Genomic DNA, 72,089 nt, shown 5'->3' with positions numbered 1-72,089 from the left:
CTGAAATGTGTTTTGGTTTGTTCCTCTCCACACTTCCCCCCTTCTCCCCTCCAGTGAACAAGCCCTAACATTTTTTAATTTTCGATAGGAAAATCTAGATTTTTATAAGGTAGAATAAACAAAATGTATCTTCTTTTAAAAAACCAAACTGTTGTATGTTAAAATTTAAACTTTTTATTACACTGGTAATAATTTTATTATACAAACTGGTGACTTGGAACAAACAACAATTTGAAAATTAAAGGACAGAACCTTTTTTTCCCCTGCTTGCAACTTGTGAGAGCTCTATTTTCTAGTTTAAATTACAGCATAATCCAGTTTTCATAAATGCTTTGATTTCAGCTAAGGAGCCTATTTTTCAGAATTTCTCCATCAGTTCTACTTCCATTAGCTTGCACTGAATAGGAACAAAGAGAATGAATTCCTCGGCAGGAGAGGAAATAATGTTTTTAAGCAAAGACTTGTGCTGAATACCCACCACAGAATGTACAAAATTAATTTCAGTGTAGCTTTTATATTCACAAAAACTGTGGTGCAGTATAGTTCGTGCAAGAATAATTGCATGGTAGCTCCTAAAAGGAATTTCAAACAAAATAGAAAAATTGGAGAAGATAACAGGCATGCAAGATGCAAGATAAGAACTGCCAAACGAGTACAACAACATGAATTTTTTAATCAATTCTGCTATCTAGATAGCAAAAATTTCCTATTTTGTCCAGAAAAGATAAAAGATACCTATCAACAGTATTTCAATGTGTATAGGACTTTGAAGAAAATAGGTTTTGTAGTCCTGGCACTCTCTGGTGTGCCAGATTCTATGTGGAAAAGTCTTAGGATTTTAGTGCCAGTTTAGTTAAGTTAGTTGCTGATGGGCATAACATGAGATATTTGACATTACATCACATATAGTTTAATATCAAATGTTCTGTGGTAGTTTGGGTGGGTTTTAATTTTTCCTCCTGTCACTATTAATGCTTTGGGACAGGGTGAGAGATTTATAGATGTTTGAGTTTCACATGAGTAAAGGTGATAAATTACCTTTAGTGCTGTCTGGAAGACTAAATACTTTAATTCCTTCCTAAAATCCCATTTATACCTTTTGTTTTCAGAGGGAAAGTGAAGGGTACAGACTAAGAAACTCAGTCAAATCATGTAGTTGAATTAAAAAGTAAAATACTGATGACAATGCCCAACTCTACAGCTGAAAATAACAGAGGTTGGGAACATGATATACCACACAATCTATTATAACAGCTGTTAGAAATTAGAAAGGTGAATTGGAGTAGGTTGGAAATAGACATGAACTGGATGTGGTTTTAATCCAGTACTCAAAAGTGTGTTGCAAGTTAAGAGAAACATTTACCTTTAATATACACAATGAGGAAAGCCCCGGGTAGAATTATAAATACTGCAGAAAATCTTGCAACTGTAATGTGCTTAGTGTGTGAATGCACTCAGGTTGAAGTCCCTAAATAGCTTTGAATAACATAGTAATTTGAAGTGAATGTTGCTGCCTGCATTTAGTGTCTTTGAAACTTATACAGAGAAGTCCTCCCCATTTTATTTATTAAAACAAAGCACAGCCCCAGAGTATACATTTACCCATAAGCCTTGTTGCCTTCAAAAGATTTTTTCAACAAATGATTAAGAGCTTGGAAATATACTTTTCTGTAAGAAAAATAATAAATTTGTTATTTTTATGCTGTTAGAAATGGAAGTAATAAGATTTTGTGTGGAACTAAGTTAAAAAAATAGCTCTATAACTTACTAAGAAACTGGATTTTTTTGTTATTCTGAGATTAGCTTGTGCTAAAAGAGCTCCCATGATACCTCATGGTATCACAGAGAATGCCCCATTGTTTTCTAGTGGTAATATTTCTTGCAAAATCGCTTCCACAATTCACTATGGTCTGCCCATTGTTACCCATGGGATACATCAGGAGAACCAGCACATTGGAGCTTTGTCCTGTAGAAGAGGCTCCTATGATCAACAGCATTATAGAGATACTATACAATTTTGTGGAAATGTAGTAGTGTGTCATATAAATGTTAAAGCAAGGCAAAGCGAAAATTTTATTACTTTGATTCAGTACCTCTCCTGACTTTCAGAAGAAGGTAAAAATTCAGTAATAGATTATGCTATAAGAGTTATTCTGAGTCTGACCAATTCCAGTGCTTATTTCTCCATAGTTGCACAGCAACTAACACAGAAAGAACCTCACAGATGATTGCAGTCACTGTATCTCACCAAAACAGAGGTGATAACAGTGATCAGCTATAGTTGTATGGCACGTACGTGGGAGGGAGAGAAAAAAGAGATCTTTGCTTGATCTACAAATAACAAAGTAAATGTGGAAGTGTACAGACTACCGAAACAGTTGATGGCTCAAAATAAAACTCCCTATCATGGAAATTGGATTTCTGTATTAAGTAAATGAAAACATTCACATACTGCAAGTAGCCTTAACAAGATTAAAAGGTACTGTCTCTATTCCATAATTTTAAAATTATCAGAAATATTCACAATTGAAAAGGAGTTCCTTAGCATTCTCAGGTCTTTGTAGTATTTTGAATCATTCAGAACAGCACAGAAATGCCGAGCTAGGAAGCTGGGCAGATATTCAAAGGCACTTTGGAGTTTCACTCATGGCACTTTTATTCTAAATATATTTGGTCATTTTAAAGTCAGCACAGGTTTTGGAAATTGCTGGAGAAATATTTTTTATTTTCACTAATATTTCATAAAAGGGAACATAGATATTTTTCTTTGTTGTTATTTTGACACCTTTTTGAGATCAGCTCATGGATATATCATGGAACTGCTCTGTTGTGATGTCCAACGATCCTGATGATTGCATTCATATTTGTTATAGAAGTTTGTAGACTGCAGTTTGCAAAACAAATCATAAAGCATTCCAATGTAAGTGGGTTGAGAATTGATGTAAAATTTTGTATAAGGTGCTTTGAGAATCAGAGTAATTTGCCAGTAGAAATGATCTCTATATAGTGCTTGGTAGCTTTAAAGAGGATTTTACTGTTAATAGTAGTTACAAATAGTGAAGCTTTTCTTTTAGTTATTAATAAGACAGAAATCATTAAAAAGTCAGTATTAGCAGAACCAGTGTAATCAATAGAATAATATCTAGTAAGCTTTCCTAGAATGATTATGAATACGAACTTCTATGGGATGGTTTGGATAAATTTCAGTGTGTTCTGCTTAAAAGAATGACTTCCATGTAGACAGTATTGTTATGCTGTCTGCTTCTAACATATAGATCATGCCTGAGCAACATAAGACTTCATAAAAACAAAGTTCTTCATACTCGCCTTTTTGTTTTTGAAGTTCTTGCCTAAGTTTTGTTGAATCTTTCAGACTTTTTTTCCCATGGAAAAATTGTCTGTATTTCTACTTAAGGATTTTAGTAGGCAATGCCAAGCCTGGTGCTGCAAAAACCAGAATGCTTCTTGCAAATCACAAAGCATGAAAGGATCTCAAAATGCTTGTCTCACTAATACTGAATGCAAAAATCACCATGATGAATGAACATATACCTCTGAAACTCTCTGGAAATCTGATGAGATTTAACCCCAGCCAGAAACCAAGCCCCACAGTGCCACTTGCTCGCACCCAGAGCAGGATGAGTGAGAGAATGAGTGGTGTAAAGGTGAGAAAACTCATGAGTTGACCTAAAAAGAGTTTAATATGTCAAGCAAAAGCCATACACATAAGCAAATCCAAACAAGGAATTCATTCACCACCTCCCAGGAAAGCCAGGCTCATCATATGTTATGGTGACTTGTGAGGAAAAATGCCACCACTCTGAACATTCTACCCTCCTCCTCCCCCAGTTTTATATGCTATGTCTGATGCCATATGGTATGGAATATCACTTTGGTCAGTGAGGGTCAGCTGTCCCTGCTGTGATCCCTCCCAACTCCTTGTGCACTCCCAGCCTCCTCACTGGAGGGGCAGTAGGAGAAGCAGAAAAGATCTTGACTCTGTGTGAGCACTGCTTAGCAATAATGAAAACATCATGGTGTTATCAACACAGTTCTCCAGCACAGCCCCATACCAGCTACTATAAAGAAAATTAACTCTGCCCCAGCCAAAACCAGAATAAAGTCATTGTCATTGAATTTTTTTTCCCCAGTCCTCTATATCGAGACCTTTTCATGTTGGCAAATGATTGGCTGATGATGACCTGAACTCAGAAAGATGGGGGTGGAGTGGAGGACAAAAGAAGACTATAATTAACATGGAATTAATGTGGTAGGACTGGAGTCATTTAATAAACAGGATCTCAAAATAAACAACTGTACAGAAATGTTCTGCTTTTGTCAATAGGATCCCTAGTACTTATGCCTTCCCTCAGGGCACTTTAAAATGAAATTGAATATGTTCTCCTCAGAGATACCTTAGAAGGAGAAAAATTGTGGCTGGGAGAATATAATTGGAGATTAAGATGTTAATAAATCTCACATTTGGCATTGTTAATGCATTTATTGAAAGATAGTTATTGCTTTAATTATACTAAGAAAACAAATTACATTAAAAATGCAGTCTAACTGAGTTTCGAACCTTGGAAATGGAAATAGGTTTTTCACCTTCAGAAAAGGAGAAAATTATATTTCAAAGACAGGAAATCAGTTGGATTATTATGTCTAGAAATTTGTTATGGATGCATTGAAATTGCTGTGTGCTATTATTCTTCAATGTAATTATAATTGGCTTGATTGCATAATCTTACACATCTTAGTAATAAAATTTGCAGAAGTAGTTATGGTCTAACTGAATTCCAGGCAGATTTAAATTTTCTGATAACACTGTTAAAAGTACATTTGCAGTTCTGTTGCATAGTTATAATTGCAGTTTGATGTGTCCATGGAATGAGAAGATTTAAGGTATATAAGGAATTATAAGACTGAATATTATGTGTTATGTATAGACAGCAGACATTGTGGTTATAAATGGACTATTTTTGTCAATTTTTCTTCTCAGAGTTTGGAGACAGCTTCCTAATAATCATTTCTCTTTGTACAAAAGAGCTAACCTGCAGCTGTTCAACTTGCATATATTTTGGGTACTTAGGCTCATAACTGGCAGTTGAGGAAACAAAATTTCGCTCCTGACCTAAGGGCTAGCCCAGGACCTTGTTCCCCAGGTATTCAGATTCTGTTGCTGGCAGACAACAAATAAGTGGGTCTTCACTACTTTATGTCAGTGTGCTGACAGGCCAACTCACTCCCTCCCTTTGCCTACCACTCAGCAGAATACACTGCATCTTAGCTTCTCAGAAGTCAAGGCTCTAGAGCTTCATATGGCCGTGGAGCCATGTGCTGTGGAGAATTGTTGTGCTAAGTGCTTTTCTTCAAACATGGCTGAAATTTGCTGATAGATTCAAAACATACTGTGCAGGAGGGGTGAACAGACAAATTCACAACATCACAGTAAAAGCTTCTCTCTTAGGAAGTTGAATTAGAAATGGTTTATCAAAATATTAAAAATTAGAACTTTTGAAATCCCAATTATATGAAGATAAAAAGTTTTCCAGAAATCTGTTTTTTTTTTTTTAATTGTGGTTCATTATTTCTTCATCTTTGATTTTCTTTTCCCTTTAAAAATTTTTGTTTGAATGAAGTTACTATTTTTATATGAAGAAGCTGAATAAGTGATGAAGAGGTACAAATAGGCAAGAAAATAGAGCAAAAAAAAAAGAAAATAAAATAAAAGTGAAACACATATTCCTATGTCACAGTTTTAAAATGTCTTATTTTGGCCCCAAATTGAAAAATGCAAATCATTGTATGGAAAATCATTGTATGGAAAAAAAATTAAAGGAAAGATGCTAACAAATGTAAAATAAATTTATAACAGTGAAATGTCAAACTTGAAGCATCCCTTGGTCATGGGACAGTTATGAACAAAATACCTTCTTATTTTAGCAACACTGTAGAAGTGCAAAAGTAGGTTCTGAGAGCTGATAGTTTTGAATAACGTTTTTCCACTGTCATTGGCTACTTTATTTTGTCCATATTGGCCTCTAAAACAGTGTTATATATGCTTCTATTCAATAAATACTCTTTGAACAGTTTAATACCATTCTTGTTTTGGTGGTAACTGTCATTCCTCCTCTTAGTTTCATATTATGTTTTCTTGCCCAGCGTAATCTTTGCTAATATGTCTATATGTTCCAAATCAATGGTTTTTGCTTCCTCTTGGATTTCCCTTTACTAGGCAATGATTTGCTTCACCGTTCCCATTGATGTGTCCTCATGCTTTTTGCACAGAATCATAGTTTAGGTTGGAAGGAGCCTCTGGAAGTCATACATCCTCTCAGATCATGCTTCTCAGGCCCTGGGTATCTCCAAAGATGGGGATTCCATAAACTCTCTGGGAAACCTAATATGTGTTTCAACCTGTGACCGTTTCCCCTTGTCCTACCACCATTGTTATCAAGAAGGATGTCTCCATCTCCTCTGTATCCTTGCAAGTGTTGAACAGAGGGGAAGAACCACCTACCTTGACTGGCGGGCTACGCTCTTTCTAATCAGACTGCTAATGTTCCTAGTTTTTACATGTCTTTTTGAGAATTACTAGAGGCATGTAAAGGTAGAAACAAAACTTTGGTCAGATTTTGTCTTTGACCTGTTCTGCTTTGCCTCATTTGTGGCCTCTTATAGAGAAACCAGCAGCTGCTGCTGCTAATACCACACTGACACCTGCAGTTATTGACTGTAACAGAAGAAGCAGGTGCTCAAGCATTACCCAGTCTCTGTTTTGTCCCCTCAAATAAAGAACTATTTAAAGAAAACCCCTTGTGTGGCTTATCATGATATGCAAATCATGAGGAATGTTCTGCTGCTTCATTTCACAGAACAGCTCAGGAAAGAGAAAAAAAAAATCAAACCTACAGTAATCCACAAAGTTCATTTCAGACTCTATTTTCTTTTTTTTTGAGAAAAAAATACTTCAAAAATCATCTTAACTGTAGCTCTGGCTGTATGAGATAAGAAGTAGTGCTGAGACAATCCTGTTTCTTACTTTCAACCTACACATCTATACCTGTGAGCAAGGGCTTTGCCTGGCAAGATGAAACTTAATACAACTTGCTTATATTGCATGTTTCCTTGCACAGTTTAATGGAATTGGCAAGGAAGGAATAGACTTAGGGGAAGTATATAGATGTTTACTACTGTGTGCAATACAGTCTGAAAAACGTCTTTATGGAAACAACTTGAAAATTACAAGTAAAAATCTTTCTTATAATATTTTCTTTTAGTGTTTTGATGTCTGCATTCACTGCACTTTTGGTTAATGTAATTTAGTGGAAATATTAATACTCTATTTTTTAAGGGTTTAATGGAAGTGAAGCTTGCCATTTGAAAAGCATTGGAGGCAGACATTTGACCACAAAATATTCAAATACTGAAAATGGCATGGAAACTTCAACAACAGTGGGCTTCTTCCCTGCTTGCTTTGCAAGAACTACTTGGAGTTTGTTATCACATTCTTGAACTTTCTAGTGCCCAGTGTTGAGGACAGCCCAGGTGATACAGAGATTTGCTTCAGTCAGGCCTCTGATAAACTAAATGTGTAATTCATTTGCCCATTGTTTTCAAAACTGAGTGTCATCCATCTAGGAGGCAGAGCTTTTCAGAACTGTCCCTACTTAAAAGGAAAGGGGGATTATTTGTGAATTTAATTGTTTCAATAGTCAGGTACACATCAGTTTGCATACATATTCTATCATTGTTCTTTTCACTATTTTCATAGATGATCAGCAGGAGAAATTATAGCCACCAATTAGCACTGCAATGGTTGAGGCAAAATATTTTATCTGCAGCCTGCATGAAACTTACCAGCATACATTCTTAGATGCTTTTATTTTGTTTAGCAATTGAAAGAATACAGAATTTGCAGAAATTGATTTTGTAGCCTTTTTACTCTTCTGTGTCTATAAGATGCAACACATATCCCTGACTAAGCTTTCACCCTTCTTGCTTGTTCTGCCCCAGGGAGTTTGTCTTCTCCATAAGCATTTAGAAAGTATATTTGATTATATGATTTTTTTTTTCTAGCAAAGTGTACTGAACAATGACTTCAGTTTTTTTCACATTCTTCTGTTGTTGCTTTGTTTTATTCTGAATTATGTTTCTGTCATTGTTTCTTGTATCTGTAACCTGGTATTACAGAGAAATAATACTACAGTCAAAGCATCCAGTTGACTTTCAAGGATATTCAGTTCCAAATTTGCTAGGTGTCCCACAAAGGCATTTTGACTAAATGGATAGTGAGGAAATTCTGCATGAGAGTTTAATCTGTTTTACTCAGTATCTATATATTCCTTAGCTTCTGGAAAAAGAAGTGGTTGATTCCTCCCAAGTGCGGGTCAGTATAAAGGCCGTAACAAAACACTGCTAGCTTCTAAGTCAGGAAGTGACATAGAGTATTGACAGCCACATATTATAGGAGATTATATCTGCAATGATTTAGCAATTACAACTTCCATAGTTTTGTTTTAAATGTACTCATCAAGTCTTATGACTATGCCTTGAGCATAAGCTGCTAAAGAAATAATTCTGAACTCTTTCTAAGAATGACTTCTCCCTTGAGAGACCAGCAGAATGAAGAGTAAGGATGATATTTTTGTCATGTGTATCTCACTGAGAAGGGATACTAAATTAAAATAAACCTTGACCATTTCTGCAATGTTTTTTTTTTACAGCACAATAAACTTAGATGGCTATAAATCTGTAGAGCTGTGACAATGACTTTCCCCATCTAGTACACTCCTTTATGTTTTTAAAAACAAAAAACTGCTCTAAAAGGCCTTATGCATTCAAACTAACAAAATGTTTGTTTCCAGACTTCACTCAATCACTGTATACCTCTCTCTCAAGCCAACACCCTTTCCTGACAGGGATGGGGCTTCTAATTAAACATTTAAGTGTAAACACATGACTTCAACTCCTGGTATAAAATGACACTTTGTGATGCTCCAACATAATAGTAGATCTGAGCTGTGGACAGGTTGTGTAGCTCTTCAAACTGTGGTTAGGAATACAAGTGGGTGGAAATTATTTCTGTATGTTGTGAAGACAAACTGAGAGCTCTTGAAAATTGCATTTTTCAGGTACGATGTTGTGACATACAAGTAGTTTTATCATAAATGTTCAATGTTTTAGGATTACTGTTTTACAGCAATAGTATTCTAGCTGAAGGGTTTAGGGTTTGATTAACTCTAAAAGGAAGGGAGATGCTGGAGAAAGTGGAAAAATGGGCTAGCTGAGCTAACAGAAGTTTGTTATGCCTATACTTCTTGGAAACCTTTTAAGGGCATATGTAAAGCTTTATCTTGTTTTGGTTCTGCTCTAATATATAAGGGTAAAAACAATTGAGAGGTTAACTAAAAAATTATCATTCAGGCCATCTGAGTTTTGTTCAATGAGAAAAATTAAATTCTGAGGGAGATTAACCTGAAGGGACTTGATCTGACTATTTTTATAATTAGAAAATAGAAAATATGGAATTTTTAATGCAAATACTGTCTCTGATCCCAGAGAAAATAATTCCATTAACTATCAGAATTTGTATCTGAGCCTGATATTTTGAATAGTTTTGAATAGTGTTTTTTCCTAGTAAGTGAGGCCTGTGTGTGATGAATTTTGAACTGTTTATAGCATCCTCTAAATGAATTACTCTCCTGAAATGGAAATGCTTGAGGTTTTGGTATTCTCACCCTTCTCTTCCCTCCCCACCCCTCTTGTTCATACCTTAGCTGAGGCACTATTTTAGAATAATTCTGTATATAAAAGTATGTTATGTAGCATTACATTTAGGGTACCTTATTTAGCTGAATAATATAGGTCAATACTATGTTTCCTGTCATTTCTCAGCTTTTACAGGGAAAATGAATTGTCTAACCTGTAGAAACAATTTGTTGGTTCTGGGTCCTGTATGTATTAGCAAGCAAAACTGAAAGGCATTTAAAATACACTGTGTAACCAGAAGTATTCTTTTTTAAATTAGAATTTCTAAACCACAAACCTCGTTTACTAACTAGATATTTTGTCAGGACACTAGCTTGATTAAAATAAAAAAACCCCGATGTCTGGCATGCTCTGTGTTATGTATCAACACCTGATTCAACAATGCTTAAAAATTAACTTTGCTTTGAGGCCTATTTCAAGGATGTTGATGTCAAAAGGACTTTCTTTGCTACAATTTAGGGGCACAGATTCAATTCCTACTGTGATATCTGTCAGATATTAATTGGCTAAAAACACAAACCTCTCTTTTTTCCATGCTAATTCTCATTAACAATAATATAGAGGTATAAAATATGTGGCTAAAATCCCACTGTTTTTTAGTATATAGTCTACCTGTTTTTAAAGAATTAAGAATTAATATTTCTTCTTTCATATGTCAAAGAAGAAAAGGAATTTTCTACTGAACTTCTTTAGCTCTCCTGATAACTCCAAACTTGTATGAAAAAAATACTACATGCAAGACAAACAGAATTATCTGAAGTACAGTGAATGTATTGGATGTCAGCTTTTTGTTAGTCTAGTGGGTGAGGTTTTGCAGTCTTTGGAAAGGTGAGTAGCCAGGTCAACAGGATGCCTAGTGCATAGGAGAGAAGTGTCAGTAAACAAACTTCAACAGACATGTAAAGTGATGGCATGTGAGTGAAGGGAGGTTATTGTGGCTTCAAGGAGTTATATAGGATGGCAAAGGCCTTGCTGATGTCTTGCTTTTGAAAAGGAAGCAGGGATATAAACAAAGGAATACTGAATGTCAGAGCTCTGAATATTAACGTGCTATTAAGGTAGCTTTTCAGAAGGTACTTGGAGGAAAAGCCTGTTTCACAAATCTGGTTATTAGCTTTCTGAAACAGGAGAGGGGAAGAAAAAGGGTGTAAACTGATTTGAAGTAATTTTTATTTTGGTTGTTGGAACTTGGTCATATTTCATAGAATCATAGAATCAACCAGATTGGAAAAGACCTCTGAGATCATCAAGTTCAACCCTTGATCCAACACCATCGTGGTTACTAGACCATGGCACTAAGTGCCACATTGAGTCTCATCTTAAAAACCTCCATGGATGGTGAATCCTCCCTCTCCCTGGGCAACCCATTCCAAAGTCTGATTACTCTCTCTGTAAAAAATTTCTTCCTAATATCGAACCTAAACCTCTCCTGGCACGGTTTAAGACTGTGCCCTCTTGTCCTAAAGTTTCCCCCTAAAGTTTTCATTTTTACTAGAATACGTTATAATTCCTGAAGGATATATACTTTAGGGCACAAGAAAACAATTTCCCCTGTCAAATATGAATGACAAACCCCAAACTCTGTAGTATAAATCAAATAGGAAATACCGATTGATTCTTGTAAACATACTTGAATGTATTTATGTTGCATTTAGTATTCTGTATTAGATTAAATAAAAATTGTTTATTAAATATTAGTTGTGCTTAAAATCATCTAATGGGTAGACATCTGAATGTCATAATGGTATACATAGACTAGAATAATGTTTTTATTATATTCCTTTTTCAAGTATAACTTAAGCATCTTGCATAAACAGATGAGATTGAAATCATGCTTTTCATCAGACAGCATGTTTTCCTGGGGTTTTTTTTTGAATATTTTCCCTGCAAATATTCTTACCACAAATGACATTTCAAAGTAAAAGGTATTTTCTTATGATTTTTATTGTCACTATTATTTTAGTGCTAACTTGCACATTTACTTTCCATGTGTGTAAATATATTATGTTAGACAGAAGGTTTCCATTTAAGTCTTGAGTTTCATAAAGGAAACAAATGGTAATGTGATGTTTTTATGCCAATACTAATCAAATAAAACATGTTACTGTCATCTTTCCTGCTTGTACCATTCCTGGCATGTACACAAGAGCTCTATAACATTAATTTATGCATGCTAGATATGTATATTTCAGTACTTGAAAGTATTTCCTACTACTACCCTTGCATACAAATATACCCACATGCAAAAACACAAAAATGACCTTTATTGTAGTTTGGGGTTTTTTAAGGGTTTAACTTTGGGGGAAAAAAACTTCTCTAGCATTTCTTAGTGCCAGATTGTAGCACCATTAGAGCAATCTTTTTTTATTTTTCCTGATAAATCACTACCATCTAAAAATCCTTTATATGAATGCAGAGTTCATTAATGGGATCAGGCTTAAAGTGTTGTTTATGATGGCTTTAACAGAGATCTCATATTTACACAGTACCTGAATAAGCAAGTGAAGACATCTTACAAAGAAAGCCAGAGGACTACTAAGTCAACTGTTTCAGAGAGGCAGCATATTCTTGAGTGAATTCAGCAGTCTGTGTAAAGAACTGTGATACTGCACACTAACAGAGTCTTAGAACACTCTTGGGTATTCCTGGTTTATGGACCTCACTGCAGCTCTTAGCTGCTCTTTGCTGAAACAATTTCACCCACTTAATATTTTGTGAAGTGATAGAGTTGTGTTCACACAGCTCAGGAAAAGGTTTTAATTTCTGCCCAGCATCACTGACATGCACAGTCAGTAACTTCTACTAGATTCGGGGTAGCAAGTGAGTTCTGTAACCATAGTTTGGGGCTCTCTTGGCTTATTCTTTGACATGCAGGGAACAGTTTAGTGAATGAGAATGTAGTCAGTTTTACGTAAAAGTGACAGCTTTATGTAGCTCATACTCCTTAAGGTACTGAAATGTTGTAGTCCATGTATATTGCTACATATGATTAGAGGACAGTCACTTCAGAATTTGTCTGGCTACCTTATGTACCAGTAAAACCATCACAGTATTCAGTATTGCTCTGCCTGTGCCATGTGGCAGTGAGCATGGTTCCCAGGAAGCATTGTTCACAGCCTGCACAGAGATGAAACAAAAAAAACCACCCACAAAAAAACCCCCCAAATCCCAAACCTACCAAACAAAAAAATCAATGTCAAAGCAATAAATTACTAATTAACCATGTTTTCATGAAATATTAAGACATTCATTCTCCTGCACGTGCTTGTTGTTACTAGATGAGTTGCTGTAACTGAATGAGTAAATTAAAAATGTTATAACCTATGCAATGCAGCAAAACACTGTTAGATGGCATAAGTACAAATTAGAGCAAAGGGTAATTAACATCTTTTTGTGCCCTCTTCTAGGTACGTGTCCTGAACAATTGATGTGTAATTTACCATACAGGCTGGTTGCATTCGTAGATGGAAAATGGAAACACTGAAGTGCAAACTTAGGTAACTCTTGGATTAGTCATGCTGTGGAAAATAACATCAAGGGAATAACAAATATGTCATATGCATGAGCTTTCTAACATGGCTTAGGCTTCCCCATCATTTAGGGGTGCCTAATGATCTTTTGCGTCTGATGTATATGAAATAAGTGATTAAAAAGACTTCATTTCACATTTTAAGCAGTAGAGAGGCAATAATCACAAAGCAAAAGAAGCTACTTATAACTTTTTTTTATCTTTTAGAAGATGTGCAAACTGTTTTGATTTTTCTTGCTTAAATTGGTTTTCAAAGAAAACAAGTTAAAATGCCAGTTACCTTCTCAGACAAAATCCTTAATTATGTAGCAATTCTTCAGTTTCTCACAGATTTATGTTTGATTAATTAGGAATTATAGTTTAGCATTTACCCCATATCTGGAGTGTGGGCTACTTTCTCCTGTACTGTTACTTTCCTCTTTGGCCATACACAGGGAATCATTCTGGAAACAATCTGCATTTTGTCCTCTACTTTCTCAGGTTGTAAATCAATGCTTTTCTATGATCTTACTGATATTAGCAGCTCCTCCAAAATTTCAGTCCTTGTTTTATTCACAGAATGTGCTATTCATAGTCACAAGGGGTGGTTCTTACATGAAAAGTTAAGCATCATACACTTCATATTGTTTGTGTAAAGAGGTCCATAAATAGCAGAACTGTTCTTTCTCTTTGTTCCAGTATCTAAGCTACAAAGGAAGTGACATATTCCTTATTCAAAAGAAAAATAAATCTAGCAACTGGTGATGCAACAAAAGCAACATTATGACCAGGGAACAGAAAGGATATTAGACTTCTAGTGCATATCTAATACTTTTTATATTAGATACTTCATAATTTATGAATGGTTGTTACAATCTTAACTATAGGCAGTATTATTGGAAATTCCTATAAAGCATAAGGAAAACTGTACCAAATTAGAATGCAGGCTTAACATTTCTTCTAAACCTTTTTGTAGGTTTAAAGTGAGCTGATTAGCTTTTTGGTTTAAAATTAGAGGTATGAATTTTACTCTTATGTGGATCTACTATTTTAGAATACAGATTTATCAAAATGGTTCCATCATGTTAAATGTTGATTAATTTTATGAAAGCTTCTACTTGGTCTGTCTTACAGCAGTGTTGAAAACTCTTTACCACTCAGAAAGAACATGTGGATCTTTTCTGCCTGCTATGGTGCATCATTTATGAAGTTCTTTCTTGACTTAAATTGTTTTTGGAAATATGCTACAGTGTTAGACTGTAGCATAGGATGTGAGTGGTTGAAAATAATTCAGTCAGCTGAGAAGCTTGGTCTTACATGAATTTATACCTTCACAAATGGTTAAAACTTCATTTTCAGACATTCATCTTGAACTTAAGTAGACTAATGAGAAGAGGTGCTATGGTCAGGCTTGAAGTACTTACTAGGGGCAGACAGGTGCAATTGCATGGTAACTGAGAAGAAAACCTGTGGAGGACCAAGAATCAGAATGGGAACGGTGTCAGGAATGGAAAAAAGTATACAGCAATTGAAAGGACTTTATCATATGGACTTTCCAGATCTTATGTGTTTACAGATATATACATTGTATGATTTCCCTATGGTTGTAATACCAGGGCTTGCCCAGGCTTGCCTGGTGCCTGTTCCCTGCTTCCCCCTCTGACTGGCTGAAGAAGCTGCAGAGAGGAGAGAGCTACCATTCGCCCTTTCCCTCCCCGGTTCCTCCGCCATTCCTCCCTCTTCACCTGAGTCCCTATTCGTATTCGTTTCTCTGTTGTCTGTCTTATGCTCCACCCCATTTTCTGGTGCATTCCACACCAGAACTCATAAAACCCCCGCACACTTTGAATAAAGCATTGCATTGCAACCTCAGACCTCATTGGACTGCTTTGTGCAGTACCGCGTTCCTTCACCCCTCCCACTCGGACCGTAGCAAAAACATGGATTTGTTTTCCCCCAGAATAGCTGAAGATTTTGGGTCTCAAAGTATCTGGAATTAAGAGGGAGATGGCCCCAAACTGAAATAGAAATTCAATATAAAGGCTGGCAACCAGATGTGGAAAGGGAGATTAGAGGTTATTCAGAAAAATGGGTAGTGGAAAAGCTCAGGGTCATATTCTTAGCACTGTGAGACCATGCATTAGCACAGCTTTATGAATCTAGCTGACAACTGAATACAGCACCAAACCTCTATACCTGAAGGTTAGAAACAAATATAGAGTAAAAGGTTCATTATTATTCTCTTCTATGCTGCATGATTTTCAAAGAACTGTTGCAAAAAAAGGCTTCTTGAGAAATTGTATAAGTATCTATGATTATTTTAGTCCCCCACTGTGGGACAGAGACTTCTACTACATTAAGAAAGGGAATTCTCACTATGGTTACTTAATTTTAAAATGAGACTAGTTTCATTCTGTGAATCTTATTTCCTTAACTCAACCACTTTTTAAAATTATGACTGTGATTTAAAAGATTCTGGACAGCAAACAAGCCCCATTCATTATTGTCAGAGTTATTATTGAAGAGAAAACATGGCAGAGACATTTTTGAAGCTTGTTGGAAGGCTAAAGGTTGCCAAACCAAGTAGTTTTGTTACAAAACTGGTAAAACAGGACTACTAACATTTTCCTTTCTGAGATGGTCAGCATTAGGAGCAGAAAACCATCCATTTTGGTGAAGTAATTTCCTGAAGTGTAGAGTTTGTTGAACTTGTGACGTTTAAGATCACCAGCTGGCCTTTCTGTAAGTGTCTTGTGGAAACTTTCAGGGCCTATGAGAGCTACCCATTCTGCTTTACACTTAGAAGATTGTTTTGCGCAAATCTGTGGACTTACAGCCTTGAAAGCTAAAATGCTGAACTGACTCAAGATGGGAGACATGCCTCTCTCGTTGGCCTGCTGTGCAGGGCTGTTGAATATCTCTGCCATATTTGCATAGGCAACACCTTCAACAGAAGAACTAAGAAGTGTTTGAGTCCAGGTTCCCCTTTAATCCATGGTTTAGAGCAACCTTCTGAAAAATTGCTTGGTTTAAAGCCAGAAAAGTAGAAGAAGAGTTTAAATTTTCAGAAAAAAGTCTATACATGTGTATACAGAATAACAGTATCAGGAGGATAGGCTATGTCATGGTTCCTTCAACTTTTTGCAAAAACACTGTTATTTATTTGACGTAGACACAGAGCAGAGTTCCTGGATGTCAATCTTGAGAAGAGATGTATCTGAAAAGGAAAGAGTTATCCTGCACATGAAGATATAAGAAAGCATATGAAAGAGATAGTGCTGCTCCTCTGGCTCTAGATGTCCACAAAGATGATCATACAGGAGCACCTGTAAGAGGACAGGCTGATAGAGCTGGGGTTGTTCAGCCTGGAGACGAGAAGGCTCTGGGGAGACTTTATAGCAGCCTTCCAGTACTTAAACAGGGCCTGCAAGAGAGCCAGAGGAGGATTTTTTACAATGGCACGTAGCGATAGGACAAGGGGAAGTGGCCTTAAACTGAAAGAGGGTAGACTGAAATTAGATATTAGGAAGAAATTCTTTACTGTGAGGGTGGTGCTGCACTGGAACAGCTTGCTCAGAGATGTTGTGGATTTCCCATCCTTGGAAGCATTCAAGGTCATGTTGGATGGGGCTCTGAGCAACCTAATCTAATGGAATTTTTCTCTGTCCATGGTAGGGATGTTGGAACTAGATGATCTGTAAGGTCCCTTCCATCACAATCCATTCTGTCAAACTGAAACTGAAAAGCAAAATTGTTAATTGATATGTCCTGGACTCTGCCTTTATTTGTACCGGTGAAGTCAAAGACACTGCAGTTAAAGTTGTGGTGAAGGCAAAGTAACACATGGACAGCTACAAGTGGCATGTCATAGAACAGGAGAGTATTAGCTCTGGAGGTCAGGCTCAGAATAATACTGAGAGTTACAATAAAACTATTTTTTGCTTTCTTTTCTCCTCCTTGCCCCCAAGAAAATGTGAATTTGCAGCTAATAAGAATGTCATTAAAAACATCAAGAATAATATTTTCAGATTTGAAATACTGGATTATACTCTGCTGTATTACAAGTAAGCATACAGTGCTTGTTAAAGTACATGGTTCTTGAACAGTTTGTTCTCACCTAACATGTCTGTTGTTTTCGCACATCATTTGAACATATATCTATCTTTGAATTTGTATTAATTTTGTTTAGCTGCACTTGAGAGGCCAGTAAAGTCAAACAATAATTAAGAAACTATTCATTAGAGGAATGTTCAGAATAACAAAAAAGTGGAAGGAAGAAAAATATAAGTGGAAGACAGCTCATTTCATATTCAGTGGTCTATTAAACTTTACAGTGCAAGCAGAAGTGTTCCCCAAAATAATAACTCCATTCATGTCATTGCACAGTATGTCTTCTACACAAACCATCTTTAAATCACTTTGATATTTGCCCAAAAAGTCTTCCAATTTCTCTTTAATAATATCGGAATTCTTTAAGACTTCAATTTACTTTTTCTTTTAGAGAGTAGCATCTTAAGAATGTGTTGGCAGTGTAACCCTGACCATTAACATACAAATAATGTAAACTGCTCTATGCTTTGAAAGAGATGATTTGCTCTATAAAGATATTTGGACAAATGTGTTTGCTATTTAATCCTCATGCACACAAAAACTAATCATACTAGAAACAACCCATGAAAGATAAACTAATAAATCTTTGTAAGGACTATTGACACCTACAATATTCATTTAGAAAAAGTAGTGAATAAAGGATAAGTAGTGAATAAAGGATATGTATTAGTGAGCAAAATATTGATTGATAAACCTGTCATTTCTAAGGGCTGAAAAAGTATGGCTCTTAGACTTATTGATGCAGAGATGATGGTCATTTTTATTTTAGTAACAAATAATAGTATGACAGATACAAAGGTATTAGATGATCAATCATGAGACAGAAGGATTTAGGTAGCAGTTCTGAAAAAATACTTCATTTATAGAACACAATTTAATTTGTTTTAAATAGAAGTACATCTGAAGCTGATTACTTTTGTCTGAATGGTGTTCCCATTCTATATTACTAGGGGAAAAAATGTCAGGGTCTTACACCACAGCATTTTTCAGTCACCTAATTGTAAGGTAAGAGTAGGGCACTTCTTATTGTGACATTTCTACTTGGGCAAAATGGATTATGTGGTTGTAGTTCCTTTAACTAATGATTCAAAATACTGAAAAAACTATGATTGATTTACCTGGGCATTGACTTAGAAGTGGCATGACCTAGATATGAAAAAGCCAGACCACTGGGCTCCATTTGCAGATCTCCAGCAATCTAATTTGTGACCCTTGTCTTGCCTTGGCCTCCTTTTTGATTTGACCTTCTTTCTGCTTTATTTAGAGGTTACTTTCCAGTGCAGATGCAGTCCCCTGTTCTCATTGATAGCTCCTGTCTGTTATGTTCTTTAAAGACATCTAAATCCGCCGTTCAGGTGAAACACTCCTCTATGTTAAAATCCTCCAAAAACCATTTCAGGTTTCGTTGGAAGATCCATTCTCATATATTCTTTAGGGTAGTACATTTCCAGATCTTCCAGGATAGTTGCATTGGCAATCCCTGGGTTGTACGTGAGAAACCGACTTGTGTGGTCTCACAGAGAAGGCAAACTAAAGTAGCAAACTAAATTAGCAAAAACTCAGGGGCATGGTCACTTTGAAAGTCAGTATTACAAAATGATGCACACCTAACTGTGGTGCTTACCACAGTAGGATCTTGTGGTATTAATAAATTACACATAGTAAAGATGAGTATTTGAAGTGCAAGAGCTTTGATATATACCCTGAATGTACCCATTTATCTTGCCTTGTATAATCAATGAAAAATGAGTTTTCATAATTAATTAGGCTTACAGTTCACCTTTGGATGTTCATATACAACTGATACTCTTGGTATGCTCACCAGTAATTCCTACTGAGAAATCCTGCTCTTTTTCCCTGGAGCAAGAAGAGAGAACTTTAATTCAAAGCATTGAATGTCTGTGTGTTAAACAGATATAACATGTTCACTGTATGCTCTCATCTATCTTGTATTACCTCAATCAGTACTAGAATTTAATGAGATCAAAACTTTTTGCATCTGACAGTCTTAATATGCAATCTTAAGATGCTTCATTCTGAGTGTGTTTCACAAAGGGCCAATGAAGACAGTAAATCTCTTGCCACAGATGATGAGAAGTAGCCCGTTGTGTGTGTTTGCTATTTGTTGGGGTTTTGTTAGAAAACAAGTTATGAATAACTCTTTCACATTTTTAAGTTGAGTCCAATTTAAGGTGATACCTGAAGTATTGGAGAAGCCAGAACTAATGGGCAGAACTGTGTTTCTCATCTGAATCTGTGACCGTTTAGAACAAACATCAGCAAGACTTTCTCTGGAGTCCTGGGCTCTCATGTTCATTTCTTCTTAAGATTGCTGATACAGCATCTGGTAACTTGTTCAGATAATTTATGACTCATATGCTTGCTGACAAAAGAGAAGGCTGAGGAGACCACTCTGCTCCTCAGTCTCTGCTGTAAGATTCCTCAGTGTATGCTTCCCTCAGTGTATGCTTCCATATCACTAGGAATCCTGACTGTCACAGTTATTAAAAACAATCATGACAGCAGCTGAGGACAGTCTCACATTTATTGTATGAATATAAATCAAAAATTTGAGGAGAAACTGTGTGATCATTATACTTACCTGTTCTCTGAGACATGATTTTGGTCCAAGGAACTGAGAAGCCCCTCAAATGTGCCAGGCAGTATGCTGGCAGCATTTATATCCGATACATTAATGGAGCAGGAAGGCATTATGCTTCTTGAAAGCAATAACACATGTTTTCTTGCTGGCAGAGAGGTATCTAGTGTCGTCTGAATGCTCTAGGACATCTAGATGTAGCTGGCAGATATAATGCAGGACCTGTAGGAGAGCTGCTGCCTTCAGAAGTTGACCGGGGAGGTTGCTTAAGGCTTCTGGATGCATCTCAGGTGACATTCCGTGCCTATGTACGGCAAATGATTCGAGGCTTGTCTTGTGTTTCACATAGTTTCTGAAGTTTATGAAGATTGAGGTGAGACCTGTTGTGTCCAGACATGATATCAAATGAGTATCTAAAAGCACAGCAATCTTACAAAGAACGTATCTTGTGCTCATAGGAATGCTTTTATTAATTGAACTAGAAGAGGATTTGAGCAAATTTACCTAATTAGTCGTGTATCTTTCCTTTGTCTATACTGATTGTGAAATAAAGATAGCATGTATCAAGAGTCTCAATCTGTGATGTGGCCCCTAACTTGGGTTTCTGTTATTCAGATAAAATCAACCTTATATTAAATTTTACATTTATTTTGTGTCCATAGTCACAGATTTCTCTAATAGCAAATTTTGCTATTAATTATAGCAATATCTGTGCCAATCTCCATACTTTTTATTTTCAAGCCAATTGATTTTGATTTAGGTATGGGATACTTCTAAGTGTTCTAGATGAATTTATCAAGATAATGAACTGAACATATTTTTACTTTGTAGTTTTGTGTAATTGAAATTTGCAAACAAATTAAAGTTTCCAATTTGAATGTTAGCCCTTGATTCTTATTCTTTTTTTCTTAAGTAGAATTATTATTTTCTCTAATTCTCATTGTAATCTGATCAACTTTAGCAAAATGTTTAAAACGCCAAAGATTTCAAACTACTAATAAAGCATAAGAATATAAAAATAAGTGACCTGATTTACTTGCAGGACAAAACCTTATTTTCATGGCAATACTGGCTTTTAATCAGAAGAATATGCTCAAAGTGATCTGATTTGAGGTTGGTATTAATGTTGAGCAGTCAGTAGATAGTCTGTAGTATTCCTTTCAGATTTTTTAGTTTATAGTCAAACTCACTTCGCATCTAAAAAGAACTGTGCTGCATACTCATTTATACATAGAGAAGTAACATAGCTTTTACAATTTATTTCTTATAGGAACAGTGACCCACCACAATGGCTAGCAAAGTCTCTTTTGCACTTCAATCACTTGTTAATAACGTAAAAAAAGTTATAATAATGTCAGAACTCCATTCATGCTTCATAAATATGAACTGACACAAACAAGTTTAATGTGGTTTTGGTGTTTTTTTGAGGTGGAAAAATAGAAAGCATCATTACTGTATATTTGACAGCTAATTGGGAAAAATTATTTAGGACTGCATTTTTTCTTTTTGTTTCGTTCATTATCATCACTTGATAATTTCAAAAAAACCTATCCATTCCCAAAATTGAAGATTTTTTTTGGCCTTTGTGTCACACTATTGGGTATATAACTAGTTGAGTCATGTAGAAGAAACATATTCTTATAAATAAAGCAGAGTGAATATAGGGTTTCATTTATTTGAATAACTTCATTATCTTTTCTGAGATGTATATTTAACTAGCATTTCATGTATGTAAGTTGGAGTTTACAGAAGAGAAAGAATACATTTTCAGAAAATATTTTTGTTAGGACTGCAGCATATTAAGACTGATCTGTAGCTGAATAGTACTGATTTAATATTCAAAATATTAGAAAATTATTTGTATTAACATAACATCAAATGCTATGCATGTTACCTCCCAAATGTCAGCACAGATTGACATTTCAAAATAATTTCAAATGTATGCAAAAAGGGCATGTGAAGCCAAGATGCTAAGAACAATCACAACATGAAAACTAAGGCGTATTTGAGCTTAATTAATGATGTGAAAAGGTTATTAAGAAAAGGTATTAAGAATCTTAAAAACAAGAGTAGTAGTAGATAATTATTAAATGAAGAATTAGTATACCTATTTTCGTTACTATCTTTCAGAAATTTCTCCTTAAATGGGAATCTTCAGGGAGAAGTGTTGTTTCTCTCAATTATCTCAAACTACTGCTCTCACGTGTTGGAATGCAGTAGGACAACACTAGCAAAACCTGTCAGGAGGAAGGAGTGAGGAGGAGGTTGATACTCAGTTGTACTAAGAGCACTAAGAGCTATACGAGCTATGAGTGTGCATGTTCATAGTATTTACATATAGTCTCTTCGTGCTCTTAGTGTTATTTCAAGGAAAGGGAGATTAAAGGCACTTAAGAGTGATGCAGTTCTCAGGGAGTTTATGCAAAAGAGAACATTATTCTCTTGCTTCTACTTAATGAGAAACTTTTGAACTGTTAGGTATGACCTTAAAAAAGTTACTGGCCCCTCTCCCTGCAAAGAACATACAAAATCATTTCTCTGCTAATTTGTATGTAAGCAGAAGATACTGTTTTTATATATTGTTTGTATAAGCTTGCTGAAGTGACCGTTTTAAGATTTCTCACATTGGAGTTAACAAATGGAATTTTTTTGTCAGTTCACAAAAATCCTTTCTGTACTGCAATTTTGAAGAGGACCAATACATTTCTAAGACACGAAAAAACTAAATGTTTGCTCTAAGTACAAGAAATTTAAAATACAGAGCCAGGATAAGGTTTTCTGTAATAAAAACAGTGTAAACAACTTTTTTTTACAGTGGAAGCAGTACTCTTGCTGTGGTAAAGCTTCATATTGTCCACATGATCCTAGAATACTTAAAAGTACATTTAAAATTAGAAGTACATTTAAAAGCTTAAATGTGGGATTAAATATCTACTTTATATTTAGGATATAGGCAGGTAAGATTCCACTGGAGATCAAGATGCTCAGAGTATGCATTTTGAAATTGAGATACATTTATAAACTAGACCTAATATTGTAGTTGTTCTTTGGCTTTCCTTATGTATTTTTAAATTTTAGTTCCACTTAAGATAATCAAATAAATTTAAATCTCAACAAAAGCTGAGAAAGTGACACAACCAATATTTTCTTCCTCTTGCACACAAATAAAGCCTTTGAAAAGTTAGAGTAAAATCCAGAGGTCCCTGAAAACTTTTACATTTCCTTTATTAAATCATCCATCCTTTGAATTCAATGACTGGTTTTTGCAATGATCTGTGTAAAGTGTGAATGTTCAGTCTTTGAACTCCTGAATGTTTGAAGTCTATTGTGATGCATGCTAATGATTCTTTACCAGCCTGAAAAGCCATGCTAATTTTACTGTTGATACAGAGGGTTTACAGCATAGCTGATCAGTACTGTATCTAGCTAGATTTTGTTTTTAAACAAATGTGGATATTATTATGCAAAATCATTTTCTTCATTGGACTGGGGACAAGTTGATCCTTTTATGGTAAAAGTTTTAAATCCAGAGTGAGAAAAGCATAAGAGTGGATTTCCACAGCCTGTAACTCCTGATGCTCTTGTCCAGCACAGAGGTGGGCAGCTGGTGCTGAAATAAACAGCCCCGGCAGCAGCAAGCAAAGGCTATGAGGGGGTCTGTGATCGACCTCAGAGCCATGCCACTATCCTACAGCATTTTCTTCTCAAGCAGTCATTCGTTTTTTTCACTCTACAGAAAAAGGCAACAACCTGGATTTAAGTGTCCCTTGGGCTGGACAGGTTTATAGACTGCTACCAAAGATCATCCTGTGCACATCTGTATGCAGAAGCCGCTGTGGCAGGAGAGAGAAGTACCGCTGCTGGGCTGCAGTGGTACTTCAGTCACAGCCACTGCTCTGTGACTATAGATTTGATCTTGTATAAAATTATATCTGTATTTAATTGCTTAAAATGGACTAAGGAGTTCTCTGAGACATCAGCAGCCATGTATCAAATGTCCTTGGAAGGCCAAAAATTGGATTTAAGCCTTTTTCTACAGGTATTTTCCTTTCAATACACACACTGTCTGTGTATGAAGGTCTATGTTCTTTCATATCATGTTTGCAATACGTCAGCTTAAAATCTGATTTAATTTAATAATTCTAAAGTTCATTTTAGAAACTGTGTGTTGATGAAATTTATTGACAAATGGCTGAGAAATACCACTGAAGTTATTTCAGCCACTGCTCTTTCCAGTCCTATTTCTAATCTAAAAATCCTTGTCTAATCCACACACTAAGGAATGGATTTCAGTATCATGTCTGACATGTTAGCATTCAGAGTGCTGTCTCTAGCCACATATTTTAGGTGTCTTAATTAGCAATAGATGGGCAGGAATAGTACATTATTATAGAAATTTATTATTCCTGATGACTGAATATCCATCTCACACTGGAAACTGTTCTTTCTTTTGGTCACACCCTTTTTCAGATGAATGATCTATGATGTTTTGATCAAGTTCCTAATGGTTAAGAAGAGTTTTGCATGAAGAGTTTTGCTGTCTAAAATGAACATCTCACTAATATTTTGAATTGTTTTCTTTTAAAAGTGAATTAGAAATAATTTTGCTTACTTTGTAGATCTTCTGACATCTCAGATCAGCAATTTGTTTTATGATGAACATACTATGTCAGTTGTGTAATTACAGATTTTAGAGGACCAGACCTAAGCATGTTTTGTCTTTAACATTCTGACTGTTATGATAGGAAAGATGTGATTGGAGCAGAGGGTCCCACGAAGATGGAGCAGTGCTGTCCTGAGACAGTGTCCTGCTCTACCTTGAAACTCGTGCTCAGTTCCCCCTCCTCGAACTCACTTCGTGGAGAAGGGCTGGGTGTACAGTGCAAAAAAATCTAGTTTGCATAAGAGGTGTGCACCATTTTCTCTTAGTACCAAGAAGCCTGTGACAAATATAATAAAAAATGCTTTCTAAAAGGCACTTATTTTCTAAGAACACATTATTTTCATTTAGGGTCCCTTAGACTGTGATATTATTTCCTGGTCTGTGCTAATCATTAAATGTCCACTTATTTAGTATTATTGTAAGTATGAAAAACAAAACCTTAAAGGAATATGCAGAAACAGGAAAAAAAATTATGGTCTGGAGACAGCAAAAGTCAGCTGTTTTCTTTGTGGAACTTAGACTGAGTTGAATCATACAAAATTTTATGCTTATTCTGATGTCTCCCCTTTCTTCCCTTAATGGTCAGATAGAAAATAGAGCAGTTATGTATTAATCATGTGTTTGTTTACTCTATAAAGCAACAAAAAAGATTACTTTTGTCAGGGGAGGTGAATAGAAAGGAAAGCTAGTATTTCTCTTACAGAAATCCAGGTAGCCAAAGGATTATTGCTGATTTTACTGTTTATTTCAGACGTATTAGATACAATACTACAGATTAAATTGATTTGAATGTGAAACATAACAGTGATTTAACTGTTCCTTTCCAATAACATCATCCAAAGTCTTCATCATCAATGATGCTCAGAACATGAAGTATATGGTTTGCCATGCCTGTGCAAACAAATTCTGAGGTTTACTTCCTGCCAAGGGCAGAGAAAGAGAGAAAGTAGATCTTGTCAACTGCAGTGATAACCCACAGAGAAGTCAGCATAGCTTTAAGCCATGACTCATTTTTGTGGTGTGATTTTTGACAGTTAGCTTTGTGCTGGAGAGAGATTCTGTTTTCAAGATAATTTTAGTAAAATCTCTAACAGCATGACAGACATCTCCCTCTGTCTGTTATTATTTCTCCTTCATGTTTTAAGCTTACTTTGAGCAATCCTTTTCACACCTAGTGGTCCTTTTTTGTTATCCTGCATTTTTGTGCTCTCAAAATAATTCTAAACTCTTTGGTTATACTTTTTTGAGTACTATGTTGGTAATATCTCCCATTATCTATGGCCCTGAAATAATTTACTAATTATTTTAAATTTTGTCATATGTATATATGTGGGGAGGGGGTGTGCGTGTGTGTGTCTATGTGTCTTCTTTTTATCATTAAAATTGGGGTGTATGATACAGCAGTTTTTCAACTACTCCTTGTTTGCAATATGGTTGTCAAATTATAAAGTCTTTCGGTTCCCTTGTGAGTGGTTGGGTTAAACTATGATGCTTTAGGAAGGCTTAAGTTTGCATGGACTTTACTCCTATAAAATGGTGTGTCCAGTTTGTCAAAAAGAGCATTAGCTTCCAGAACATGTTTTTTTGGTAGCAGTGAGATTCACTAAATATTATATGATCCTTATTTGTGTTAGCATTGAATTATGGCTTTAAAAATCCTAAAGATATTGGTCTATTTTCTACATCTTTTCCCCCCTCCAGTTCTTAATTTAGAATAATTGTGTTTCTTTGATCATTTTTCTTTCTAAGGGATAGTTCTTAACACCCTTGATTCAACTTCAGACTATGAACTTCAGTGAAGTCAGTAAATAATGTCTTTAGAATCAGTTGCTCTTAAATCATATGGTCTTTATTGTCAGGAAACATGTAAGTGAATTAGAAAGGGTGACATCCAATTAACACAGCCTTTTGCAGGTTTAATGAGCAATGATAAATTTAAATCCTTTCTTTTGCACTTTCAAAGTATGTGAAGTTACAAGTAGAACAAGCTAGAGAGAGATTGTTCTATTGATTCATAATAAATTATTTTAAATTTATTTTTACGGGGATAAGAGGCATCTTCTTTGAAAAGATACTCATAGGTTGTTTGAATAGATGTCTCATCCTAAAATCCAATAAAAGATTAATTCCTACAGCATGTGGGGTTACGTAATAAGATGAGTCATATTGTTTCATTACTTGGTTTTATGGGGTTTAAACAGTCATTATAGCCTATACCACTGATAAGTGTGGCTTTTCTTGATTTCCAGTTGACATTACCTCTTAATAGCTCTGAGAAAAGGTATTGGTAGTTTTGTGGCAGCAAAATAGACTCTGCAAAGCAAATAATTATGGTATTAATTTGCAAGTAGTGTCTCTGCATAACACATAATTTTTTCTCTTGTTAAAGGTAAGTAAGAAGTGCTGTGGGTTTTTTTATTTTGGATTTTTAAGGCTGAAAAGTTTCATAGCTATTCAGAAGTAACTACAGTTATGGCATATAGTGCATTTGATTATTTTGGTTCTAGTTTGTGTAGACAAACTATTTGCAACTGGAGTTTGATAAGATGCTATTTGGCTTCCCTGAACTATTGGCACCGAATCTATTTTTTGTTGTTCTGTAATTCGTATTTCTTCTGTGTGCTTCTCATGTTTTCCTTAGGTCCTTCTATAACGCCAGTAATTTCTCACATCAAAATCCACCAAATGTCATTATGACAGATAAGAAAAAAAAATTACATGCAGGACAAATTCAGTCTTTACATATTTCCAGTGAGTACTATGGAGCCTAGTTGTCTTTTTCCATAGTATGATTTTATTAGCTCTAGGTGTTATACTTGTGACTTGCATTGATATAAGTTAATATCAGAGTTTTTAAGAATACCTCTGGTATTCTGAGTTGAGGAATTTTTCACTCATTGAGTATCTTCCATCCAAAGGAAACTGATTCATAGATTTAGAAAAACCAAAACAAACAAAAAAACCCCAAACCAAAATAATTTTAAACTTTCAGTCATGTTATATCCCATTATCTTTTGAAATAGGAAGAAGGAAGATGAATTTAAATGGCAGTTGTTACTTTCTATTAATCTTTTATTGATACAGAAATTAAAATCTAAAATTAAAGTCAGTCTTAGATTTTTGAAATTTTAACAGCTGGAAACCCAAATAAAAATCATCAATAATGGGTTTTTTTGAGTACAATTCATCTAATTGTGGTAACAAATGAGCAATTAATAAAATTTAAATGTATTCTGTTGTTGGTATTTGAAGACACTTCAGCATAATCTAGATATTAAAGTATAGAGGCATTGTCACCACAAAATACATAAATAAGTAGTTGTCAAAAGATAAGACAGAACTGAAAGATCGCTTTCTAGAAATTCATACATTTTCAGATAATGAAATAAAAATAGACTTTTTTTTAAAAGGTGCTCATGATTCCTATTAACTTCAGTTCAAATGGGAATACACAGTAATCTGAAACAGGCCATTATTTTTCTTTGGGAATATAAACTTGCATAATATAATCAAAATTATCAAGGTTCTCCCTACTAATTATTATATTTAATTGAACATTCTCTTTTTCTCCATATGAATAACTCTCCCAGTTGTTTGCTTCACTTTCTCTTCTTCCTGCTCAATAACTCCTCTAACTTTAACCTTCTAACACATCCCAGAATTCTTTCAGCTCTTCAACTCAGTGTCCACTCAACATCTCTTGCTTTGCTTATCACCAACTCTGCTTTCTGGACACTGGGGTATCTTTCCCCATATCTTTTCCAACACAAATTGCCCAAAATAGTGCTTCAGTTCACTGTGTCTTCTTTTAAAACAAAAGTTCACAGATAACGTGTATGTTGATTATATGTCTGGTTTTAATCTTCCTTATGATTACACTTCATAATTCTTCAGGTTATTCCTCATGTGTCCCAAGGGAATGGTGTGAAATGCTGCTAATTAAAGCTTGACAAACACTGAGGTTTTTGTTTAAATGGTGGAGATATGGAGAACATAATGAAGATTCACACAGTGGTCATGTCCATACTTGAATACTAATAGCTTTAACCAAATACACTCAAAAATTTTGGAGGTTGAAAATGAAAAGGAATGATGGTTTTAATCACTGTAAAAGCCCCTAGAAGTCCTTTGAGAACTCTTCATGAAAGATGTGTTTTCCACCTCTAGGAGAAGCTTGTGAGAAAATGGAATGCCGAAGGTCTACACTTTGAGCATGAGCTCATAAATGATGGCCTTTTTTACAAGGGGAATGCTTAGAAAACATTCATGAGAGTATGTACTGGAAAAATTATTATTCTTCCCCTCTGAATAACTATGTGATCATTATACTCTAAATAGTTATTTCCGCTCTAGTCTGTACTGCCAATGTTTCTAGAGAATAGATCAGTAATCTAGAGAACGCAAAGTAGGATCCTTTCCTTCTAAAAAAGTTATAGGACTTCTTTTAGTTGACTCCTTATAGTTGGAATTCTTCTTGAAGTTAGTAGGCCCCCCAAATGATGTGAATTTACATAGTTAATGATTTTAAATTTGAAGTGTTTGTGTGAAACTGTTTAAGGCCATTTGAGGGACCACCTATGAACCGTTTAACATGGCCCCAGGAATTCTTACACTTCGAGGATCAGGATTTGAGAGCTACTATTTTTCCCTTTATTTTAATGGGAAACATTCATTGCACTAACAACTCTGTTATTTATTCACTTAGTTATGTCATGTATGCAGCCAAAGTAGAGTTGAAAGAAAATAGGCAAGAATTAATTCATTTTTTGCAATCCTATTTGAGAAAATGAATTTAATATCTTTCCCCCCCCGAATTAACTTTAGTCTTCCTATGAAATGTTTCAACAAATAACTGATAGTCTTAGCTATTAAGCATTGTGAAACTGGACTTGAAGAAGGAAGTATTGTTTAGTTTCCTCGTAAATATTTTGTTCATTGACACCTTGTTAAGCCTTTTTTTCCATCTGCACTAGTCCAAAAAAATAGTAATAATACTTCTTCTTCAAAACAGTTTTGGTTTCTTTTGTTCTCTTCCTCTTTTAAATATAATCCTCAAAAATGCTATGTTTACATTTTTTCTGTGAATTTCGGCATTCTGTTACAGTCTTGCTTTGCTAATGCATACCTGACAGTTTACACAAATCTTTTAATTTTTATAGCTCTACACTTTTGCCACAATTGTTTTTTCTGTGATATGATTTAGCTTAATTTCCTTGAGAAGTAGCATAATGCTTCATATCCTGTTAAGGGAGAAGACCACTTTATTCGTGTTGCTTTTCGTTTTTATATCTAATCCTAAATTTCAAACTAAAAGTCATACTGCATTGTAGAGAAGCAAGATTCAGGATGGGAACAGTTCCAGGCATGGAGAAAAGCATACAGCAATTGGCAGGACTTTCATATGGACTTTACTGTTATTATGTGGTTTCGTTGTATTCATGCTACACAGTGCACAACTGCACATACCCAGGCTTCCTCCTCCCCCTTTTGCCTGTGCCCTGTTCTGATTTGCTCCCCCGTTTGTCTGTCTGATAGCCCCCCCTGTGTTCTGCCCCCTTTCCCTGGCAGGATGGTTAAGAATCGGGCACACACCTGAATAAACAAGTCTGCTTGCACCCTTCCTCGTGTCCTGTCCCCTCCTCCCTTCAGACCGCGACATTGCATCATTCATTGCAAAGCTAAAGGCTGTGTTGAAATCACTGTCATTGAGTAGCTAAAACCCTGATCCATGGATCAACTGGAGAATTAAGACTTTGAATTGAGGATAGAAACACACTGAGAATCCATGGAAAGACTGGTACTTAGAGAATACACTTGTGGTCATTTGGCTCAATTAGGTAGAAGACAACTGGATGAGATGCAGACAGAGGATCCTGTTATTTTCACAATCTGTGCCTAAATAAAATGAGTTACGTTAGTGGCATCTGAATAGGATGGTTGTGTGGTTCATTGTGGTCATCTTAGTGGGATAGAATGCATGAAAGACATTGGGGATCTGCTGTAGCAGATTTATTTTGTCAATACTTGAATGAATCAGTCTGTTTTGGCTTAGCAATTGGTTTGAGAACAACAGACGTAGAGAATGAAGATAGGGAGAGCAGCAACTGGATAAGGATGATGCTCAGTTATCAGGGATTTTTTTTCTTCCCTTTGCACAAAATCCCCTAATTTTTTTCACCTCTTTTGGTCAGAGCTGAGTACATTTCACCTAGCAATAGAGTGATTTTCAACTTGATATACTTAGTTGGGAAAGTAGTACATAGCTTGGAATTCCAGCTACAGATAGTGCAATTTGACTGTATGTGGGAATTTTCCTGTTTCTTAACTCTTCCCTTGTTTCTTAACTTAGAATGAATAGACTGAGAAAAGGAAGTATTTCCAGGCATGTTTTATACTATGCACTATTTAAAAATTCAGCTGTAACCCTAAGTAAAGCAATTCCTTAAAATAATTGGTGCTGAAAATTTTAGACTGTGCTGTTGCCTTTACATCAACATTGTGACAATTCTGACAGAAATATGACAACATTCAGTTTTACAACCATGATATTTAATAGGACTGAGTCTTCAACTGATGTTGCTAGAGGAATTATAAATTGATCAAAAGCTGCTTTTTTTCTGCCAATAGTAATTTCATGACCACATTGGATAACTCGTTCTCTCCACTTGTCCACCTTTAAGTGGCAGAGGCTGGACAGTCCTCTGTTCCCTGACCAAGCACAATTTTAATCATAGAAAGTAAGGCTTCAGTGCTCTTGAGCATCATGAAAAGTGGTGCTTCAGTCTATAATCCTTTTATCTGATGAGCTTTAGGAGGTTACTAGGTTTTCTGCTTTATGAGGGCCTATTAGATAGATAATAAACCTTGGCCTGCAAGTAGCCAACACAATTATAGACCAATAATACTCTAAAACTTCCAGTTAGACAAAATTGCAAACATTTATTTACTGAAGATTAAAGTATAACTGTAATCCAAGAGTCCAGATTAGAAGATGGGTTTGTAATAGGTGTTGATAGCTAAGCAACAGCTCTGTATGCTGCATCTGATAACAGTTTTACTTCTTATATTGTTTTTAATCTTCTCTTTCTTCCTTTATATTTTTTGTACCAGGTATAAGCAACCCAAATGCTGCATCATCCTAAAACCTTCCTTTCTGAAGAGTATTCATAACCAAACATTAAAAAAAAAGGCAAAGGCAGATGACTCTAGAAAAATGCAAATCTTTCCTTCTCATTTCCATTTAGACCTCGTTAGCTGATGCATGTCTTTGTAAGAAACCTTTCCCTACGGTATTTTTTTATGCTAACATTATCAGAGGTAGTAAGTTTGGAACTTGTGTACAAAGTTGTTGCTTTCAAAAATCATGTGTGCTCAAAAGAAAGCTGCATGTAAGCCATTTCTCTGCAAATAGGGAAATATATGTATTGATTTATCAAGGGTTAATTTGAAATATTTATTTAAAAGAGGTCATCACTGAACATAAATGTGACAGCTATTAAAATTTTGGGCCATACGTAATTGTGGTTTAAAAAAACCCAAAACACCAAACCTGAAAAACCTCACTGAAACTTTTGTAAAGCTTTGCACAGCTTGAGACCTTTTTCTATAAATATTCCCGGGGCTTTTTTTATTTTTCCTTATGTAATTTTCCAAAGTTATTGTGTATGCTTCAGAAGCAGTAGGATTTGTACATAATGAGGGCATTTTTTAAGAGATGAAATATGAATACTTCCCAGAGTATTTGCTTTTTTAGTTACTGAAAAATTAAGCTATGAAGTACAAACATATATGTATTTAAGTGAGAATTATATATATAAAAGGCATGGATATTCTAGGAGTGTATATATTGGAGTGTGTATTTTGTATCCTTGGTATTTCTATTAACCATGACAAAATTACAAAATTGGGCTCTGGTTGTATGATGTAAATTATAAGCACTGGATTGTTTGAATTTAACCTTTCTTGTTGACTTTCATCTTATTTTGAACACTGGGAAATTTAACTAAAGCTAAATGCCTGGAGATCATAATATTTTTAGATCCTCATCATCTTGCCAAGTAAAAGAATTTTGAATGACCTTCTGAAGAACATATGAGAAAATTGCCTACTGTAGATAACACAGCAACTGTGACCAAGGACAGAAAGGACATATAATTCTTTATAGTGAACTTTTTACTGGCTAGTGGCAATCTATTACTGGCAGTTTGGGGCTGAAATGAATATCAGACAGTTTCAGCAAAAACTCCATCTTTCATATCTGAGGAAGCCATGCACCTTTTTGATTAGTACTGCATCAGGCTGTTCACCAGAGATTCAAATGCTTGCAAACAAGTCTCTTTAGATAAGGACAAGTGAACTGGCCCTTCTGACAGTTCAGTTCAGCATGCAGTTCAAGTAATTAGTTTTATTTTGGGGAAGAAACAGTTTCCTGGAGTTTTTCATGAAAGAGAGAATCCTATCTGTACTCTTTTCATTTACTTTTTATATTATTTCATCTCAGCAAACTCAAACTGAATCAAAAAGCTTATAATTTATCTGTGTGAAGGCACTCTGTGTTTACCGGGCAACTTGTTCTTGTATTTCTACTAACATTTATTAAAAATATAGCATAAAAAAAAGATAATATTGGAGACATGACCAAGGTAAATACAAATAAACGACTCTACATCATTATGGCTGATCAATATGGCCAATTCCATGTTTTTCACAAAAAACTTTTAACTTTTAACTTCTCTACAGGCTGGTCCTTTAAGAAGCAATTTGGTAAAAGAACTTTACATTTCAACTCTGCTGTCACATTTCAACTGATGTTTCTGTCAGTAACTTTTCTGAGACTTGGTGGGAAACAAAGTATTTTGGAAGGAATTTTCAGAAATCCACTAAACAATAGCTCAATTCCCCTTGACAAACCTCGAATCAGAGACAAGCTTTGAGAAGTCATCCAACCTGAAGTATTCTGAAGGAAAGATTGTGAAATATTTCATAGCTATATGCAACAGATAAGACATTGTGCAACATAATCCAGGATATAGAAATACAGTTATTAAGAAGCATTGTAATCAAGTAATATATTAAAATTATCAATATTTATGTGATAGATAAAATTCAAATAAGAAAACTTAGACAATCTACCTCAGCAAGGTCTAGGGTATTATTATAGCTATTCATCTCAGTTCACATGTTAGAAAACAAAGTTATGATTCCTTAAAGATACACTTTTTTTTGTACGAGTAAGGTTGGCTTAAGAAGTTTCCTGTAATTGATAGAATTTCATAATTTTTTATCTACTATACCTACTCCTGGGGAGCAGTCAGGAGAGAAATATAAATCTCTCTCTAATCTTAGTCTTTCTCTCTGGAATTCACTATTGAGTGTGAGCAAATGTAGAATGACATCTTAGCAATGTTAAGTCTACTTTTTATTTTCACTGCATGTTATTTTCACTGGTGCAAACAGGAAAATATGTATTTTAATCTAAAGACTAAATTGACAAGGAAGAAGTCTCTCTCTTCAATATTTTGTCAGCAAACCTCTTAAAAAGTGATAAGTTTTCACAGCCAACTACCACAGAAAAGGGCTTAAGAAAAAATAAACTTTTATTTGCCAACAGTCTTTCTGTGAAAATATGATTTACCAAAGAATACCTTGTAGTTGCTTAAGGGTTACAGAAACCTACAGATGGAGTGGTGTGCCAGTGATCTTTGGGTCTTATTCTTTTGCCATAGTATTACATATTTTTAACAAAGTGGTTTAAAAAACTTTACTTTTGTAAGGTATGTTCCATCTTAGTAGAAAGATCTCAGGTGCCAGCTGACATCACTCCTTATGCAATTATAGTAGAGTACTAAAATAAATAAAGTAACGTAACTTTTTAAAAGTAGATGAATATAAGGGGGAAAAATCACTAGTACAAAATTATCAGTTTGTGGACAACATAAACATGTGGAATATTTTGCTCTGCTTTGTTCTTGTTATAATATACTTGGTTTAATGTGCATCCCATAGTACATTCATCCTTTCAGTAATGCATAAAGTGCAGCAACGTGTGCATGTATTTCCTTTTACAGTCATGGTGTAAATCATTGCAGTCTGTTCTTTAAGGTCCACTTGTATTTGATAAATTATTTTTTAGAGTGTATTTATGTCTTTGGTGATCATTCAGGGAGATCCAGTAGTGCTTTTCAGACCTTCAGCTTTGGAAAATAGTGCCATCCTATTTTCATTCTTTTGACTAATACTAAAATCAACTTAACGCATTGCTGTTGTCATGGATGGATAAGTAACTCTTATCTCTTCTCTCTGAATATTTTTTTCTATCCAAGATGCAACAGAAGGAGGACTTCACATTTAGAAAGGCTGACTTTCTTCCTGAACTTCAAAGAGCACCAAATTAACACTACCAGTTTATCAGTCACAGTATTTTGGTTTTTGGATAGAAGCTTTTTTTTTTTTTTAATTTGTGTATGAATAAAGTTGGTAGCTGTTTTAAGAAATGAAAATTCAAGTTTTCATTCCTTTGACATAATTCAACTTAATGAAGCTAAGTAGTTTTCTGATATCAGAAAAGATATTAAGATGAGTAACAGCAGGGCAAGTTGGTAAAGGATTTAATTTGATTGCTCAGTTTACATATCTAGCAAATTATGACACACTATGAAGATCTCATCCAAAAGGTATGATTCTTGATTTATTCAAATCTAAGCTTCTAATGGTCTTTGTAGGAATGCAACTCCATTGGTGGAAAATTTTTTATAGTGTACAGATTTCTTGGTTTTGTTGGCTATTTTTATATTGCAATGTTCCTCCTTCCTTTTTTTTCTGTTTCCTTTGGCAGATTTAATCTCCCCATCTGATGTGCTTTCTTCCCTTCTTTAGTTGTGTATTTACCCACTCTTTATTTTTCTCCACTACGGGTGTGCTATCCAGCTCCCACATTTCCAGTAATCTCCTTTCCTGTTCTTTAGCTCTGATGCAAGAGCCGTTGAGCTTCACACACCTTTACACACCTTTGCCAACACTGTCACACCTTGCTACAGCTCTTGTATCCAGCTGGACTGCTCTAGTTCCTCTCTCTGTTGACAGGCAGACAAGTTTCCTCCATTTTTCTTGCCAAGGCACTGCCAGAGCATGGTAGAGAAAGGAATTTACAATTTTAAGTATGCGTGTCTTTCAAATGCTCAAGAAAGAAAGAAGAAACTCTAAGAAACATGTTATGAAACCAGCCTAAAACCTTATGTGCTTGGGAATACAGTGAAATGCTACTAATAAAAAAAGGAAGCCTTGAGGGAAGTCTTTTAAAATGTAATAGAAAATAATAACAGTTTGAGAAACCTGGGACCCTTGTGATGCTCTGTCTCTCCCACTTCTTTACTGTAGTAAATTGTTGTTTTGTGAAATTCGATGCAGGATTTTTTAGTGGGTGAGAAAGTCTGTGGACCCTTTGGGGCAGTACTTCAATTGTGTGGGCTTGGTGATCCATTCTCTATTTTTCAGTTTCTGAGTCACTCTGTGGACTTTGATAGTGGTTATATTTTGGATCTCTCTAATGAATAGCTTATTGTTTCTTATAGATTTCAAAGGAAGTCTACAAAATCTCCTAGAGCTTATCTCTGCATTTCATGGGAGTTGTCTGTAAGGGAGCCTAGAAATGTATTGGATGAATCTCATATTGCTAACCTTGTTCTCATCCTATTCACATCTTTATATATGTATCTGTGTGTCCATGTGAAAGAAAGAGAGAGAATTAATGGGGGGAATAAAGTACAAACTCCTTTTCAAATAAGCTATAAATAATTTATTATAATTTTGTTCAATAAAGAATGAATGCTGGATGATGGAAAGATCATAATGAGAAAAATGACTTCTAGTAAAGTCAGAAAGGTTAATAAACAGTTCTATAAGAGAAATAACAGGAAAAGAAGATATTTTGTTTACTTTTTAGCAAAAAGTGACATTTAGTAGATCGGGTAAAATTCAAATATAAGATTAACGGATCTTTACCATTAATTAATCTTACTTACAGAAGATGTGCCTTATAGGTGTGACTGGCACTATTAATGTGACTGTCACTGCCTGATGGTGTGGAATTACTATGATTTTCTGCCTATTGTGACATCAGATTCGCTGCCTGGGCTAGAAACCTTGCCTGCAGTTCTGGCCAGGGAGTTTTAGCTGCTTTAAACTAATGCATCAGTGTTGATTTATATTTAAAGCTAGAAGAAAGATGTGATAATTTCTGAATTGGAAAATGGGTAGAATATAAACATTCATTGCAAATTGGGACATGGAAAAACCTAGGAAATGAATAAGGCATGGAAGGCTGAAAAATATGCATCTATATTCTGGTTGATCTAAATTAAAAAAAATATTTTGAAGAAAGTCAGATCAAAGTTTAAGGACTCAATGGGATTTTATCAACAGAAAAATAGGCTGAAACTTTTACACTTTTGTTTAAAATCTCACTTTTTGCATCAGACTCCTGAGAAACCCTTTTGTTTTATTTAATATCTTTAAAATGCCTTGGACATTGAGTGATGCAAGTATTAATCAAATTAAAACATCTAACTGTAACCTTCGTTCATCATACCTTATCCTATTTATCCTGTCTGATCTATTCATATCAATTCTTCAAAACAAGAAAAAAATGTCCATGACATAAAGTATGAAGTGAAAAAGCTGACAATCTAATAGAAATATCAAATACGTGTTATTCATTGAAAGGACTGAAAGCCTGAATTCAAGTTCTGAGTCGAGCACAGATTGTGTCTACTGAGAATTGTATTTTGCCCCTCATATCTGTGATTCTTGGTGTCCTTACTGGCTTCACTAGTCCTTTTATTCATAAAGACAGAAATTTCCTCTAGGGTTCAAGTGACATGTGATCGACTACCGTATTCTGCGTTCTACTCAGTAGGGTATGATGCAGAACAGGGTAGTCCAGAGGACTATAATTGATTGTTTTACAAGAGAAGCAGCTTTTCTCTTTCTTTAAAAGAGCAATAGTATGATCAGGGAGAAAAAATTTGCTGGAGTTCAAATATTTAGAGTCATATCGAACTCTCACAACTTTCAAAATCATACTTTAATGTTGTCAAGATAGCTCTTTATATAGTGTTATCACTGTATAAAAATTAATTTAATAAAAATCAAGAAAGGCATGTGCACACTCTAGAGTCCATTTTGTCAAAATTCAACTTCTTTGGATGCTATTTCTGTGATGGCATGTATCCAAACTTTATACTTTACTTTTATCTTTCATTGTATTCATGATTAAACATCATCCTCTGCAGTCTACTCTATGTATTTTTCACCCCAGCTACCTTCAGTTTCTCTTGCATCTGGAGTTAATTTTTTTTATTTGTTTCCTTAAGATGATTGAGTTAAATAAAATACATTATTCATCACCTCAGAATATGTGGTTTTATCTCCAGGACCCTGATGTATGTAAGTGAGTTTCCTACTAAAAATGTCACATAGGCCTTTTTTCGGTACCCTCACTTGGAGCAAAACTCTGGGTGTACAAATAGATAACTCCAGGTACAGGGAGGGAAGTAACTAATCTGCAAATCAGAAGACACTGCTACATAGTTAGAATCAGAGGTATTTTACTGTAACACATTATGAAGATACCAGTTTAATTCCATAGGTGAGGTTCTGATCTTGTTTTCATCTACTCTTTTTTTTTTTTTTTTTTATTTTTTACACATCTTTTGGCCTTTTCTTTAAGGTTTCTGTGAAATGTCCTTAAATGCTCCTCTTGCTTTGAAACAGTTATGGCTACAGCATAGTCAGGGCTAGTGACGATGAGCTGTAAATCCAGGTCCATCAGAAAAGGAGCAAGCCAGACAGACCTGGCAGGCTGGGAGCAAGTAGGATTAGAGCAACCGACCAAGACACATTCTGGGAGTATAGTCAGTGAATCGCCCCAAAGTACTGGCAGCACTGTCTTGTTCTTGGAAAGTGTTCACCCAGTCTAATCATTTACTTAGTGAAGCTCCCCTACTTCTGAAAGATGTTGCAGCAGATGTGACAGCAACATGAATGGTACTGACCCAAGGACTTTCTTGGCTTTGTTTAGAAATTGTAGACGACCAGTCACATGAAGGAAAATAAATACCCCATGGCTATGGTTCTTCTCATTTCTAAATCTAAGGAGAAGTTAAAATATTGAATAATCATGGAAACATTCAAAATTATTGATCCATAAACTTAAAAGAAGAATGTATAAATTACTTTTACTACAGAATTTATTTATATGTATTAAAGTACTGAAAATTACTTGTTTATTGCATTTCAAATACGGTAATTTTTTTTATTTTTTTGTAAGGAATTGTATGAATTCATGGTTAAGCTTTAATTTACCAGCTGCATCCTGGGGCTCATGGTCTCATATAAAACTTCAATTTCACTCCATGAAATACAGTACTTCAAATTTCCCAGATTAGCAGTCTTCACCTACAAAGTACTGAAGGACAGGAAACTTTTACAGATTTCTTTTTCAGTGTATGTGTGACAGCATCAATGGATTTGTCACTCTCAGGAATAGTTTCTTCCTGAAACATTTTGACAGAATTGGGAAGCATTAAAATAATTTTTACATCAACATTTAAAAAGTCTAGCAACAACTTGGTATTTTTCCACCGTATTCGAAGTATGAGTGAAAATACCTACAGTAAATTTCCAGGTTGCATGTGTATTGTTAGTCTGAAAGACTGCACTGGGGTTCTGAGAAGATGCTGAAGGCAAACATGTACACAGACTTGAGCAATGTAGGTCAAACTCTACATTTGGATTGTTGCCATGGAAGTTGTTAGAGATTCCTGGGATAATGGTGTTTTACTGCAGACCTTGATAAGGCAAAATGAAGTGGCAATCCAACCTGATCCATTTGTCATTCTTTGGAATAATGTATGTGCATCCTTTTTGAGTAAAACCTGATTGACAGGTGTATATTGTCATTGTTACTGTGAGGGCTATTAATTTAACTATGATTATCTATAAATCTTAAAATAAGTCTGTAATATTTGAATTTGCATCCATCTTCTCCATCATGTGTCTCTTTCTTTTAGTTTTTTTCAGGCTTTATTGTATACCTAGAAAAAAAGATTGAAGGGGTCAGTTAGTGCCCACTTGTTTCCCTAGTAGATTGCTTCTGTTTGGGCTGCAGTAATGAGCTATAAAGGAACTGAAATTTCAGAGAAAGAAGCATCCCTCTGTGGAACAGCAAGGAGTTTTCAATGGGAGAGACAAGAATTTTATATATACCTGTCACATGAAAAGGGGAGATTTTCTTGACCCTTAGTGATTTATTTGTCTGTCAGTGCCCCAGGAGAGCCAAAACCCTTTTTCCTGGCCAGTCTGTCAGTGTCTTGTTATGGAAACCCATCACCGAACACTCCTGCTGGATCAGAGGGTGGTTCAATTGCTCTTTTCAGGGAGCTAAACCAACAGCATAAGGGAGACTCCTCAGTGCATCTTCCCACTTTACTCGAATGTGTTAACTGCTACTGACAACTGCTAGTGCCTGTGAAGGACTCACACTAACAGTTTACAGAATAACACTCTTTAAACCGCACAATTTTATATTAATAAGTTTCGAAGATTGCCGGTGGTAGTATCTGACTGCAAAAATGTATTCAAAGCAATACACAGACAAGCTCTAATGCCCAATAAAAGTATTCAGTGTGCATGGAGCACAGCTCTTATCCAGTAGGTATCCCTCTCAGGGAGAAGACAGGTTCAGCCCATCGGCTGATCCCAGCAGTTACAATGGAGACTTCCCTCATTTTCCCCCCATTCTTGACTTACTTTTGTAGTATTTCTTTATGTTTAGGTGGAACTTGAGTGATTTTAGCCATAAATACCTTTGGTGTAACATTATCTCGCTCTGCTTTTAAAGATAAAGTCAAAAGAATACAGGGTGTATGCCCAGTGGGGGGTGGTCGTACCTTAGAGGTGGGTAACTTTGGGATGCAAGTGTGTGTTAATATTACAGTTAGGCTTTAATGAACAAAGATCATCTGAGAGGAGAGATTTCGCCACAGTTGTTGGCTCAGCAGCAGGACATCTCCTCTCTCCCTTGGCTGACAGGTGCTGTGCAGTTTATCAGCTGCAAGGTACCATCAAACTCCCCTCCCTGCAAGGATTTACACAGAGCCTGGCCACAGTGTCTCCACTCTGCTCCACCCTCCACCATCCACCTTAACAGGTGCTTACTTTTGTACGGGGAATCATCATGGAGCTGCCAACCACATTCCACCCAGGGAGTAGCAGTTGTATCTTACCCAAAATTTCCATACTGCTATAACTTCTGTTAGGATGTGAATATAACTTCTCAGTTTCCTCTAAATTTTACTGCGTGCCACCTTCCTGCAATACCTTATTGCAAAACCTGGTTATGTGAGAGCAGTGATTTTTAGTATAACAGAGTAACATTTACATACTTGTGGAAGACAAAAACCCTTTCCTTAGTAAGTAAGAGGATGACTGTGGTGTTTTCTATGCAGAAAAGAGAACAGAATGAGTTTAAGATAAAAGATACTGTCTAAACTGTTGTCAGATGCCCTGAGTACAGACAAGGGTGGATTACGCTGATTTAGAGACACTGTTGTAAATCTTGGCATATGAACATGGAAAAGAAGATGCATATTGAGCTGGAATCAGCAGGGCACAGATAAATTACTTCAGAGGCTCTGATCAGTGCTGCTTTGAAGAACTGTGACAATCTAACACCCATGGCCCCTTGAAACTGCTGAACTCCCCATAACCTTATGCAAAAATGATTTAAAGTCTGTTTCATCTAGAAGAGAAAGACATTTAAATAACGTTTCTTGAGCAGTTCTAGTGTAAGCCTAATTTTTTAACAATAAATTGCACCAGTGGCAACAAAGGGAACAATTTATTGTGAGCTAGTATGTTCCTAGTTTTGCACATAATATCTGTTTTCAGAAAGGTTTTACTGTATGTACCCATGAGGTTAAATACAGAATTGATTTAGGATTACTGCTTTACTTTCAATTCATTCGTCAGATTTAAAAAGGAAGAAGATTTTTTCAACTGAGTAAATTGCAGAATGGATATGTTAGAATTATTTCTGAAAAACAAAGAAGTACAAGTACAAAAACTTTGAAAACTGGGTAAATAAGAATGGAAAATATTAAAGGACTGTTTACTTCTTAAAAGGAAAAGCCAGAGCAGATTTCAGGAACTATTTCTGCAATTGAAAGAAATATCGTAAAATCCAACTTCCACAATCAAATAAAAAATGAAGGTTTGAAATGGTATAATAAAACTAAACTGAAAGGACAGTAATTTGTTTAGGCTTATTGCATGTAATTTTGTAGTTGAGGATTAAAAGGGACAATGAAAAATAAGATAATATGTGAACACACATTCATATCAATGTGAGTAAAGTTCAAGATAAAGTACTGCTTTTAAAGTTCTGTGGAGCTAGAAGCCTCAGAAACCAATTAATTGAAATGTATGTTACTCCTTTTTTTTGTGTTTTCACTGTTGTAAACAGCAATCTAAAACTTAAAATACCCTAGTCCCTTATGCTCAATCTGTTATTTGTTTGTTCTTTCTCATTCAAGCCAGGTTATAAAGTTTTATTGCCATATTGTCTTATTTGTTTATTATATCTTGGCTTTCAAAAATATTAAGTGACACAAAGCAAATTTGGAAAGACAGTGAATGTTTGCCATTTTCCACTAAGTCAATACGTATTGCAAATTAGCAGCTGTGCTTTACGATAGATGTAATTTCTTGGTTGGTGATTGTCTTTTGCTTGGTTTTTTTGGGTTGGTGTTTTTGGTTTGGGGTTTTGTTTTTTGTTTTGTTTGCTTGTTTTGTGTGTGTGTGTGTTTGTTTGTTTGTTTGTTTTTCCTGAAGAAAATAATCAGTTTTTCTTTAGTTTCCATTGTGACTGTTCTTGTAGGTAAAACATTTGAGGAAAAGGAAACAGACTGGGTGCCAGAAGCAGCATAGCTGTCCTAGCACATTAGGCAAGCCTGTGTCACAGTCTCCTGGCTTCCACAGCCATCTTACTTTAGATGAATGGCACATTCTAGCTGAAGGCACTTTGGTTTGTGGCTACTCCTGTTCCTGACTGGCAGCATCAATTCCTGATTAACTGATGTCATAGAACCCACCCAGAAATTTGAGACAGGGACTGAAAGTACATTTTCAAAAAGCAATGCTTTCCCATTCTTATGCAACAAGCTGAGCGAGTAGACACAAAGAAAGAATTATTCTGACCGTGTGCGTTTTCTAAAATATCTGAATGTTCTAGTATGGTGATGGAATTTATTGAATACTCATTGAAATAGTCACTGAAAGATGAAAAGGCAGCTTATTTCCACCCTTTTTTCTTCCCCGTTAGTCTGAATAGTACTCTAGCAAGTGGCCTGACCATGCTGCTCCTTAGGTTTACAGGACTTGTGGGAAAAGACAACTGCTGTTCACCTTCACCTCCCCACAGTCTGAGAAGAGTCCAACTAGTGGACAGCTTGCTATGAAGAGCTTGTGTGATTTCCCAGGCTTTTGCCTCAATGTGTTATAGTTACTGTTCAGGTCCTGAAGGAAGAGACTTTGTGATGGTCATTACCAAACTTCAGTATTATCCTTTAAATTGCTGTCCCCTTCCTAGCTTATATTCATCATTCTGGTCTAATACATAATTTCCAGTAACTTGGATCAACTGCACTTTATTGCTTAGTGCCCTGCTTAGTTATCTTCATTTCTGATCTCTCACATAGCTGTACTCCTCATTTTTCCTCCTTTATTTTATATTATTTTGTCCTTTTGGATAATCAGCTCTTCCAGGACTGCACTTAGGAATCCATTTCTGACTACTGGTGTTCTGGGTGGTCAGGCAGTGTGGATACTTTACCATTAACTTTCCTGGTTATCAGTGGAACCGTTTTGGATTTCTGAATGGGAGGGCTGTTTCCACTGTGCCTGCGAAACATTATTTTTGGCATTTCTATGTTATCTGTGTGCTACAGCCTGTTTGCCCTGAGTGATGAAAACCTGTAGTTTCTTTAGGATAGCTTTATAATATTCTTTCTTTCTTCTTTGGATTTGATGGCCTTAGCATAAAAGGTAATTTTTGGGTTTAGTGCCTCAAAAGTACCCAAATCATTACAGACCCAATAGTTTTCAAGAGAAAACTTCTTGTAATAAAAATTCTTTGCTCAGTGCTATTTTTGAAATCATATCTTTGTCTGCAGGACTAACACAACTGAAGACTTTTGAGCAGGGCCATTCCTTGCCATTACAGGTATGACAAACAGACAGTGTATATTTTTAGAAAGTGTTATGTTTTAGGACCTGTACTCTGAAGGAATAGTTTTGCTTTATAAAAATTGTAAACATTTAATGCATTGGTTTTACATAATCCCTTAAGGTTTTGCCTTATGCCCTAAGTAGAATAGATTTTCATATTATTAGGAATTCATAATCGTTAGAGTAAATGTAGCATATAAAATTACTTCCCCCCAACTGAAGTGGGTGGCAGACACAGAGGAATGAGGCTTGTTACCTCAAAACTTGAAATCCCCCTCAGGGATCTGGGAGGAGAGTAGCAGAACAACATCAAGCAGAACAATAACAAAGTATTGTGCATCTTCCACATAAACACACTTAGAGAAGAAGTAATTGAAATCTGAAGTTTTTGTAGAAAGTTTCAAACATTTTCTATTTTATTTTTTTTTATTAATCAACATAACTTTAATGATTGGAACATAAAGCAGGATTCATTGCCTATAGATTTCAGTCGCAGTATTCCCCAGGGTATAATTAGAAGTGTTGTGAGATATTTTTGCTTCATTTCAAATATGCAAAGCCTGATTCTACTTCCACTTAGGTCAATGGTGTGATTTTCATTAACTCTCTCCTATGATAGCCTAGTCAAGCTCAGAATGAAGGAAATGCATTCCAGGGTGCCTTATTGAATGCAATGGTTTAAATGAGATAAACCCCCCTGAGATTAGCTATAAAACAATTTAAGATTAATACACATAAACTAATTTATCTCCCTTCATATTCCAGATGTCCCACAACATTAGTATGTGGAACATGGAATTATCAGTGTAACAACTGAAAAACATAGATACCCAGCACTGTTAGTAAAGGGCTTTATGATGAGAATTGAAAGAAAATTATGGAACACATTAAAAAAAATCGTATAAACAAAAAAAAGCTGCAAAGATGTGTATAAGTACTAATATATATATAAAAAGATGTGTTTGAAAACAGAAAATTACTGTTAGAATAACTGGAATATCTTTTGAGTAACACAGAAGTAAATGGAATATACAGCACACCAGAAGACAAATGCCAGAAGAAAATTTTCTGCCAACAGGAATTACTTTGAAGAAAATCCTTAGAATGTTATTCTGATTGATCAGCATAGTACAAAACTTAAAGATAATTTTTGTGTAAATATAGTTATTGGAGCAAAAGAAGCATTTCATTTATTAGTAAGCCTTGTCAGCAGAACTTATTTATCTGTAGCTTACTCAGATCTGGACTAGAATTTTATGCTGTTTCTAGATAGAACTGCTAATCTTTCTACTAGAATTTAAGATTCATTCAAAATTTTTCTTCTACCATAAAGGATCTAATCGCTATTTACTAGACTTCATTCAACACTGCTAATCTAGTCTCTTAAAATTATATTTCTTCTCTAGCTCCTGTTCTGAAATAGTCATAAATATTCTTGTTCTGACCACTCAGTCTTGGTTGTATGTTAAAAGATGCCCAACTTTCATCAGAAACTTTAATGTCAAGGGACTTGAATACCCTGAAAAATTCTGAAGTATCCTGTAAAATAGTAACTGTGTCAAGGTATTTATAAAACCAGATAAAGCAGCACTGGCCTATCATGACAGCACAAACAATGAGAAATCATTAGAAATATAAACCATGTGAAGGCTGGCAAACTATTTTCAGAAGTGACTACAGTGTTTTCTTAGCTTGATATAAAGCCAAACAGCTCAAAATATACTAGTACATTAGCAGACATTTAAAAAACAAAGCCAACAAAAAGACATTCAAAGCTAAAACCCAAACTAGATCTAAATTTTCTGTCTTTATAAATCCAGTCCGTTGGAGCTTGTTATTTGCCTGCAATAGCCACATGAATTTAACATGTGTGAAAGTAACTTGGAAGTGACTGTTTGTATTGTACTTGTGAGAGTATATTATTTTAGAGTTAATTGTCTCACTATATATCACATTAAAAAAATAAAAGTCCAAGGATTTAGTTTGGAAAGGTTTGAACAGCAAACATTTAATGCTTGTGTGTAAATAGCAAGCTTAAAGAGCTAATTAAGAGTAACTCTCAGAATCCTAGATCATAGAATTGTTTAGGTTGGAAAAGACCTTTAAGACTATTGACTCCAGCCACTAATCTAGAACTGCCAAGTCCATCACTAAACCAAATATTGTGACTCAACCACTTCCAAGAGAATGCAACAGTGTCAAAGGCTTTACTAAAGTCTAGGTAGACAACATGCAGAGCCTTTCCTTCATCCACTAAGTGGGTCGCCACATCACAGAAGGAGATCAGGTTGATCAAGCAGAACCTGCTTTTTATAAACCCTTGCTGTCTGGCCTGATACCCTGGTAGTCCTGCACGTGTTGCATGATGGCATCAAGATGATCTACTCCATGACCTTCCCCAGCACCAAGGTCAAGTTGACAGGACTGTAGTTTCCCAGATCCTTCTTCCAACCCTTTCTGTAGACAAGCATCACATCTGCTAACTTTCAGTTGACTGGGACTTCCCTGGTTAGCCAGGACTGCTGATAAATGATTAAAAGTGGCTTGGTGAGCCTTTTTACCAGCTCCATTAGTATCCTTGGTTAGATCCCATCTAGCCCCATAGATTTGCATGTCTAAGTGGTGTAGGAGGTCACTGATTATTTCCCCTTAGATAGTAAGGGCTTCGTTCTGCTCCCCATCCCTTTTTTTCCAACTCAGGTGGCTGTGTTTCCTGAGAACAACTGGTCTTGCTATTAAAGACGGAGGCAAAGAAGACATTAAGTACTTCACCTTTTCTTCATATCTTGTCACTGTGTTTTTCTCCGCATCCAATAAAGGATGGAGATTCTCCTTAGGCCTCTTTTTGTAGCTGATGTGTTTATAGAAACATTTTTTTATTACCTTTTACTGCAGTAGCCAGTTTAAGTTCCAGTTGGGCTTTGGCCATTCTAATTTTCTCTTAACTTCACAGCATCTTTGTAGTCCTAAGTGTCCTGTCTTTTGTTCCAACATTTGTAAGCTCCCCTTTTCCCCCTGAGTTCTAGCCAAAACTCTCTGTTCAGCCAGGTTGATCTTCCCTGACAGCTGGTCTTTTAGCTCATGGGGACAGCCTACTCTTGGGCCTTTAAGATGTATATATTCATTCAAACTCATTTTCTTTAACATTACTCACATAATACACTATTAACTGTTTAAATAAGAGTGGCCAGATGTCTGAAGCTGTTGATTTCTCATTGTTATTTTTGATGGGTGAACAATAACTTTGTTACAAAGTCTACCTGTAAGCATAGTCTTGTTTGAAAAGATTGACCACGATGTAAAGTGTGTTTCTTTCCATGTGTATAGCATCAGATCCTCAAGTGCAGTAACATTTCTCTTTAAAGTTCACTCTGGTGATTTACTTAGGCTGCAAATCTGGTATTTAAAGGAGTATTTTATTTTCTTTATTTTTTTCCTGACTGGAAAATTATTTTTGTAACTGGGAATGCACATTCCTTTATGGACTGCACTAGATATGGAAAGATTTTAATTTGCTGTTGCTACGCTATCACTACATGATCATTCACTGAAGCTGCTTTTGTCAAAATAAGTGAAGGGTTTGGGGGCTTTTTGTATGAAAAGTAGTAAGATTTAATAATTTTGTTATCAGGAGTTTAAATGCTACAGTTTTAAAATTAACAGTAATGGATCTGTTATAATGAATAGGTGACATATTTTGTGAAGCTGCAACTTAGATGGCTTCGCATTAGTTGTAGCTGACCCACATAAGAGTCCTATTCCTGAATACACTAGATAGGGAGAGAAGGGGGAGGAATTATTTTTAAAACAGGATTTGTTCTTCCCTGCTAGAGGAAAGTGCCCTACATCTGTCTCTGACAGCAAAATTCAAGCTCAGCAGTTTGATATGACACTAATTTACTTGCAGAGAGATTTATAAAACTTCATAAATAGCAGAACAATATGATTAGACAGTACTTCTGTTGATTCAATTGCAACAGAAGTTTAAAGATACTAAGAAAAAATTTAAATGACCCAAGCTGGAATTAAGCTTTCTTAATGGAATGGGAAAAAAACTCAGCAGTGACGAGAGAGAAACAAAGAATTTCTGCTGTGATCAAGCAGGGAAACCATTTCTTAAGCCATGATGAATGTATTGCACACCATTCTTGTTTAATATGTAGACTTCTTTTTTGACTGTAGTGAAATTTAAAAAATTATTTATTTCAGTTTCCACAGGTGATTTGCATCTTTTCGTACAGAATGGGCTATGTACTGGATCACCTCCTCAAAAATGTACCCAGAATACTGTGAGGGCTTTTTTGGTACTTTTATTCCCTTTAATGTGCAACATCAGCAGTTCTCTGATCATGTCTGTTTTTAAGCTGAGCAAGGCAGGAGTTACAAACTAACAGCCAGCTCACAAATCTGTTTGTAAGGTCAGCCATATGGTACAGATATGATGTGCCTCTTAGTATTTGTCTGCACTAGACTGTTTCCTGTGAGAGGCAAGGATACTCTATTGAAACCAGTGGGGCAGATGGTTGTAAACTTCATCACATGGCTCAACACCAATAAACCTTCTGTCAAAAATTTCCGGCAAAGGATTTATTAGAAAAAAAGTTTCAACTCTCACTATATAAAGCTTAGCTCAGCTTTTTTGCTGATACTTGTTTGAAGAAATGTACTTATATGTGCACACAGAAAATTTTTTTCCACATTTTTGTGGCAAAACCATTTTTTGATGTTCTTTCAGGTTTCTTTTCTCAAGAAAATTAGTTCTGAGTGCCTATCAGCGGGTAGGTAAGTTATTTAGAAAATTGAATATGTGTATTTCAGCCCTAGCAGTAACAAATATTCAAATATCACGTAATATTTGGCTCTGTCATTCCAAGAAGTACAAAGTTTTTGCTTAACCCGCTGTCAGATTGCATTTTCCCATTCCTATCCAATAAAAATTAGCTGTTTGACCAGTGATGCTGGATTACAATACAAACCTAAGTATAATATACTCCTGTGCTATACTTTGGAGTCTAAAGTAAAGATAAAGAGATTTAGGCATCTGTTGCTTTGAAAAGGTTCGTGTTTGATCCCCAGCTTTAAGCTTTTAGCTTCCCAGTGAATATGAAACTAAATGTCTGAATGAAGAATGGTCTAGTGAGCCCCTAACACTTGAGTCCTTTTAAGATTACTTTCTGGGTTTTCGTTCTTTTGTTTGGTGTTTGTTGTATTTCTTTTTGCTTTGTGGCTTGTTTGGTGGGGGGTTTTTGTTTGTTTTGGGGGTTTTTTGGGGGCAGGGGGTGTTGGTGGTGGGTTTGATATTGTTTAAGGATTTCTTTTGTGGTTTTGTAGGTTTTGTCATTTTGTGTTTTATCTTTTTCTGGAGAGGGAGAACTGAAAGGAGGAAAGAACAAGCTGATGACCTGTTTTTTCATTTCATTTGTGTACTCTTTATAATTTGAGTAATTGATAGAAAGGAAGAAGAAAGGTTTAAAATTAAAATTATATGGCAGTGTGTTTAACAGTAGGACTTTAAGATGAAGAAAACTTTTTTGCTATCTGAGGTTATTTCATGCTTAGCAAAGTTTATTTTGTTAGTTTATTGAGACTCATGCATAACTGTATCTCTGTGGTGTAATAATAAATTCCTAAAATCAGTATATTTACAAAGATGTAAGAAACTCTTTGTACTATATTCTTCATGGCATCTGTAGGCAAGCAGAGAGAAGCAACTGGGTCTGAAGGCCTTGTTTACAAAAATGTTCTTACAAGGTTTGAAATGGTTGGAAGTTGAGTCAACTACACTATTGCTGGAAATTATGTTTCTGGAGACCATCGTCTACCAGTCCTATTAAGGATTATTCTTAGCAGTGTAAGGCTTGCTCTTAACAGTGCTTTCCTGTACTATAATAGTGTCAAAGACCTTCAGATTGAGATGGTGGAGGGGCAGAAACTCTTCTTTTGATTGCAGATTTGGGATCTTGTGCATCACTGTTTCCACTGAGTGCTTACTGCAAGTGGTAAGCAGTCAAATCGTGATGGAGCAGCATGGGCCATTATTCTGATGCCACTAAAGCTATAGCAGCTATTGCTTCCTGGCAAGGGATTACATCCATAGCAACAGATCTGTGCTCTTTTGTGCTGGAAAAGCTCTCCAGAAACTTCCAACACTTGGAGACCTTCAAGCTTGCACAATTAACTATGTATAACCACTATTAGACAGAAGTATCTGATTACTCTGACAGCTGCTCAAAGTGGTAGGAAAATGACCAGAGTATTTTCATTATGGATGTACTCTGAGAAAATATTCACTGCTGATTTCAGAAGTTGCTATTTTCCTTTAGTTTTCTTTCTGAAATACAGTGATTATCTAAACATGAACTGACTTAGCATTTAACTGTTGACTGCTGCTGTGTCATCAAACTCAGCAATGGAATATCCTATCAGAACTGAGCAAAACATCAGAACAAAGTTAGAAGTGGTCCTGTCAGGAAATGAATTAATGGGGCCTGAATTTTCCTTAAAAGCCAATGGAGATACCACCAATGCTCACTCTCCATGGGCTGAAACTGTTACATTGCGCTAGGGTCATAAAAGCCATCGAATGAAGACTCAGTAGAGCCAAGTGCTACTCCTTAATAAGAAAATAGAAACCTTGGTCTTTCATCATAGCTGGTCTTACATAAAATATTTCAATTACTTGCGGGGGAAATTCTCTTTGTCTGATCTAGTTGTCTGAAGAAAATATATTTACACACAATTTGTAACTAAGCTTACTACTTTGTAGGACAACTGTGTTTGGTAAAACTCTTTGCATTACAATGTTTGGCTCCATCTGCTTATTACTTTTTTTCCTCTTGAAAAGGCTATTCCCTTTCTGTGAAAAATATATCCATAATATGACTGGGAATATAAGCCCAAAATGTTCTCATGCTCTCTGTATTCAGAAGAGTTATGGTCACTTGTTTTCAAATTAGAAAATGAAAATACAGTCATGTAACTCAGAAATGTGAAGAGATTTTTTTAGATGAAATCTATCCTTTGAAGGAAAAGAAGGGAAAAGAATAGAATGTCTGATGGGACTTACCAGTGACTTTGTCTTATTCTGTGTTGTAACTCCAATTGCTTGCACATAGATAACAACATCCAGAAGAGATAATACTGAAACAATGCTTATGAATTTCCAGATAAAGATTTCTGCTTCCAGCAAGATCAATATCTTATTAGGTGATGAAAATATCCATAATCTGAATTTTATCTGTAACAATGCAGAAGATAAAAACTCACAAAACCCCACCCCCTTTCCAATTGCATTTTTTGTGCAAATATTGGAGTGTAGAAGGGTGACCAATAAAACATAAAATTATTAATTCAAAGGAATTATTTAACTATTCCCAGTGTTAGAAGTATGTAGAAAGTGATCAACTAGCTCAGTGTTTCAAACAGAAACATTTTCAGGGCAGGCACCAGAGACTAAGTTTACAGTTTTGCTCTATTCATGTCCTTTAATGTTTAACAGAAAAATGTAAACAAATAATTATTTACTCAGTCATGGATATATCTTCAAACTGATCTTTTGCAGAAAGTTACTGAATTAAATGTTGCCTGTTTGAATCCACTTTTGCCTGTCACAAAACAGGTTAGGAAAAGAATTCCTGAAAAGTTGAAATCTCTCTTTACCTTGACAGACAAGATAAATCAAGAGCTCCAGCTTATCTTTCAGTAAATATAAATACATAAAAGATTCAGAAAAAGCTTGTTTTAAGTAAGACACTTCTCCACAAAACTTCTTTTAAGTCTTCAGGGTTCAAACATTTAACTGTATGTCAGAAAACTTGTGTAACAGTGACTGACCCCACCTCTTTCTTCTTCCCTTTGATATGAGATATCATCTGGTAGACTTTCTACAAAAAAAAAATCTTAAGTTTACTTTGATAGGCTGGACCTTTATGTCAGAAAGCTGTGACACTGGGCTTCAGGACTGTTATTTTTAGTCTCTCAATTTGTTTGGAAAAGGCAAATCTTTATGAAATTATCTGTAGGGTTCGAGCTAAGGAAAGATTCAACAAAAAGCATCCATTTACATATGTCGGCATAGACAACATAAATACAAATATCTGTAGAAACACCACTGAGGAAGGAAAAGAAAGCAAATTTAAATTAGTTATTCAAGATGAAATTATAGTCTTTTCTCTTATCAGTGGCCTGATTTCCTTATGAGATCCTGCTTGCATGCATCGTATCTTGTATCTCAGGTTGTCCTCAGAGAGAGTGCCTACAGGCAAAGTATATGCTAGCTTTCCTGTCCAACCCACTTGGATCCCATTTTTTTCCCCTGCTCTTTCTATTACATAATATCCCTTTCTGAGTTGAAAGGGACCCACAAGGATCATTGAATCTAGCTCTTAGGTGAATGGCCCCTGTAGGGATCAAACTCATGATCTTGGTGTTATTAAACACCTTGCTCTAACCAACTGAGCTAATCTCAGGGTTATCTTCACCCCATTTCTTTTGTCTCTATTTCATTCAGGCAAAAAAGCAGTATCACAACTGACTAAATCCAGGTCTTATTAATACTTTTTTTTTTTTTTAATAAGTAGATATTCTGCTGTCAGATGGATTTCTTTGGCTTATTGATGATCTTCCATTTTAGTAAGGGTAACCCCTCAGAATTCCATCATCAAAAGTATGAAGTGCTCCATTCACACAACTGCCTTACATGAGCTTGCTTACTAAAAAATACTACTGCTAAAAACACCACAAATTGAGTGTAGGGTGTTGGGCACTATTAGTAATACTTACCCTGAGATGTGATCTGTTTGCAGTCAATCTCTGTAGAATGCTAATAAGTTTTAGACTGACATTCAAAGAACCATTTTGATGAATACCATAATAGCAGCAAACATGTATTAGCAAACAGTATTAAAGTGTTTGAAGCTTACCTGTATAGAAGCAGCATTGCTACATATCAGTGTACACATGAAAATTTTCATGCAATATATTAAATAGGGACACTAATTGCTTAGCTTTCATTCTAAGTATTTTTGCAGTGAATCTCATGGAAAATTTATGCCTAGATTTTTTGTCTTTATTTACAAATTGTGGAATTTAGCTAACTAATTAAACTAAATGTCTATGCTAAGTGACTTGCCTCTAGTTTACTGAAAAATTTGCAATGCATTTATTGGGTTCCAGGGCATTTCACTCACAGCATATTAGTTTAGCAAGAGCACCTCTGAGTTTCTGTGTAGATTCTGAAAGCCATACTGTAAATGATGTGTTATTGTCTCTTTGTTGCACACCTGCACGCGTTTCATTTATCTGTCGCTTTTCTCTTTACTTTTGCATTCCAAACAAGCTACAGCTGCACAGCTCATATGCTGGTGTTATAAAGAGACAATTAATAAACATTTATGAATCCACAAGGTGATTAAATATTTTAATACAGGTACCTCAGTGTATCTAAAATCTTTAGTACATATGGCTGTATAGTAAGATGTTAGCACAGTTTCTATAGAATTAGTCAAGTTTTCGTATTACCTTTGACAGAAGACAAATATGTACGATTTGCTAAGCTGGAAATCACTGTAACACACCAGATGCCTTACAGCACATCATAGAAGGTGCAGTTCACAAGTCTTAAGGAACTATCACCAAAAATTCTTTTCCTATTCATATTCTATAATGGAAGAGATTTTTTTTTTGGCATTGTTGGACTTCAAAAGCTTTTTAAACTTTTCTCTGGAAAAACTCTGTCCTGTAACTATTTTTCCTGCATTTCTACATACCATACTATGACTCACATTCAGGATTTGGTGGCTTTTTTAATTTTATCAGATCTGTGGAGCATTTGAATCGAAAGGGTTTCCTGGGCTAGACTGCAGGAAAGATTATGGGTATCAAAAGTGCCATTTGAACAGCGCTTAAACAGTTAAATCCAAAATGGTGGTCCTGGAAACCCTGCTGAACTATTACCTAACCCCAAAGGGCTCCAAACTGTGAATTGTACCCTAATTTCCACTTCAAGGAAAATCTCCTTGCATCTTGGAAGTGATATCTTCCTGTCCAACTCATGTTTAGCTGCTCTTAAGAAAGCTTTGTCTACTAAAGTCTCCTGATGACTCAGGAAAAACATCTCAGATCTATGCAGAACTCAGTTTCATGTAAAATGCAGTAGTGGTCAACACTCAGTTTTGAAATCTTTTCTCCTTTCCCTTTGCTGTTACAAAATTCACCCTAGAGAAAGCAGACTCTTCTGTTTCATGATTTCTAACTGTCTGGTTGTTTTTAAAATATATAATTGATCTTTAGAAAAGGAACAAAAATTGATGTTTCACTGTCAGTGTTTTCTTTTCTTATTTATTAATTAACTTCATAGATGCATCTATTCAATGTAAGAAAGAAAAGTCAACAGTGCTGTGAATTTTTGTTTTGTACTGTAATCTCTCCTAATAGTTGTAGTTTAGTTCAGTGTTATCTAAAGCTTTAAAAAGCCTTCTGAGTGTGCAGGAAGAATAAAAATTATCAAAGCAAGGCACCTCAAAACTAACACGTCATACTTACTTCACTGTATCAAGTGCAATGTACCTTTTATAGTTATTTATATCATCACTATCATCACTCTTTTTTTCTTCCCAAATCTTTGCTTTTTTACTCAGGATATCAGTTGAACAGGACTCTTTAAATGAAAAAAGAGAAAGGCAGTCTCTGTTGTAGTTTGCTTTCATCTTGAAATGTGTGATTTGAAGTTTTGACTCATAAATCTTCTATATCTTGCTCAAAATAGAGAATATTAATTTCCTCATAAACTTTTGTGGTTTCTCAGCAGTTTGGTTTGAAGCACCTAGTGCTTCAAAAGTAGATCTGATGAATTTATATTGCTGAAGTTCTGACTGAGTTATGTGATTTACACCATGCATAGGGAGAACAACACTACAGACCCCATTGTTTTCGGCTGCAACTGTGAATTGTCTGTGTTTTAATAGCTCAGACCTTTGGATTTCAAGCAAGGTTTCTGCAAAAACGGAACACATAAATTCTGTCTGCCTGTCAAGGCCATGCTTTGAAACTATTGCATTGCCAGAGAGAAGTAGCCAGGTAAGAACTCAGTATTTCAGCACTACATCCAATTGTCCTCACATTTAAAAGGGGATACCAAGCCTTTGTTAATCCCTTTATGGTTATAGGGTTGTTACAGGCAAATACATCTCCTTGGAGACCTTAGATATCATTCATTATATGCTCTAAAAGGAGGGGATTCTCATGTAGTAGAATGATATCATGCAGTTAATGGTTATGCACAGGGGATATACAGTGCTAAGGTACAAAGATAACTGTGAATATGATTCAACTGTTAAACTCACAACCTTGACATTCATGTCTTGCTGCTACCTGCATATTTTTTCCTAATCCCTTTGTGATTCACAAGTTTGGTTTTTTTGTAGAAAATACTTATTTCTAATTATTCCATTCCAAATATTTTTATTACATCACCTTTTTTTTTTTTCTAATGCTAGCACAACTTTTTTAATCAAGTAATTTATCTACTAAAAGTACAGTTCAGGACTGAAATAAAAGTTCCCATAAAACTGGGTTGAATTCAGAATATATTTTTGTCCCATAAATGTAGAAGAAAATATTTTGAAATTTTTTTCTTTTTCTCTTTTTTTTTTTTTTTCCATAAAATGAAACTGATTAGGGTGGGCTTTTTACTTTAATATTAATTAATCTTCTTAATACCTAATATTTCTTAACTTGAAGGCTTTAGTCCAAACTGATCTAAAATATCCTGTACTTAGTCAAACACAAACCTTATTTTGGCAAAATGATATTGTTTCTGGTTTTGGTTGAAAAAAGCCCCAAAAACAAACAGGAAAAAACCCAACCCCAAGTAATTTCCTCAGTTCTTTCTTCTACCTTTTTTTTTTCTTTTTTATTTTTCTTTTTTTTTCCCCAAGCTGTCATCCTCTATGTGATTCTACACTAGCTTGTCCCAGTCTGATGATCTGCTGTTGTCTTTCCTCCTTCTTGCTCTAACTCCTGCCTCTTGCTTTTCTCTCTAGGCATGTTACCATTAGAGATAGTCATCAAGTTATCTTCTAGCAGCTGGACTCCAGAAGTGACTTGGAGAATCTAGAGGAGAAAAAGCATTTCCCTTCCCCTGGGAGTGCAGTGAATATGGCAAATTATTATGCAATGGTTATGCATGTTCTGCACAGTACAGGAATACAGTCAGGGAAGGCAAGTCTTTGCAGGATTAACTGCTAAATTATGACCCATGTTACTTCAATATATGCACACTTCATTTTTATAGTTGTTTAATATAGGAAGATCTTCAGGAAAAGGCAGATTCTTGTCTCTAGTCAGTCCAATTTTCAAGCTTCATGTTCTGCTGCAGGCTTTAGGACTTCTGTGTGAAGTGACTCTAAGAGTTTGCTAGGACATAAAAGTGTATTTCCTTTTGGTTTTGTTCTTAGAAATGATTGAACATTTTTGCCTGAGAGTTGTCTAAAAGGTTTAATCTGAGATGTATGACTTGCAAGATTTTGATGCTATTGGTTTAAATATTTTCAAAATTAGTTGTAGCTAAATGGAAAATAAAAATATAAAAATTAATATTATAAACTCAGAGGTAGAAATACTGGACAGAGAAATTCTTTCCTGATTATTTCAAATGCCAGGCATACTTTCACCCAACACAATAACAGGCTCATTCAAGTACTTCCTCTGGGAGAAATGTCCTATAGTAGTTTACCTCTCTTGAGATGAAAAAGAAACTGTATGAAGAGTTCAGTTACAGAAGGACTTTTTTCCTGGACTAGTCTCTTGTTTCAGTTGTCTTGCAGTCTTGCTGCAGGTATACTAACAGTGTAAACTGCATTTCCATGCTTCATATGGCAGTTTTGCTTGGATAGGATAGGATATTCACTATATTGTTTTCTAAGCAGCTGACAAATTCAAGAAACCCACTGTATTCACAGAAGTAAGCGGGGTTTCACTAGTGTGGCTGTAAGCAGAATTTGACCGATAAAATGGGCTCTTTCTTCTCTGCAATATTGCTTGTGTCTGCTGGTGTCAGGGTTGCTTGTTTTATCTCAATGCTTTTATCTGTTCTACTCTCCAGTAAGACCCTTCTTCCAAATGGTTCCATGCTTCTAGGCATATTTTAATAATTCATCACAAAAAGCTAGAGTAAGCAAGATAAATAACACAGCATGATCTATGGCTGCACCTCAAAGGCAGGAAGCACAAATCGTGTTTAACCACATAAACATCAAGCTCTCATCTCACTTTACAGACAGGGAGAGTACTACACTTGGTAAAAAACCACCTAATTTATAAACACCTGACTTAATATAAAAAAGAGAAGAAATGGGTGGGAAAGTTCATAAAATAGATGGTAATTTTTTTAAGTGAACATTATTAAAAAACATAAAGGTGCATTCATGTGCATAACAGGGTTTTTTTTTTAAATTAATATAAAACTAGATAAATATGTCAGTGGTAAATGTCAGCTATATTTCTCTTACATTTTAATTTTTTGCTTTCTCTGAAGAAAAAGCTCAGTCATTGTTTAAGGTCTTTATTCAAATTGAGGTCTTTGCATGTTATTCAGGATTATTTGGACTATTTTTGTAGAACTAGCTCGTAAAAAATATACCTGACCCTGCAACTACTTGACAGTTGAGTTCTCTTTCTTCATCCTCCCTTCTTCTGTACTTGCTTCCAAGACCCTATTCTTTCATCTTCCAAACTTCTTAGCAAATTCCTCCTTCTATACCTGTCCCCAGAACTCCCGTCTCTTCCGCTAAACTTTTCTTGGTGATATAGATGTCTATCCAATCATCATATTTCTAAATATTTATCAAAATAGTTGATAAACTGTTCACATCTTCACTGTATGCTCCAAGACAGCAAAGGCCTGAGCATCCCCAAATACTAGGCATTTGGACAGTGAAGCTATAAAATGGCAATGTGTAGAGGAAAAAAAAGGGCAGGTTTTTTGGGATAACTGGTGGGAAAAAGAGTGGCAGCTCCTAATGTTCCTGATAGCATTAGCTTCTACTCTGTACCTTCTGTTCCAATTTATAGATAAGAGAGGATTGGGCAACCGTAGAGAGGGAACAAACTGGGTGTGATACAAATGTACCAGGAGATGTGCTAGAAACGTCCAATAGCCTCACAGGTCTTTAAACTCACTGGTTTTTCTAGCAGTATTCTCCTTTTTTGGAGATTTGTAGAAACTTCATTCTTAACAATTCAACACAAATCTACTGCTATGTCTTTAAAAATTCTTTTAACTTAGGTATTTTTATACAGGAAGTTTGCATTCTGAGAATCTTTTGGTCTTCAAATGACACTTTTCCTTTGGCCCATTTTTTGCATCTTCCTCTTCAAATTCTGTATTTTCCCCCGAATTCTTTTACTTTCCTGAAGTGTTCCATTCATTTCTACTACAGAATACTCACAAATTGAGTCATTGGTTCAAGACAGAGGAATGATCAAATGTCTGCTTTTATGTATTTTTAAATAAGAGTGATAGTGTAGATCAAAAAAAGCTCTGTTCTATCACCAGGATTTTGATCTCTTGTGCAGAAAAATCTGTGATACCCATGGACCATAAGATGGTTTGATACAGATTGAGAGCAGCTGTGATGAGAAGGACTTGGGGTTGCTGGTGGGTGAGAGGCTGGACATGACCCAGCAATGTGCACTTGCAGCCCAGAAAGCCAAACCTATCCTGGGCTGCATCAAAACCCATGTGGCCAGCAGGTTGAGGTAGGGGATTCTGCCTCTCTGCTTGGTTCTTGTGAAACGCCACCTGTAGAACTTCATCCAGCTCTGGAGTCCCCAGCACTGGAAGAACATTGAAGCAAGTCCAGAGGAGGATCGCCAAGACAATTAGAGGGATGGAGCCCCTTTCCTATGAGGAAAGGATAAGAGAATTGGGATTGTTCAGCCTGGAGAAGAGAAGGCTTCAGAGTGACCTAATTGTAACCTTGCAGTATCTAAAGGGAGCCTACCAGAAAGATGGAGAGAGACTATTTGCAAGGTCATGTAGTGACAGGACAAGGGGGAATGGCTGCAAGCTGAAAGAAGGTAGGCTTAGACTAGATATTAGAAGGAAGTTTTTTTGTGTGAGGGTGGTGAGGCACTGGAACAGGTTGCCCAGAGAAGCTGTGGTTGCTCCATTCCTGGAGGTGTTCAAGGCCAGGCTGGACAGGCAATCTTAGCAATCTGGTCCAGTAGGATGGTGGCATACATAAATGCCCTTATGGCAGGGGGAGTTGGAAACAGATAATCTTGAAGGTCCCATCTAATCCAAACCATTCTATGACATCATTTAAACAGAATGAATTTGGACAGTACCCAGAGGGGTTTGACTCAGGATGAATGTTTCCCAATACTTTTTTTTACACTTCAGTGATTTTACTTGAGAGAACCAAGTATTGTTATTGAACTGTAGCCATATAATGTACAGTATTAATCATTTAACTTCCAAATATAATAAATGTGTAAGGAAGTACTTAAAAATACACTGCATTTGACAGTGATTTATGTGAGTGTATCTCTTGTCTTTGTGATCTTTCTGTGCTCTTTTGGGGATAAAAAGCAGATTGTTACCATACTACAAGTCCCATCCTCCTGTCTTGCAGGAAGACAGGACAGAGGAACAGAAAGGCACTACATTCTGGTAAACTGTGCTTGGTGTGGGAAGAAATCTTCAGCTTATATTTTATGCACTAGCTAAATTCTTTCCCTGATCTGTTTCAGATTCTTAAGTTCTGCCTATAATGTAAACTACTGGGATTAGACAGCAGGTGTTTGCTTCAAGTAGTCATAAACTCTTTTAAAAGGCTTTGAAACGTCAGTATCAGTTAAAAAGTCTTGGTGGGAAGTTAGCCACTGTGGAGATTTAATGGAAATTTTCAATGGAGTGCTTTTCTTCTAAGAATTATATCAAATTATCATTCAGCGATGACAGAAAATAGTCTACTGGATACCTCCAAGATGCTTTCTCTTCTGAAGCCCATGTGTACTGAAATTATGCTGTTTTCAGGGCAGTACTGGTTTTGTCAGACTTCTCAATTCCTGCATGCGTGACACAGCTGCCAAGGATTCTGCTTGAGGCAAAACCATTCTGCATTTTGGTGTTGTTTTTTTTTCATCTCTTACCCTGGCAAGCCTTTCCTAAATTTCTTACAATTTTCATTGACCCTACTCTTATCATGTTAATTTAGTATTTTCTCCCTTACTTTCCATATTTCTAAGGAAATATTTTAGCTTTTCAGCCACCTGAATAATCACTAAGACAATGAATGGTTATTTTGTGTGTAAACATCCAGATAAAACTAGGGTTAGGAACAGACATTGTTTCAATGGAAGAGATCTAAAATTTGTGAGCTGATTTAGAGATATTGTAATAAAAGTAATCAGATATATAACATAAAATTGATGCCCAAAATATGCTATATCTTTATTTTTTTTCCAGAATATGATGTACATAGCAGTTTTGATAGTTAGCAGGTTGCTGTACACTAGCTCTCTAAGGAATATACATAAATGAGTGTGTGTACATATATATATGAATTTATTCCAACAGCTAGGAAATATTTACAGTGGTTTATATACAATATTTCACATGAGCAATTGTTTCCTTTTTATCTGTGATGCTCTCAGTAAAGGTACATTTCACTCTGGTGTACCTTCCTGCAGACTTAGCTGCAAGAAGATCATGGTAGAATAACTGATCAATACTAATGTACATTTTAGTGACAATGTCATCAGCAGAAAGGAACCAGAGGTAGTCCCTGATGTTTTAAAATGTTGACTTGGATACACTTATGTGATACTGCAAGTTTATGATGGAATTTCTAAAGATTTTTGTTTTAGTAGCATATTACTTTTTGCAACATTGTTTGCTTTTGCCTCAAAGGGACATAAAGAAGACACTTTAGACTACTCTTTAAAATAGGCAAAAAACGTGTTGAAACTTTTGGAAATTTTCAGAGAAGTTCTTGTAGAGCATGAGAAAGGATCACTTACTGTGAGAAATCACCCTAATTGTTGTTGGGAATATCTCATACAATTCTGTAAAAATACTCAGTCTCTTTCTTCTTGTTTTCATCACCTCATGCGAGATCCTTTCTGTGAGAGTTAATTACAGCAGAGAGGTAGTGGAATGCAGTGCTGATCTTTCACATGGAGACTGCTACTTAGTGCATAATTCTGTAAGAAAGTGGTAAAAATATTTCACTTATTGTTTTAACATACCAATGGAACAACACTGCTGTAAGGTTACGAACAAAGAAATATCAGTTTTGTTCCAATCTTGACTCTCTGTATTTCTACAAATTGAATTCAGAGAAAGAGTAATACATAAATATGACTGTCAGCTGATTGTATTGAGTTGATACTACATGATATCAATTTTGTTTAACAATTTTATTGACCTGTTTACTACATAAAAAACTTTATTTGGGTTTTGTATTGTGGTTTTTAATTAATTTTAAAGGACTAGTATTTCTTTAAAACAAACAAAACCCACTGTCATATTAATTTCAGCAATGCACATAACATTCTTTTTGGTGACCTGGTTTTCATTTTGCCTTTAAGATTTCCATTTCAAGGCAGCTTGCTGCTACCTTGAACTCTCTATTCTTTACTTTAGTTATCACTTGGGGTCGGAGAGGATATGACTTCATGCTACTTGTATAAATAAACAATCATTCTTGTTGCTTTAATTCCTAAAATCATCAACTGTCCTTCACATGCATTCCTGTTTATTGACAGTTAGGATAGGACTTGATACAAAAGGTTGATTCAACGCTTACAAAGTGGTGAATCATGTTTTCTAGGTGATTGTGTCTTTCATTTTTCTACAGAAGAGCCAAGATGACCATGCTGAGCCAGACATTTGACTTTCAATCATCAGACATCAGGTGAAACATCTCCCAGGCACAGCACATAACTTGCATTCTTGTGGCTTTTCAGACCTTAGGTTTCAAAGTTTGTTCATTCTATGCAGTCCTCAAGAATCTGGCTACCAAGAGGAGATTTATTTAAAAGTTTGAGTTCCCCTGCTGGAAAGTGTCCAGTCCGGTAGAGATGGGTATGAGAAAGGAGCATGGGTGAAACAGGTGAAGGTGCACAGATCACACAGCTGGTCTCCTGAACAGACTCTTTTAGAGTCTGTCTGTCAGAGACATTATTCACAGTAGGTAGTAATGCACACACAACTTAAATGCCATATCTCATTTTGTCTTTTCTGAGCATTTGATTTTGACAGTGATATGGATGAGGTGACTTTTATGAGTTTTAGATATTGTACTGGCATGATTTTTTCAGAGAGATTGATTTATGAATAGTAGTAGATGAATTTTCTGTTTTTCCAAAATCCTTACCTCAGAAAGAAAATTGATATTTTCAAGCTGGTAGAAATCATGATATTTACCAAAAAAAAGAGGCCAATTTTAAAAAAAAAAATCAACACTACAGCTAAGCATTAACTTCTATGACAATTGTGATAAGCAAAAATATTCATGACCATGGCTTTTTTTCTTTTTATTTCTGGTCAGTTTCTTTCACATTATAGCTTACTGTGATTTTATGTATATAGTGCCAAGTGTAAAGACTATTATTAACATGGTAAAAGTGTTTCTTAATTTAATACCTTCCAAGATGATGCTGAAATTAGTTTTGGAACAATTTTCAAGCACTTTTTAGAATGTCTTATTGTCATCTCTAATTGTGCTTCTTCATTCTCCTTGGGTGAAATATTAAATATTATATGCACTTGTTCATGCCATAAATCTTTGATTATTTTACTTGTTTATTTGATGGTCAGAAGACATGAATTCTATTTTACTATAGTTTTATTACTTCATCACACCAATTGCAAAGGGATATATCTGTTCTATCATTTTTCGAAAGGTTAATGTGACCATTAATCTCTCTTGAATGTATGCTACACACAATATCTGCTTTATTGCATATCCATTACAGAACCAAAGCTTTGCCCATTTGATCAAAACCGAACAGATCCTTTTTCCTCTCATCCTCTCAAAAGCCCTTGTTTGCCTTAAAACTTAATGTAACAATTTTGTTATAATCCCTTTACTATTTTCAGCAAATTAGCTAGCAGGCACAGTAAGAGTGTCTAGATGCCAGAACAAATAGATATGCACATTTCCTTCTCTACCAGCCATAGCCTAGTTTAAACTGTGCTAGTAGTGAAGCTACTTCAGTGGAAGAGACTTTTAATTTGTTAACTTGATTCTTAACATTTCTTTGATGGCAGAAACAGGATTTACAGTTTTCTTCACTAGTAATTGTGTCTTGGAGGAAAATAACTTTGCTATGCAGAACTTTGGCAGAAAGTTTTTTTTTTGCCAGAAACTCCCAGACAAGGCTCTTCCATGGTCCATTTCCATTTATGGGCAGCCAGCTCTTTCCAAGGTATGAAAAAGGTTATAAGTCACTTGCAATTATCTATTGCCCATACAAGAAGGCCACAGCAGTAGGCAGTGAGAAGACCTGGAGCCACCTTGTAGTGATATAATGGGTGCTACCTGTAGAATGGCTAATGCAAGGGTGTATTTAGTTTGTGGAAAATTCTCCAGTAGGTGCTTGAGATTTGGTAAGAGACAAGGTCACAAGCAGCAAAAAAAAAAAATAAATAAAGAAAATGGTCCTATGGAGCATCAAAGGAACTATAGTGAATTTGGAAGAGAGGACTCTCTCCAAAAAGGTGGACCATTGCAGATATTTGCAAGGTATAGTGCACAGAGCTGTGTGTTACCTCCCAGATGTGATAGCTTCAGGGCAGAGTGCAGGGCTACTACATGCAGTAGCCCCATGTTTATGAACTCTGCTGGGAGGACTCTACAAGCATGTCTGTTTTTCTGTTTGTGTACAGCTGTAATCCTTTGGACCCCAGTTGGCTCATTGTCAAACCAGCACAGATGCTTTCTTATCTTGCTTTCCAGCAGTAGCATTGTGCTTAAATCATCTGCTCTGTAGACATGCCATGCAACATTGACAGGAAAAACCTTATCTATTCTTGCTTAGGTAACCACTGAGAATGCCAAGACAGACGTGTACATTGCTTGTTTTGCAATCTTTTTTTTTTTCCCCTCCTAAGCATTCTGTTTTCACTGAAGTGTAAATAATGTTTTGTTTTATTTTGGCCACAAGCTTTTGGAAAGAAGACTCGCAAATACTTAGATCTAGTTAAATATGTTTTCATCTAGTTCAAGCTTGTTAAAGGTGTGAGAGAATTGCAAAAATACTTAACTTGGGAAGGAGAAAATAGTACAGTTCGATCTGTGACTGACAGTTCCAGCCAAAATAATATTGTTTGGGTTTTTCTATTATAAATCTCAACTGGCAGAGTATACTTAAGGACAAGAAACAAGATCAAGTATAGCATCTTCAGAGTTTTTCAGCCATTCAGATTTGGAAGGCACATCAGTACTTCCTCTGGCGTGTTGGACTTGCTTGTCAGTTTACAAGAAAAAGCCAAAAAACTGCACTATGTTTTACTGTAGTAATTAAAGATAATGAAAAGATTCAGATATTCAAACATCTTCTTAGCAAGAGCCCTATGTATGACACTGAGCAAAAGATTCAAAACTTCATGCTCCTTTCCAAATTAAGCTTGTTAGACTATCTTCCTTTATAAGTTAAAACCGGGAGGGATACTTCCCTTGCTTTTCAGTATTTTATTTCCTTTGCAAGCATAGTAAACATGACATGTCTGACTTGATATCCATAAACACAAAAGGGAGGACATGATGTCAGCATTTTCAAATTTATTTATTCCCGAGAATGTCACAGTGACTAGAAAACTAAGTAAATCTATGCTGTTATAAGTAAATATTTCAGAGCCTGCAGGGAAATATTAATTTTTCTTCATCTGCTTTCTCTTCTTGCTAGTCCTGCACAATGGACTTAGTTATGACTAATTCTTCATCTCTGCTACCGACTCATTGCCCTCTGTATGTCATTCAAAATCCCAACAGTGACTTGGAAAGGCTAGATTCAGAGTTGCTCAAGATTCACCCTAGAAAATGTTAAAAAGACCAGAAAAGATAACTACCATCCAGCATGTTTTATGCTCTGAAGGGGTCACTTTCTGATCCATGAGTTGTTTTTCTGTCTCTTTCAGACAGAGGAAATCCTTAACCCTGAAATATATTTTTAGCTGCCCTGTGCAGTGCAACAGGTCCAGACAACTGAATGCCTCTACAAGCTTTCAGCCTGTGTCCCAAGAAAGCATTAGGAAACAGAGATCATCTTCAGTCAGGATACTTAGCTTTTCAATACGTTTTTTTTTTTTTATATATATATACAGAAAAAAGGAAAGAGAATATTTATGGCAATATGAGATTCCCAATATGAGAAAGTCCTAAGATTTTTCATCACCTTTGCTAATCCTATTGGAATTAAATTAAAAATTAATTTTCAAAAAAGAGCATTAAAGGCAATTTCCATCTGGAAGGGATCTAAGACAGGATTTCCTGATAATTGATATTCTAGACTCTGAAATATTTCCTTCACAGAAGGAAAATATTTGGATGAATGGGCAAGTACATTGTAGAGTCTTCCAGTTAACTCAAGCCACTTTAAAATGAACAGCAAAAAGACCACTTTTTGCAGATTGCCTATGAAATATTAAACATCAGCAAAAATGACCCAGAAAGTACTCTCATTCTTAGCTGTCTTTATGGTGTTGGTTTTTTTTTTTTTTTTACTTTTACTTTACCCTCTATATATAAAGCTTTGATGAAGAGGAATGAAGGGACAGACTTGAAGACAAATTTGCCTGATGGTACAGCAATCAAGTTACATCTTTATCAAAGTGACATCCAGCAGAATGCACTAAAGATCAGTTAACAATATGGCAAAAATACTTCACCAGTTCACAGACATATTATGCTGAACTGCAGAGAAACTAGTCAGGAACTGGCTGTTGCAGAAGCACGGTGAATACTTCTGATGAACTTGTTGGCCAAAAAGACCTAATAAGTTTCCTTTTCACCTGGAAGTGTTAAAGGAAATATATGTTCCTTTGTAAGACTGAGACTAGCTCTGATACTGACTTTTTTATGATTTATCTTTTATTTTTACTCTACTCTGGATGTGCTGACCAATTCTAAAATTTCAAACTGATTTCACAATTCAGTAATGGAGAATACTTAATATTTTTTGATTGAACAAAAGAAGCTCTCAGTACAGGAAAAGTATTTCCAGTCCAGCCCTACTCATAGTGCTTTTCGATTGCTCTTGGAGATGTTATTTGGATGAAAGCTCTTGTCAGACTCTATAAAATGACTGACGAGGCCAAATTGGCATGCATTAAGGGAAATGATGGGAGAAAAGCTTAATCATGCCTGTACCAATAGATTCAAGCTATTTTGGTGATCACACTGCCATCCTGTGTGTGTCAGTAAGGCTTCACTTTCATCTCTGTAGAAAGAACTATGAGGCAAAAAGGCAATTGGCCTTGATTGCATGCCAAGAGAGGCCAAAGAGAAAAGTAAAGCTTTCTTGGCACTGGTAGGATAACTGGTCACACTAATAAACTCTGCTGTGTCCCACAAAACAAACAAGAAGATACTAGAAAATGGAGGAATTAATTCTTTTGCACAAGGAAAACCTGGAAGTACCCCCCTTGGCTTTCTCAGTCCCTAATCCTGACGTGTTCTGTTAGAAAAAAAGTCAGTGTTAAGTGTGGAATGATGTTAACCAACTGAGTAACCATCAGGTTACTCTGATATAATGACTGTACTATTACTGCAGCTGATATTGAGTATAAGCTGCTAATTAAGAAAAGGTTAGTCCAGCCTTTTTTCATAATTCCAGGTGGGTTTGTTGAACATCCACCATGAAGAATTTGGGTTTCTCCATAGCCACAGCCTATACTGGAGGCTGGAAAAACTCACTAATGAGAATTTTTGAGCAACACAGCTGATAAACCTTTAGCTTCTTTGGGCAGTATTGGAAATACAAGAGTCTGGCTTGCAGATAAAACTCTTGAGTGTCCCTCTCTGTCATATTGACTTTTTAAATCCTAGTGTGCAGAATAACCAAGTTAGCAGCATTATTTTGAGAAGCTGGAGACTGACAATCATAATACAATACTGCTTTGGAAGCAGATATTATTCCGTTGACTACAACTGACCACTCTTTTTCTATAGGTGGGTGAACTCTAGGGCCAAGTTATCTCCTTGAACATTATTTCTCTGTTTTCCTTATTTTCCTTAAATATTGATTAGCATTGCTATTAGAAAAAAAATAAACTCCACAGGACCTCTGCTTTCCTCCAACCCTTTGCTAAATTCATAGGAGAGGTGAAAATATTAAAAAGGTATTAATTATCTGTGTTTGAAAGTGAAAAGAATACTGCTGTGTCACACAGGAGTTTATCCCAAGTTCTTAAGCTTAATTTCAGTCCTCCAGATGGGACATGCTCAGACATGGTAGTGACAGACAGAATCATAGATAGGAATTCTTTGCTTTTCTCAGTTTTGGTTTTTATGTCTCATTACTACAAGGTGGGGCAGTAGTAATATTGGTGGTTCCTTCTCTTGCTCCTCTCAGTCCATTCCTGTTTTTCCTACCATTTTTTTTCTGTTTGCAAATTTCTTCCCTTATGGCCCTGATCTAAATGTGATTCCCATTCTTTTACTTCTTCATTCCTTAGTTTTGCCTACTGTAAGAGACACTTCATGCATTCAGAGGCATGATCCTTTCTATATTATGTTGTCAATGCTTTTCACTTACCATATCTTCAGCTTCTCTTTCCATTTTATCAGCAAATTCCCCTCTTTCTAAGTACTGTGGGACTTTGTCACAGTTTGGCTCCTCTGTATTCTACTTTCATTTTATTTGGACTTGTACTTAAGTTTATTTTCTCTGTTATTTTTGATCTCGTGTAATTCATTAAGCTGACTCCCCTTTATGACATGGGATTGTTTTCATCTCTTGCTGTAAAACTGCAGAATCCTTCTGCGTGATGGTGGCTGTTGCAACCTTTTTCTCTGATACATTTTTTGTTCTTTCTTACCCTGACTAATGCTCCTCATTGTCTTTTGTCAGTTCAGTTCCCATGTCTATTTGCTTAATAGTAGTAAGATCCTCAGGGGATTTCTTAAGTCTGGTTAGAACCATGAAAGTGTCTGATGTGTCTGTGGACCACAATGCTATCCTTCAGAGAGTCCAGAGCTGCTATTAAAATATATATTTGCCAGATATTATGAGAAGCAATATGGAATTACAAAAAAATTCCTTATCTAAGATATAGCAAAAAATCCACCCATAATTGTTTTCACATGGCATAAAAATATGTGATGCTCTTTAATAGTGCGAGCTCCTGTTTTGTTGAGACAGAATCAGCTAACAAAGGTGACAATCCCTAAAATTTTCCTGTGTTAAACAGTAGCATGCAGGACAACCTGAAATGTTGCAGGCTTATATGAACACAAGGCTTTACAATTAATTCTCAGTAGTACTAGGTTATTAAAAGTCTTGATGTCTCCTTTATGATGAGGATTTTCAAGAGAACTTGAGAATTTCTGATCATGTGTCTCACCAGTATTCAAGACCAAAGACATTTTTCTGAGTTAAGTTCTACCACTTTGACATTTACCAAATTCCCAATCCCACAGACTCAGTGTAAGTGTTAACAAGTACTTAAATGAAGTTCAGGTTTCACTCATGGGTCTTTTTCTTTCATTAACCTTAATGGGCTGTGAATCAGAGCTATTGAACAGTGGCAATGAGAAATCAATTACTTATTATAATAAGGTATTGCGTATGTGAGAGAGAGGGGCAGATCCTACCCTTTGATGTTATGCTTTCCTACATCTCTCAGGTTTATTTTTCATTTATAAACCCACAGATGGAGTAACTTCTGTGAATTCACAAAAGCACAGACCAGACTCAGAGAAGAGTCACTTTAAAGTAGTAGCCAAATCTACCTAACACATATCATGTTCAGTGAATTAGCTAATAATATAACTTCGTAGGTGGTAAATGAGCTAATAAAATATGTAATATATTTCTGTGTTGGAGTCCAAAACAAGTGTTAAAATAACATTTACCATTATGTTTGTAGTAATTAGTATAAGCTGCCTGGCAGGAGGTGAGTGTGCTGCACTATTACAAAAATTACAACAGGAAAAATCTTATTATTTGTGTATGGTATGAAAGGAAATCTGTAAATTTATTCCACAAAATGTACTTTATGAAAACCAACTAAGCAAAGAGGTCAGCAATGCATATTAAAATTTAAAGCCCGAGAACTAAAAACAACTGCCCACTGACTAAACAAGGACTAGAGTAACTGATTGTATTAGCCAACAAATAAAATAGAAGTGCAACATTTTATGCTTTTGAAAAAGTCATAAAATTACTTACATAATGTTGTTTTGGGTAATTTTTAGCTTCTTCCACAAAGATATAAAACAAATTAAAATTGAAAGTGAATCCTAACTAAAAAATCGAAACCAGGGAGATAAATCCTATGACTACAAATTCTGTGGGAATTGCTTTGAAATATATTAAAAGTCATGTAGTGAAATTATCAGGCTGGGCTTCATTCTGCGCCTTGACTTTAATGGGATTTTCCTGAGCAGGTCCAATTAGTGGCAGTGCCACTCAGCTCCAGTCACATAGCTGACAGAGCTGAGAATAGAAAAGAGTTCTCGAAACTTTTTTTCAAGTGTAACAACTGGAAATATGCTCAATTCTTTTGAACGAAGGGTCAGTTAAGTTACTATTTAATTGAACCTGCCTTGACTATTATTGCTTGGGGATACCTGCTCAGGAAGATACATATACCAATGTTTAAATCTAGTACCATTCAAAATGGCATTTAAGCAGGCACTAACCTTTGGGTTTAGTAACTTCACCTGTGTAAGTGCTCTCTTCTGCTCCTTTTATCCTACAGGCTACAGGGGGTTTTTACGAATGAAGGTCAAAAATGTAGAATAATGTCTCAAAAATGAGTCGGCAATGCTCCTTTGAGGTGGAAGAATGCCAACAGTAGCTGCCCTGTATTAGAAAGACAGTAGCTAGAGATCAAGTTCCATGAATATTCCCTTTCACTTGGGTTTCTTTAGGTTGCATCTAGCATATCCTGTTCAGTTGTGGGCTACATGGTTCTAGAAAGGGGTTTGTCTGGTCTGGAAAAAAAAGTCTATAATAACAGCTAATTGTTATCTTCTGCTGCTTAGGAGCTTAGGAAGAGCTGGGACCAGGCTTTTCATGGGAGTAGAGTGAAATAAATAAACAAAGTCACAAAAGAGGCAACAAGAAAAATTTGTACTTTTACATATGATAAATGTTTTTTCATGATGACGTGGTGAAATACTGAAGAGAAGGTACTGGAATCTCAGTAAATTTTTCAAATTTTTTGAAAATATTGAGAATTTCACAGCTGTGAGACACTGAAATGATTAATGGCTTAAACATTGGTAAAATCACTGAAAGACTTTTGTCCAGTGTAGCAAACTGTGCAAAGAAGCAACTGCTCACTGAAGCCCTCCCCTCCCTGAATATGCCTACTAATTTGGACTGTGACAGGAACTTGAGATAAGATAAAGGTGGTACTATCATCCAGTTATCCCAGGAGAAGAATGTAGAGACTGGAATACTGATGGCTCAGACAATCAAGGTGCAAGCTGGGTGTTGAATAAGATAAGGAAAGAGGCAAATCCTGTGAGATGGGTAGTGTTTCTTCATCCTCACACAAATGACTCAGCTGTGATAACTCCCAAACATTCACACAAGGGCTCAAAGCTATTCATCTCTGGTGATGGGCTATAATAGGCTATAATGAACTCAACTGCTTAACAGGCATCTGTAACATCTTAGATGTCAAAGACTCATGAAATGTCCCCTGATCCAGTATTACATCATCCAGTGTAAAACTCACTGTTCCAGGGGGTGGTAGCGATGGCATTTCTACCTAGCCTAAGCATCATAAACCCCATATTGGCTCTATATTTCACAAGTCTGCCCTCACTATTATGGGCTACTCTGGACGGAGCCAGATGCAACCATCACTTCGACAAGACTGGGACTCTCACCACCAAGAAGACCACAGAAGAGGTCTGTGGGATGCCATCAGAATCCATGGAGCGGTGACATTTTTTCCACTTAATCTATCTCCCTGTCACACTCTTTCTCACCCCCTTTCTCCCCCGCCTCCTTTCCCCCTATTTCTTTCAATCTCTTTCTATCTCACATTTACTGTTAAATAAAAACCTGTACTATTGACTTCAGTGCATGGTCTCATTTGTATCTTAATTAGGGCAGAGGCATCTCTCTAATAATTTTAATAACTGGATCTCAACAGCAGCACAGAGGTATTTTGAAATATGAAAATAGATGTTTTACATAATTGGCAATATTTATTATGTACTTAGGCAATTGCAGCCTTCTCTGACTGTTTTTAATGTTCAAGAGACATAGACTTGTATACTCCTACTATCTGGAAATTATTCTCAGAAGTACTAGTGTGATAATTGTGTTTCAGCTGTTCATGTTATCACTTTACTGGCTTAGAACATGCCAGTATGTTTCTGGAGTTCCAGTATGTAGCTAAAGCAATGTCAGAGAAGATATAATTCAAGATCATATAGCACCAGACTTTATAAAGACTCCAGAATGTATATTTTCTTAATTTACATGCCCCTTTAATTCTCAATGTATTTTATGTTCTCTTGAAAGATAAATATTGATTATTGAGAGTTTTTTGTAATTGCATGTCATAAATACACAAAAACTCAGAAGTCATCTAATAAAGGTTGTCCTCTCAGAAACTGGACCATTTGGGAGTATTGAATTGGAATACTGGAATTATTTTTAACTGGAAGACTCAGGTTGAGGTTGATTTTGAAATATTCTTAGTGTAGAACAATATAAGGGTATTCTACTGATGAATGTGTGAACATAATGGTATTGAGATCCCAATTAGAGTTGTAAATGTTGTTACAAAAAGAATTCCTTTCACAAGTGAAGACCTTTGATTAATAGAAATGTATTTTCAATAAAAGAACATAGTAAAAACATTGGTTAGCTTTTATTTGACTCATCTTTCCTCTCAGCATAATAAATTTTGGCTCTTCTTTATGGCTAAGATGAAAAATGTCTTTTAAGACATGTTG

General features: G+C 35.6%; 1 long non-coding RNA gene across 1 annotated transcript; it reads left to right on the top strand.

The window, feature by feature from the left end:
• Positions 1–13,177: 13,177 nt before the first annotated feature.
• LOC127472282 (uncharacterized) lies at positions 13,178–48,717 on the top strand. Its single transcript, XR_007904949.1, has 3 exons — positions 13,178–13,268; positions 43,881–43,930; positions 48,671–48,717. It is a non-coding gene; the product is annotated as an uncharacterized LOC127472282 (long non-coding RNA).
• The last annotated feature ends 23,372 nt before the right edge of the window (positions 48,718–72,089 follow it).

The sequence above is a fragment of the Manacus candei genome, unplaced genomic scaffold, assembly GCF_025592945.1.
Source record: "Manacus candei isolate 608988 ecotype Guabito, Panama unplaced genomic scaffold, ASM2559294v1 h1tg000028l, whole genome shotgun sequence".
NCBI lineage: Eukaryota > Metazoa > Chordata > Aves > Passeriformes > Pipridae > Manacus > Manacus candei.
This window is presented reverse-complemented; position numbering and strand designations above follow the sequence as displayed.